This window comes from Conger conger, chromosome 13, assembly GCF_963514075.1.
Source record: "Conger conger chromosome 13, fConCon1.1, whole genome shotgun sequence".
NCBI lineage: Eukaryota > Metazoa > Chordata > Actinopteri > Anguilliformes > Congridae > Conger > Conger conger.
In genome coordinates this window covers 15,452,034-15,507,292 of record NC_083772.1, presented here as the reverse complement: position 1 = coordinate 15,507,292, position 55,259 = coordinate 15,452,034, and the positions used below count along the sequence as shown (strand labels likewise).

Below are 55,259 nucleotides of genomic sequence, written 5' to 3'. Positions count from 1 at the left end.
TAAATCATTATGACTCAAGATTTACACAACACAGAAATCAGGAAAATTCAAAAAGCCGTTTAGGGTGTTAAAACTTTTACGACACTGAATCGTGATGTAACTAACTGGTTCTTTGGGGCATTTGCCCTCACGTATGATGGCGACTTATGGTTGCTTTCGAAGGTCAGCAATAACTCAAGTTCTATTCGACGGAAAAGAGTAAGTCCCACCCCTTTCAGTTACTCAATGCAACCCAGCATTTTTATTGCCTGACGTCAAAGTCAATAAAAACGATTGTGGCCAATCAGTGACGTTTGTCCTTTTCACTCGCGTTCCAGCGACCGGTGGTTCTTATTCAAGATGTCGGCGGTGTCTATCTACCCCATGTGTGTCCGTGCGAGCAGGGGCCTCCTTAGGTTGGGCAACGGAATTAGAGGTGGTACAGCTCCCGCTGTGTTGGACTTAATTCGGACACTTTCTACAGACCGCCCCACAGGAGTGGAGAGTACTGGCACTGGCGGATTAGCTCAAGCGATACTTCAAGAAAGGCTACTACAGCAGCAAAAGAGTCAGGTGAGCACCTGGTTGGATATCACTGTGTTGCTACTAAGGTTCAAGCTAACATAGATTTTGTATTCCGAGATGTTTTACTAACTAACGCTAGTTAACTGGCCAAATTGCCAGCGATGTGTACCTAAAAGTGAATATTATTAGCCAGCTTGACAACAATGTCCACAAATGAAATCCAACTTGCTCGCCTGGTAACGTTAATGCTAGCCAACCCTAAACCAGCTAATTTATGTTTTGGAGCCAGTGTTTCAACGTTAGTGTTAACTTACCTGTCAGAGTATTGCATACACAAGATTGATGGAATGAATTAAGTCAGACAAGTCTAGTGCTTTTGCTGGCTAGACATTTTAGCATTATCATAAGCCATGTTGCTGGCTTGCGGTTGTCGGACTACCCCGCTTGTTATTCTGGTGAATGCCATGTCTGCGATAAGATGAGACACTACAGCGAGTAAGCTATCGCTGGCTTCGTAAAAGTCATATCTGGCGATCGGACAAATGTCCTACCTGTGTACTGACAGTTAGGTAGTGATATTGACATTGTGCTTTTATCTGGCTGACTTTATATGCATGTAGCATTCGGTGTTGCATTTTGGCATTGATTGTGTTATGGATGACAGACTCAGTAGCCTACTTTAACTTTGCAATTAACGTTAGCTAAATACAAATGTATTTTTTCATTGCACGAAGTTAGTTGTAGAATAATTATTACCTATTAATTCTGACTAACCTTGGCAAAACAGACACCATATTCCCTATGAAACTGCTATGAGTGTATATGAAAACATTACATATTTGACATCACGTAGCTGGCTAGTTGTTTGACCTCCAGTGTTTCCCATTTGTAGCTTGTATTACAACCTAGCAGCCAGCTGGCTAGTTTGCCGGAAAATGTTTCGCATCACTCAGACAAGAGTGTAAAGAAGCCATTCTGGTTGTGTTGGTGTTAGTTTGAGTTGAAGCTGAGGGAGGCATGTGTGGATCATAGGGACAGCCTCCAACAGAGGGTGAGGGAGATGGGGACCCTGACAAGAAGCAACAGGACCAGACGGATGATAAAAAACAGAAGGAGAACACGGCGTATGCCAAAAAAGTGGTGATCAGGCTTGCTGGGCTCATGGGGATTGGGAGTGCGGTCGGGATGGTGTACATATTTGGTAAGTTATCTCTTCCTTCCTATGTGCTCTCCATGCTTTCTCTTCTCTAAGAATGGTGTATTATGAGGAAAATGTATGTCAGGACAAGGTAAAAGAGACTTGAATAGATTTGTAAAAGGCATTGCCAAAGCATATTGCAGGAGTAGGCAACCCTGGTCCTGGAGTGCCAGAAATGTTCCTGTTTTTTACCATTTGTGGCAGCCTTTGGACAGTATTCATATTTGAACATTGGTGTATGAAAAGCATTCTAAACATTTACAGTATGGACGCACAGTCGGCTTGATCTTGGCTACATTTGCAAAAAGGTCGGCTGTAGGTTAATGGATGTCAGATGGATTACCCCCAAAACCAAGCTTTACTACTTCGTAATTCTCACAAACTATTTTGCACGATACACAACAAATATTGCTGATATTGCTAGGTACTATTGAAGGTACTATTGAAAATATTGATAAATCTACTTTGCTCAAAATGTACCCATTTAGCCTAACCTTAACCTTGACTGTTTCACCAGTAGTAAATAAATGTATCCATAAGTCATTACAGATCCTAAGACTTAACTGACGGAGAACCTGGAATGGAACTGTTGCACCTGGAAATCTTGATGTCTCACATATTAATTAAGATTTTTCCCCTTATTTGCAGGTAGCAATTCGGTTGACGAACAAGGAAACCAGGTACGTTCCAATTTTTGTTTTTTTGACTCTGTGCTCTCGTGCATTGGATATGAAATAAGAAAGAACAGATGGTCAGCTTTAATTTTAGAATATTTCCATCCATATTGCGTAATGATTCTTGGCCAGCTGTGTGTCTGTGCATCATCGGTTCATGCAGAGGAAGCTAACAATGTCAAGAGTGGATTCTAGGTGTGGAACTTGGATACATTGTTATGAAGCAAGAAAGCATTTGGTGAGTTCAGGAACCACTGGTAAGCCTCAGGTGGTTCTAACCAGAATGGTCTGGTTAGAGTTTGGTAAAATGTACATTCGAAAACTGGGCAGATTAACACTAATGGGCAGATACTAATTAATACTAGTATTAATCTGTATCAAAGTACTGGGAAGAGGCAAGAATCCAACTTTTCATGATCCAACGCACCCCCCACATCTGTGCAACAAGGTGGAAGTAGTGCTATGGAGTGGGCATGGCTGCCACTGGAACTGGCTCACTTGTCTTCATTGATGATGTGACTGCTGATGGCAGCAACAGGATTAATTCTGAAGTGTGCAGATCAAGTTATCTGTTCAGACCCAGACAAATGCTTCAAAACTCATTGGGTAGTACTTCACCTTGCAGAAGGACAATGACCACAAAGCAAACCAAGATTTTCTGGGCCAAAAAGTTGAATATTCTTAACTGGCGTCAATCACCCAGCTTGCATCCTGTTTCCCATTCTGAAGGCAAGGAACTGAAGCTGTCTGCAGTACAGGACTGGCAGAGCATCACCAGAGAAGATACCCAACATCCGGTGATGTTTGTTGGTCAGACAGTAATCAAATGCAAGGGATCTGCAACAAAGCACTAAGTAATTAATTTGTCCAATTACTTTTGCGCTTATAAAATGGGAGGACTATTTATGAAAGGGACAGTAATCCCTACAAAGATCCCCCAGTGTAAATGCCCTCCAATCAAAGCTGGCAATCTGAACTTGAACCTAAATATTGTGTCACAGCCCAAATGCTTACACAGTGTACTGTATGTAGCCATTGATGTGTTATGGATGTGTGTGGTGTGTATGTATTCAGAATTTGTACTTTGGTTCTTTGTTAATGTTAGCTTAGCACTGCTAGACTGGGAGTATTGTTTGCTTGTCAGTTCTGTCTTTACCCACACAATTGCTGTCACTGTGAAATGCATTCAAAAGAGTGCAATAGATTCACAAAACATCACAGTTGCATGATGGAAGTGAGGTCTAGGGCCTGACATTTCATGTCTGTTTTACAAGCTTTGGACTCAATCTCCCACCAGCCTTTTTTTTTTTTTTTTTTTTTTTTTTTTGCTAAAACCTCTGTGGCGAATTTTTAGCTAATGCACTTCCGGTCAATTGCACCTTTCAGTTAATGTACAGTAGAACTACTTACTGGCTAGTTCTACTGTACTGTCTCCCAGTTTGCAGTGGTTTGTCACTTGCTGATTTCCTACCAGGGTAGGGAGATATTAACTTGCTGACATTGCACGTTCGCCATGCTGCTTCTGTGCATAAATTAATAGTGGCAAATGACAACTGCCATGAATGAATAGTTGCCGGCTGCGTGAGAGCTGAGTTCCTGTGTTCCCGGCCTCTGTACTGTCCCAGCACACTTCACACTGCACACTTCACACGTAGTTATCACCTACTTTAAAGCCCTGCTTCTGCGAGAGTGGAAGAGGGAGATCTATCAAAGGGCACGCTTCTTTTGAATTGAATTGGTGAACTCGTGTCTGTAGCGCACTAAACGGGTTGGCATGAGGATGTGTGCCTCATCACCTGTTTTATCAAAGGACACACTTCTCATCCTTGTGCAAAAGCCTGTGTAGAGCAGACAGGATCTAGATTCCGGGGTGTGGAAGGGGACACATGAACATCTAAGGGCACACTTCTCATCCCTGTGCAAAGAGCACATGTAGAGTATACGGGTCCAGATTCTAGGGTGTGGAAGGGGACAGTCAAACTTCAAAGGGCACACTTCCTATTGTAGTGTGAAGGTAATATGCCAAGTAGACAGGGTCTATATTCTGGGGTGTGGAAGAAGACACATGAACATGAAAGGGCACACTTCTCATCCCTGTGAAAAGAGCACATGTAGAGTATACGGGTCCAGATTCTAAGGTGTGGAAGGGGACAGTCAAACTTCAAAGGGCACACTTCCTATTGTAGTGTGAAGGTAATATGCCAAGTAGACAGGGTCTATATTCTTGGGTGTGGAAGAGGACACATGAACATGAAAGGGCACACTTCGCATCCCTGTGCTGAGCACATTGAGAGTAGACGGGTCGAGATTCTAGGGTGTGGACAGGGCACGCACAGACTTCAAAGGGCACACTTCCCATTATGGTGTGAAGTGGATATGCGGAGTAGCAAGGCCCAGACGGTAAGGGTGTGGAAGGAGATGGGGCCATCAAAGAGGACTCACTGCAGGGTTGGAGTGTGCCAGGCTGGGTCTCTGGGTGTGAAGGAGGACACGGTCTTGTTGGAAACAGCCCTGCGTTTCCCTGAGAGAAAGCTGCAGGCCCTGTTCTCATATTTATAGCTTCCTCTCAGGAACTGGCTGGCCTTTCTTCCAGCATATGGAATCCAATGGGCTTCACAAGGTGCAGTGTCAAAAAGCCACAGAAAAGAGCAAAAATTAATTAATTAAATGCATGCTTACATATGGGTATAAATACTGATAGAAACATACAGCTCTGGAAAAAAAATTAAGGGACCACATCCAATGATCAGGATTCAATCATCAATATTTAGAGGAAAAACCCCACTTTACTTTCTGTGAGCCCTAAATATTACCGGGAGTCCTGCTATCCATACTTGCATTTATTTAATAAAAAATGGCTGATGCTGTTTTGAGGATTGCTTCGCCATAATTTCTGCCAGAAATATAAGCAGAGAGCCATTTTGGTGGGGGTTGGGGTTTTATGTAACACTGAACATGGTGGTTTTGAGTAATGCAAGGGTGGTTCAGTCAGACTTTAATCTAGTCCTATAGGCCCAGCCATCGGGACCCCTGTCCTGTAGGGTAATGGCGGCGGTCTTTGTGAATTAAGTCCAGCCCTGCAGCAGAGCACATTTTGAGCAGTCTGTACGGCAGTCTACTGTCAAACCCATTTACTGTCCCATTCCCTGGTGCCGATGGCGGTTCCATTCCTTGCCTGAGCACTTTGCAGTGCAGTGATGGGCAGTTCCAGTCCTGCATGGTTGGTGTGTATGGTTTTTATTCTTGCCAGCTAAGCTCATGGTTTTACCATAGATTAGACTGCTGTAAGAGGTTTTCTGTTGGGACACATGGACACTGTTTAGCTGTCATTCAAACTAATCAAGAAACATTGCAAAATATCAGTGAGAAAACTATGTGGTTAATTAAATACTTCATTAATAGCAGTATTTTGGCATGAAATTCAGAAATGGATTTGGACCTCCTTGCTCGCTGCAGCTGTACTCTGATCTCTGTTGTGGCCTTGCCTATTTCCTCTTGTCTGAATAAATTGTAAAATGCAAGAAGAGGTCCTCTTGTCTTTAAAGTAAAGTAAAAAAAAAATGAAGTGGAGCGTAGTAGAGGTTTCTTTTAAATGTCAGTGTTATTCTTTATACGGAATGTTTTCTGGTGTTGTGAGATGTTTCAGTGTTGGTGTATGTTTCCTATTTGCCCAGGTAGTGTTTGTGTGTGGTGAAGGACGTTGTGGATATTGTGAAAGGTTTCTGAAGACCTCGTAGCTTTACAGTGACCGGTATGGCACACGACTGTACACGTCTGCCAAGGCCAAACTAGCATTTACAGCATTGTGTCTTCAGGTGTAAGGTCATTATTTATTCTTGAAAGATATCAGTTGAATATTATTTTTGCTTGGAACTGTTTCTTATGTCATAGGCAACCTGTCACCGCTGCACTCAAGGAAATGATCAACAGCGTGACATAACTGATCTATATGCTTATAGTTGTGAATTGGCAATATAGAAACAATCTGTTACACGTCACAACATAACATCGCTGTACAAGCTGCTTTGGAGTTAGGCCTACTGTGTCTTCTATAACTGCCATTGTAAAGCTGGTATTTGCCTGAAACTAAATATCTAAAATGTCCTTCACCGCACACAGAAAACTGTCTGGCCCAATTGAAAGCTTACAATAAAAACTGAAATAATATAATAATAATATCATATCCTTTAACGTATTAACATTTTTGCTTGTGCATAGATATGGGTTTATGTAAATATCTCAATTAAAAGAACATTTCAGAGACATATTTCAATATTTAATTGCAGAATTTCATGTTGGCATGTGGTAATAATAGGTCCCTCTATTATTAATGAGTGTTTAGCTTGAGGAGATCAGTAGGGTGCAATATTTGATGCAGCCCTTGCTATTCTCAAAGTGCAGTCTAGTTTTACTGTCTAACCGTACAGTTCCCGATATAGGCTAAGCAGTACAATTAAAAAAGTGACAGGAGCATTACATAGCAGGTGATTGTATGTGTATTAGACCACGTTTCAGTCTGCAGGTATTTTTCCTGGTGTACAAGATGCAGTATATTTGCGAGAATAGACATACAATCACCTGTTATGCAAGCTTCCTGTCTGTTTTTCAGCCCCACGTGGAGGTAGAGTGCCTGTGAAGTGCTGTAAGCTAAATCACTTTACTACCTGAGAAGAGGCTGTGGGAACCGTCTCCGCCGCCTCCACAATGAAAGGGAAGGCGTGTTGGGTGGGCGTGTGGGAGTCGGGGGACCAGGCCGAGAACGGGCCTCCCTTGGCCTGGTGTGAGGTTATAAACCGGGCTCGGGAACTGGCCCTGTCCCTGGAGCTTCCCTGGGCCCCCCGCCTCCCCACCTCCCCACTTCCAGCGACATCCCTGTGTGAATTGAGTGGGACTGTGCCGGATTGAGCGTTCACATGCCCGTTTCAGAGCCAGCCCCCGCCTGGCTAAAGCCCAGTCCCACACTCACACAGTGAAGGAGCCCCCCCCCGGGTCTCTGCGTTCGGGTGTCGTGCTAATAATGACCGTTTTTAATGACTTTCCCAAGCCCCGAGTAGCAGGATGATTGGCTTAGTTTAGAACTAGTTGAGAGTGATGAATGAACCTAACCTGCAGAACACTGAATTGTATCCTGAAAAATTATGCATTCTCTGAATTGGCCCCCTTGACTGTTATTGATTATTCTCATTCACCTGTGCTTACAACAGCTATGTAAATTACAGCATAAGTTTTCACCATTATAATTTTCATCATTATTTGCTACCTAAACCTAGCTGCCGCATGCAAGTCATTGTTAACGTGGATATCGCCTGTGTGGTGGAGGGTGATATACCCAGTCTGTGTGGTGGAGGGGTGATCTGCCCAGTCTGTGTGGTGGAGGGGTGATCTGTCCAGTCTGTGATGGAGGGGTGATCTGCCCAGTCTGTGATGGAGGGGTGATCTGTCCAGTCTGTGATGGAGGGGTGATCTGCACCGTCTGTGTGATGGAGGGGTGATCTGCCCAGTCTGTGATGGAGGGTGATCTGCCCAGTCTGTGTGATGGAGGGGTGATCTGCCCAGTCTGTGATGGAGGGTGATCTGCCCAGTCTGTGTGATGGAGAGTGATCTGCCCAGTCTGTGATGGAGGGTGATCTGCCCAGTCTGTGTGATGGAGAGTGATCTGCCCAGTCTGTGTGATGGAGAGTGATCTGCCCAGTCTGTGATGGAGGGTGATCTGCCCAGTCTGTGTGATGGAGAGTGATCTGTCCAGTCTGTGTGATGGAGGAGTGATCTGTCCTGTCTGGTGCTGACAATCATTCCACAGTCAGTCACTTAGATCATACTTCTCTTGACATTTGGTCTGAAAAACAGGTGAACCTCTTGACCATGTCTGCATGCTTTAATGCATTTAGTTGCTGTCACATGATTGGCTGATTAAATATTTGCATTAACAATCCGGTGTATAGGTCTGCCTAATAAAATACTCACCGAGTCTAGATGTGCATTTTGTAAGAGCTGATATTGCTCACTATGGTCTGGTTTGGGAATCCTCTTTTTCCGTTTACAGCCGCACTTCTAACTGGTCTCATGGGCTTGTCTAATTAAATACTGCTTTTTTCCATACACTTGGAGGCTTTGCGTGCTGTGTGGGAGTTTGTTTTCCTGGGATAACTCACACGCAGTTAATGAGACGGTAGAACAAAGCCAAATCTTTCCAGCTTTACCTCTTGAGACGACGGTACAGTCAAAAGTCTTATTGTTCAGTGAATAGCTGCCATTGGTGTAAACGTTGTCTACATTTTCCGAGACTCAGTAGCACAAGAACCTTCTTTCTGGATGCATTTTCTACCTAAATGGGGTTTAGTCAGTAATTTATTTAATTTTGTCTGGAAAATGTGCAAAATATTTTGCCAGGCACAGCCTCCCCACGTACAGCAAGGCAAGCCTGGGTGAGATGTACAGGAAATCAGTTCCTAATCTTACTGTTTTGTTAAATACAACTGCTGCTGTTAGTCACCCAGACCAATGCCGAGTGAACTGCTGCCAGCATACCAGCAGAGGGCGCTGTTGTCCCATTATACACTCTCCCCAGACTGGTGTCTGGAATGGCTGTCTCAGATGGGAATTCCTGTTGCAGCTCTCATGCAATTTCTCTTTCCCCCTGATCCTGATGACATAACTGCACAATTCTGCTCTGATCAAAAGGAATATTACTTTATAAAACATAAGTTTTGATTAATTTAAATGCTTGTTCTGAGGATCCATCCAGTCTTGAGATTTAGCAATGTCCTTGATTCACCACAAGGGGGCTCTGCAGGACAGTACTTGGGGCCGCATAGAAGAGCAGTTCTGACTGTCATCATTTTTTGGTCTTTCCCCGTTCCCATTAGTGGAACACTGACAGTCGTTCAGACTGGTGTCACAGAAAGAACTATCAGCTTTCACGTTTGGTCATGGATTGCTTCTTGCTGAGAAGATGACAGGTCCTCTTTCTAAGCCGGTAGAAACGAAAGGGAAAATATGCAAGACATGGCAGTCTTTGAGGATCATAACAAAAGGTCACGCATACGATCGCTTATAAATGTGCAGACGCACACAACACACACACACACACACACACACACACACACACACACTCTCTCTCTCTCTCTCTCTCTCTCACCTGATGGTCAGGAATCGTAATGACACATCTGCCCTCAGGGGGGTGCACACGCACCCCTCTTCCCCTCCGTTGTCACGACAGCTTCTCTGTGCAGCATGTGGTGTTCAGTGGGACGCTGTCCTGCCCTCCCCCCTCCCCCCCAGACCCCCAGACCCCCAGGTGGGCCCGGACCCTGCGGCAGACGCAGCTGAATGCTCACAGCCGGGATATTAATCTCACTGCTAACCGGTGGGAAGGAGTGTGCTGCAGACGCAAGACTGCGTACACATGGGGGAGGAGCACAGAACTCTCTCTCTGTCTCACATACACACGCACGCATGTACACACACACACACATATAGATACACACACACATACACTCGTACACACTCACACACACATATACATGCATACATACGCACGCACACATGCATGCACGCATTCACACACACACACACACACACAGACACACACACACACAAACGCGCACACACACACACATACTCATACGCGCACGTACACACACATGCAGACACACATGCACACATACATACACACATACACACACACACACACACTCACATACTTCTTAAAGGCTAATTCCATGTCTCCTATCATGTTTTCTCTGTGCTACAGATGTGGTGTGAACAGCAAGTCATGCTGAAGTTAGACAGCCTTGTTCCTTATATTACTTTCCTTAATACATTACATTTCCTTAATAGACGACCAGTGTACTAAACATTCTACACTTACTTTAATGACAGAAATTGATTCTATTGACTTGTGTCTTATGTGTTCTTATGGTCCTAGCTGTGTTTTCTGATTTCATAACATATTAAGAATGTGATTGTTGTATGTAACCTATCTAATGCAGAGTGGAAATTCCCTGTTAAATCCAAGGCTAAAAAATCCCACATGCATGCTCGTGAAAATATACACAGCTCTGTACATACTGTACATTTTTATGGTCTTACACATAAACATTTTCTAATATTCCAGGTTGCTAGGGGTAAAAGTTCTTGCAACTGTACCAGACATTTGTGAGTTTTGAAACATAGGCCAAGCTATTGTCTCCTTAAAGTATTTTAAGTTGGTAGTCCCAGAAAAAACAGATCTTGGCGAATGGATTATTTCTGATTATGTGCCCCTTTGATGGGATTAAACGATGAAGTCTGCCTAATCCAGGCCTTCAACCTCAGGCATTTACTCCAAATCGATCCCAAGTCACCTCACCCCACCGTAAGCATACCCTCGGCCGTTACAGGAAGGAGAAGGGCCAGATGGTTTTGTGCCAAGGCTAGCTGTTACGGGCGCTCTGTCTTCCCGCACCACGTCCCTGCAACGCAGGGCTGTTTGTTGTCGAGACAAGCTGGCGCATACCTGAAGGGCACATTCCACGGGCCAACGTGAGCGCGGCCGGACCTGAGCCGTGTCACTCAGCGCTCGATCTGCAGACCCGTTTAGCACGTTTAGCACGTTTAGCACACCGAAATGAGTTTGGTTCAGAAACAAGGCCCTTTACCCAGGGAGCTTTCACTTTGCTTGTATGCACCAGTCATACGGAGCCCTCTCTCATCATTTGTCCGTCTCTCCTTACAGATTCCAGATGAGTTCGACAGGGGTGAGTAATGCTTTTTTCCTTGTTAATTGTTTAGCAATGTGTGAACTGGCCTTTTTTATATTGTAAAATTGTCCTGCAGTGTTTGTTGTTAAATACATTTGCAGGAGGGCAAGGCAGGGTTGCGGTCTGCGTCTGGAAGCAGCCGGGGTGTGTGTGTGTGTCTTTATGTGTGATGGTGTGTGTGTCTTTATGCGTGACGGCGTGTGTGTCTGTCTTTATGCGTGATGGCGTGTGTGTGGTTTATGCGTGATGGCGTGTGTGTGGGGTGCGCCCGCATGCGTTGGGAATGATTTATCCCTCCTGACCCCCCGCCCTCCAGCCACACCCCAGAAGGGGGACTCCTGGCCCAGCCCTTCTGCTGTTAGAGCCCCTCGAGCCCTCTGGCTGTGTTCCACCAGTCCAGCACCCATTTCCATCTCTATAGCCTGCAATATGCTGTATGCACAGATGCGTGCATACACGTACACACACACACACACGTGCGCACACACACGCGCACGCATACACACATGCGCACACACACGCGCACGCATACACACATGCGCACACACCGACGCACACACACACGCCTTCTGGCTGGCCGGTATCATTGTGGCCCTGTCAGGGGGGTACCATGATGGATAGGCCTGTGGTGATCTGCCACCCTCCTCACAAAAAAAAGCCCTGGAACAAGAGGGTGCCAAGCGGGCTCTGCCCCTCCACCAAATGCCACCCAGTCCCCCAGCACGCCCTCCATCATCCGTCATCCTCCAAACCGCCCCGCGGACAACACACAAAGCCCGGCGGGGCTCTGAGGGCAAGGCCCAATCTGCTGCCCATGTACCCCTGTGATCCGCTGGGTTCTGCCCTGTCTGGTGCCCCCAGCACACCCCTGTGATCCGCTGGGTTATAATCATAGCATAATTGTGACAAATTCCATAATCCCGCTCCTCATGCAAAGCCTTCCTCTGCTTAGCTGTTATGGGTCCGTTCAACACTCAAACCTGGGTTTCCCCAAAGTCAGAACTTATCCAGTTCAGGACCCAGACAGCAAACGTGCAAAGGAACCTGCACCTTTTTTTCTTTATGTAAATGCAGAACAGAAGGGCATGTTCCTGGAAGGTCTGGGAGTGCGGTTACCGATCGGTTGGACGTACGGCCCATCCACTGTGGGGCATCTGGCGATATTGACGCCCTGCAGTCTGGGGGTGCGTGACATCAGGTGTCCCCCCGCGCCGTTAGCCTTTCCACCCCTGCTCACCCTCACCCTCGCCCCCGCTGGCGTTAAAGCCCCCCAATCCCCTCTGGGCATTGGCTGCGCGTGGGAGCCTCCATTCAGCCGGGGAGGAATTCCACCGTGCACATCTGTCATATCTCAAGGCTTGCTCGTGTTGGTATACGTTCCTGTCGGGTAATTTGACGAGCTGTTTTTTGAGGGAGCGGGCAAATGACTTTCAGTATTTTCAGTTTCTATTTCCTTAGCAATGATAATATAATTACCATTTTATAGTATACCATATGTTACACCATATGCCTATGGTATGTTGCAAAGCCAAACTCTCTTTACTTTATAGGTATAAGTAGGCTGTTCTTTGCTGAAGATGTTGTGTGAACAACCTTGTGTTGTTTAGAGAGTGACAAAGTAGACTTGCAACCAAGCTAAAGAGGCAGACCAAGGGTGCCTGTTCACCCAGAGGGTGTTGCTTCTGAGGGATGCGGTGCTGTAGTCCCAGCTTGAGGAAACCCTCCCTTCCCTGGGTGAAGCACTGGCACTGGGCTGTGGCACTCCATCAGTGCCTAAACAGGATGAGCCATCCAGCAGCCTGTCTCTTCATATTTTTTTAGAAGCTGAATTTTTCATTTTGTTACTTTTCACTGCTTGCTCTGCTCTGCTATTCTCCCAGCAGCTTGGCAGGGGCACTCTCTGGCGACTCCATAATGAAATGGCAGCAGATCGGAGCAGTGGAGGGTGGGGGTGTTGCTACAAAGCTATGTTAATCTTTTTTTCTTTTTTTTTTGAGAGAGAGAGACAGCTGTGCCATTTTATTAGCGCTGGTTTGAAACGAGCCGGAGGAGCGGCCCGTCTAAGCGCGGAACAATCGGCCGCTGATGTAATAATCACATAATTAATTCCACCCTTTCTCCCCCCGGTCCCCGCTCGCCCATCTCTCTCCCTGCAGATTCATTACCTCAGGGCCCAGAGAGCCACTGCCCAACGCTAATACGCTAACACCATCCCGCGCCATAATGAAGGGTAATGATGACCTTAGGGGCCGGGGTAAAACGCCTCGGTCCCCCCGGGAACGCGCAGGCAGGCTCCTCCTTAGGCTTCCAAGCTGCCCTCCTGCTCTACGCTCCCCGACAGACGGCGAGTGGGGGGGGGCACACAAATGGGACTCATTTTGCGGATCGGCCCTTGGGGAGCCGGAACAAGGGTCCAGCACGCAAACCGGGGAGACCCGGAGCCCCATTCCCACGCCAAGTAACGGCATCCGGAGTGATTGAGGAGCGGGGCCCTGCCCGTGGGGCGGGGGGCATGCGCTGGGGCCACAGGCGGCCGCTGTGCGGGTAGCCACCGTTTCAGTGCTACCCTCTGCCTATGCCCCTGTATCCACTGTCCGTGCCACTGTCCTCGTTCACCACACACTGTGTATGTGGTGGATTCTGTCCTTCGGTGACGCCTTGGAATGTAACTGAATTTGCATAGGCACACACGGTTATCTCTATCGAAAGTCTGGGCCGCTAAGTGCGTTGTTAAAATTTCCGTTACTTGCGGTAACTGAAATGCTACCTGTGCCACTGTCTGCTTCACCACACTTTGTGTTTGTGGTGGATATCGTTATCCGGCGACGCCCTGGAATGTAACTTCTCAAATTTCAGAGGCACAGTTATTTCTGTATTGAAAGTCCAGGTTGCTGAGTCTGTTGGTAAAATCGCAGTTGCTGGAGGTGCCCTGAGAGGACCTCGCTCGCCCTTTCGCCGTCAGATCGTTGCACAACAGATATGCCCAACGGTCTCCTCGCCCAATCAAGGAAATGAAGGCAAGAACCACTTGGGCAACCAGAAGACACTTCCTCTCCACTAGCCATGAAGAAACCCCTTTTCCCTCCTTCCTGTTTTTTCGGCGGTAAACACACACTTTCATTGTGGAGTGTCATTGACAAGGACATGGTCAAACGTCTTTGTATGGGAGTTTCTGCCCCCCCGGTTTCTGAGAAGGGCGTTTGACACCGTCGTGTCACTGCGAGAGTTATGCCTCTGCCCGGACAAAGAGCACAACCCAAGCCGGCGAGGCTGAAAACAAACAAACTCCGCCGTGGCTGGCTGGATCCGCCTGGCGCTCTCAGAACAGAAGGACGAGCGGCTCCAGGCCCCTCCAAGAGGGCCTCGCCGGGCGACTGTTCATCACACCCCAAAGAAAGGGGGATTGACAAGCCAAAAAAAGCACCAACCCGAAAGAATAGAGGAGAAGAAAGCCAATTGAGTAATAATGGCCTTTGGCAAACACAGTGAGCATATGCCACCCCGGTGGAGGGTGAAAGGCCTGGCTATCGATCTGCTGTGGTAGCCCCCCTCCCTCTCTCTCTCTCCCACACACACACACGGCTTAAACATACATCCCTCTGGAGCCCTAACAGCCCCTATGCGGAGCAACAATGGGACAGCTCTCCATTACAACTGCAAATAGGGTTAGGGACGAGGGGCTTGCGGAGAGCGGAGAGGATACTTCCCTTCACTTTTGTCCCTTTTTGTGTGCGTTCCTTTGCTGAGCATTGTGGGGATTTTTTTTTTTTTTTTTTTTACTGTCAGAATGTATTGTTATAGGATGCTTGTTCACAGACCCATACCCTAAAGAACAGACTTTTAGGCATTTAGTTTGATGATCATCTGGCCTCCTCTTTGTGTGTTACATTTTGACTCTTCCAGATTTTTCCATTTCAGTTGCAGTTGCCTGCAGGTTGTAGATACCTCTGGTGCCCCACTGGTATGAACTCACACAGGCTGGCGTTGGTGTCTGATTTATGACGCCGCTTTTTGGGGATCTGCCGCGGCAGGCCTGTTGCCTTAGATGAAGGTCTTGATAAGGGAGGGGGGCATCTGTAATAGTCTTTGTGTAGCTGCGCGACAGAAGGCAAATATTTTTTGAGTGATGGCGTAGGCGTCGGAGAAGGCTTTGCGCAGATTCCGCACGTCTCCGTTGGAGCGCTTCGGCGTCCCGCCTCCGCCCCGTCGGCCCGCTCCCTGGCCGGGAAGATCCACACGTGCGAAGGTCACTTGTGGATGCGCCCCGCGACCCTCTCACCTCCAATACCCCACCCCCCTTCTGCCACGTCCCGCATTACCATAACAAACACCCGCAAAGCCTGTGGCAGGCTGTCCCGGCCTGACCGGCCCCCCGAACAGCCCCCGTCCTCCAGCAGGAGAGTGAATGGCTGCAGCCGGCGGGGATGCCTCCTTCCCAAATCTCAGGGGGATGGTGTTTACCAGTCCGGTCACAGTCACACGCTCCCTGCACCCCTCCCGCGTCCTGAAAGAAACTGATTAAAACTAATCAAACTGGGCTGTGTCCCTCTGGGGTTTTAACCCAGCTCACATTGTTCTACAGGCCCTGCTGCTCCCCAACCCCAGCGGCTGCACTGGTGCGGGTGGACTGTAGGGGGGGGCGGTGGGTTGAGGTGACAACTGTCGGGGTGTGGCATTCCATCTTACGGCCCTGGGGTCTAAGTCATCTATCCTGGGTCCAATGCTTCAGATCTTTTACGCAGACGCCTTCCAATTAATCTAGCTGGAGTGAATGAGTTTGAATGGGTAAATAGCGTCTGTAAATGTACAGTTTTGTTGGTTCTTGTTGATAACTGCGCAAACCATGGTGCGGTAAAGGAATGGCCATGATGGCAGTAATGTTGGGGCTTTGTCGAGGGGTGTGGAACGGCCAGTCGAAGTTCCACAGTAAACACGGTTCCCTCTGCCCATCTCTCCCATAGAGGTTCCAGTTATCCAGCAGTTAAAGAGGACCTTCAAGTATTTCCAAGACTACAGGCAGGTGGGTGAATGACGTCACTGTCCCTCTGCTGTTTAGAGCTTACAGAACGTTTACATGAAGTCGCTGTGTTCTGTCCAGAGACCTTACAAAAGCAGAATTGTATGTATGCAATGTGTGTCCGAGAGAAATAACTAATAAAAAAACATATCAGGGCTTGGGTCAGTTCTGTTTCAGTTCAGCTCAGGATACACATTGCAATTCAGTTCATGAAATAAACGTGTGTGTGTCTGTGTGCATGTGTGGGTAGAACTCCTTGCATATCTTTCTAATGCCATTAGCCATATCAGCATGATCTAACTATTAATCTGCTGGGGCTTCCACTTGTTTGTTGGCCAGACTAGGGGCAGGTGCAGGCAGGCCGGCTCGTGGGCCGGCCCATGCAGATTCCACCAGCTGCTGCTCCTCCCAGCCTCTGCCCACCTCTTCCCCCCCCCCCTCCGTCTCACCACGCTCTCTGATCTCCACAAACAAGCCTGCTCACTCCCGCAGATGCAGTTTATGGGATTATGGGTTTATGGGGTTCGGAGGATAAGCGCTGGGTTTGTCCCATCTGCACCACGCGCATTCCAACATGTGGACCCTGTGTCCTGTGGTGGGCGCAGTAATATTCCAGTAGCCCACTGCCTTTCCCATAATGCACATGGAAAGTTCAGCGGTGTAGTTTTCACATGTAGGGGATTGGGCTAGTGATTGGGAGGTTGCCGGCTCAGGTGTCTGCTAGCGCACTGATGTTGTACCTTTCAGTACTTCATCAAAATTGCTTGACTAAATATCCATTGGTGGAGTAAATAAATACATATCCCACGACACATGTGTTTGTCTATGTATTGCCAAATTGTCTTGTATTTTTTTGGTTATAAATGTTATTATAAATGAGGTAGTTTCTACCGCCCTTGTGGTTCAACAGTTTTCTCATTGTTTTTCGTCTAAATGCTTTTTAATTTTTGGTCCTCTGTTGCTTCCTCAGATGATCATAGAGCCCACAAGCCCCAAACTTCTTCCAGACCCCCTGAAGGAACCCTACTACCAACCCCCCTACACCCTGGTCCTGGAGCTGACCGACGTCCTGCTACACCCAGAGTGGTCGGTACGTGCAGGTGTCTATAGCCCACATAGTCCTGGAGAGCCCCACTTACATGCCACTGCTCTAGACGGTAGAAAAAGTGTCCAGTTTAAGCAATACTAGTGAAACCAGAGTGCCTAAAATATTTCAGTTTGGTTATTCAATACAATGCCAATCCTGTTGCCATAATGTTATAGTGCTTACTGGCTACTGAGCTAATGTGATAACTAGCAAATCACACGCTATTTGTCACCAGGTCATATTGACAGGCATCTGACTTGGTTACAAAATTATTAACTCTACGCTTTCAGTCCCTACTTTTTCCCCCTGCTATTTGTCGCCATTTTTGTCTTAAGTGTAAACGCAGCCAGCGTCACCCATTCTAGAAGTACTAATTTTATTAAAGTAAATGTCAGAGGAGGTGAGGTGCATTGTTTGGGTGTTAAGGTGAACTCCGGTCGGGCCCTGGGGGCGCGTGCGGCGCTGTGGCTGAGATTGACTGCTCCCCCCGGGGCGTGGGCAGGTGGCTGGCCGCTCTGCTGAGGAGGTCCGGGGGAGCGGTCGCGGTGCGGAGTGAATGAAGCCGGCACACACCCCCTTCCACAGTAACAACAGCTGTGAATTAACCAGCCGTTAATTAAACAGCAGATCACGCTCAGTGCTCGTCATTTCTGTTTTCAACGTGCGTCACCTTTTCTTTTTACGTTATTTCGGGCCAGAACTGATTTTCAGAACTTGATTTTCACTACAAAAAAAAGAGGAAAAAAATTTAAGCATAAATTCAACAATTGTTCTCTGAATGGGTGAAACTGAATTGAACTAAAACTGAAGCCAAGTCGATGGGCATTATAGATGACGGATGTCTGATGTTACCACAATTCTGGTAACATCAGAGTTTTATTGCTTTATTATTTTTTTTTATGTATATGAACGGCTGTGTTTAGATTTTAACAAAGGCCATTCTTATAACAACTCTCCGTGCGTGCACACACACACACACACCGCCTCGCCCCTCAGAGTCCAAACCATCTGGACAGACCCCTGTCAGGCCAGCCACCTGTCTCCTCCCCTAAGCTGCAGCCACTCCCCTCCCGCCCCCTCCCACCTGGCGCGCTGTGCGGGTGTGTGACACACACACGCTCATGCAGGTAACAGGTGGGCCACGCCTGTAAGCAGACACCTGCGTCCAGCGCACCCCAGACAGGCAGCCAGGCTCTCCGGGGCTTTGATTTCACCTGTCGGAGGAGGAGGGAGAAAGAGCTGGACCGGCAAACGCTTACATCAACTGTATGTTCTTACCACAAGAATACAAAATGGAGAAAAGGATGCCCCGCCCCCCCATCCGCATTTGCTTAATGGTTTCATTTGCCATAAGGTGCCCTGCATTCAATCAGATCCCAAACAATGCAGCTCAGGAGACATGTAAAGAAACAGAATAGCTAAATATTCCAGTCAGTCAAGCAGACTTGCAGTATCAGTGCCGTGGTGTATTGTGGTATCCATCTACTGTCTGCAGTCAGACTCTTTAGTTCTGTGACACTGAAAGGATCCACACAAATGTATGGCTTATGAGCCCCTGGTAAATAGCAGTGCAGTTTCATTTTTCTAATTAAGAAAACAGCCTCTGTTCTCTTTTGATGGGGAGAATCACTTTCAGAAAAAAATGTGGACATGATTATCTTTGAACGGAAAACATATTTGTTCCATTCATGTCATGGGCGGCAATTTGTGTTCTGCTCCATGTTTGAAATGTTCCTCATAATCATTTAATGCTGTCCACAAGAATCAAACACCCCCATTGTGCATGTCTACATAACAATATTATATCCTTTTTTTTAAATATATATACATAAATTATATACTTTTTTTCATACTGACTTTTTTCACCATGAAACTCAAGCAGGGTGAAAAGAAATGTAGACACGTGTTAGCAAAAGCACTGTAGTTACACATTACTCTACTGCTAGTTAATGAAATCCTGTGTTTCTTGTGGTGACCCAGCATGCTTAATCCTGAGATGCATGTTGTTGTCTGCATTGACATAATGCCCTGTGTGTGTGTGTGTGTGTGTGTGTGTGTGTGTGTGTGTGTGTGTGTGTGTGTGTGTGTGTGTGTGTGTGTGTGTGTGTGTGTGTGTGTGTGTGTGTGTGTGTGTGTCGTATGAACATCACTTTTAATTCTCATGTTTGTATTACTGACCTGTTGATGATTTACACTGCCTGACTGTCTGTTGGGTTACTGACCTGTTGATGATTTACACTGCCTGACTGTCTCACCACCCCCAGCTGGCGACCGGCTGGCGCTTTAAGAAGAGGCCTGGCATCGAGTACCTGTTCCAGCAGCTGGCACCGCTGTACGAGATCGTCATCTTCACCGCAGAGACGGGCATGGTGAGCCCCCAGCAGAGGCCCGGCAGGCCTGATTTTCATTCAGCTGTTGTTTTACATTACATTACATTATTGGCATTGGGCAGACGCTCTTATCCAGAGCGACGTACAGTTGATGAGACTAAGCAGGAGACAATCCTCCCCTGGAGCAATGCAGGGTTAAGGGCCTTGCTCAAGGGCCGAACGGCTTTGTGGCTACACCACCAACCATGCGTGTCCCAGTCCTTTACCTTAACCACTATGCTACAGGCCGCCCTGTTCTCCATATACACATCATATATCTCATGTAATTCCCCACAGTGTATGTATTGTATTAAGTGACATGGCCTGTCCTCCTGTCATGACCTGCCATCATCCATTATACTTTACTCATTCAGCATTTTTAGAATAAAGCTTTAAAATTGTGTAGTCCTTCCCAATCTTTTCCCAGGGCAGGTATTTCCCTTTTAATAGTCAATAGTTTCACAAACATAAATGTCTAGTCTTAGAATAAATAACATTTTGAATGAAGCTTCTCCATACAAAACTCAATTTAGTCCCTCTAGGGTCTTTTAGCACACTTGTCCCTGGTTATGGGTATGCACTTTGTTGTACATCGCTCTGGATAAGAACGTCTGCCAAATGCCATTAATGTAATGTAATGTAATGTAGTCCAGGACTAAGCTTAAACTATGTCCGTGAAATAGTGTGAGACTATTAAAGTTAGAACAGGTGCATAAGATGTGTGATGGCACTTCATTGTATGGACTATTGTGTCAACACAATATAAACATTTTTTTGAGTGACACACCTGCCGCACCTCAGCAATGTGCGGATGGGCGTCTCTCACCGCTCTCCATACTGCTGTACCTGTAACGCTACAGGGCGTTAGCGGTTTACTGTGCCCCACGTTTGTGCGATTGTGTCCGTTTTCCATCACAAAGCTTGGTCTGTTGGCATCCCCATGACAGGGCTGGCCTGGGAGACGCCCATTCTACGCTTGTGTCCACTTTGTCTGACTGTTTGTTTGTTTACACACCACGTTATCGACCTTCAGACACCCTACCTCCCCACAACTCCTGATCGGTCTGCGTGAAACAGGCCCACAGGTGGTACCAGTGTCTGTTTTTCCACATGGCAGAAAGGGTCCTTTATTTTGCCCTGGGCGATATTAAGATGCAAATGAGCGCCGGCCTTAATTAGGCCTCTTGTTTTCAGTCTCTGTTTAGGTGTTTTGGCTGAACCTCCACGAGTGTTTACAGACGTTAGGGAGCTTTTGTTCCTGTGTTTATGTGGTAGGACAGGACTTCAGGCACCCTGCGAGTTCACTGCCAGGTTGACACTGTTTAACCACGTTTCAAGTGCACATTGTTTGGCAGTAGATTTTGCTAGTGGAGTGCTCTTTGGTCACTTGTTTGCTTTTAACCCTTTGCTGCACAACATGGTGACCTGTGAGTGACCCGACTGAGTTCTTATTCTCTCTGTCCCTGCACAGCTAGTGCATCAAAGGGTGAAAGGCGTCAATGGGGTCCTCTTCATGGGCACATTATGACATTATGAGATTAGGAAATTTGAAACCATAAAACAATGGTTAATATCCTGCCAAGTTTTCCTTTCTACAGTGCTCCCATTCTAACTAGAAATAATTTAGGAGCTCTACTACTGATTGGGTTGCATTGGTGTGCTTCTAGTCTTTAAATTTAGGTGTATGGTGGCTCCTTGGGTAGGAAATGCTGCTGGCGTTGAGCCCTGTTTTCCGGGGTGGTATTTTGAATCAGCAGCGGTTTGTTCAGGTCCATCTTTATGTGTGTCTGTATGTGTTGTGTGCTGACAGACGGCCTACCCCCTAATCGACAGCATCGATCCTCAAGGGTTCGTCATGTACCGCCTCTTCAGGGACGCAACCCGCTACATGGAAGGACATCATGTCAAGGTACCGTAAAACACGCATTATGTCGTCTCGTTAGCTTCGGCTGCTGCTGATGCAACACGTGAGGCAAGGTCAGTTTCCATCGTCTTGGTGTCCGGTTTTGGAACCGTTTTCAGTTTGTGGACTTTGAGGGCAATAATCTACCTTGAGTTATGACATCGTTTTTCAATGAATACCATGGCTGTGTAAATGTGAGTGAAACAAATGAATGTTTTGCTTAGATGAGTTAATTTCTCAGAGTTGCCTACAGTGGTCCTGAGGATCCTCCTGGTCAAACTTCAGTCCCCACCAGCTCACACACCCCGTGCCCGTGTTTCCTGTCGAGTGCCTTCCCCCCTTCCCCTCCTCCTAACCCCTCTATTGATTCCCCTTCACTTCCCCTCTCCCTGGCCTGGACAATAGTCTTTCTTTTTTTCTTTTCTTTTTTCTTTAGCCTTGCCTCCCCTTTTCTAGTGCCCCATTAACCTTCTGTCTTCTTTTCTTCTCGCTCTCTCTCTCCCTCCCTCTTTTCCCTCTCTTTATCTCTTTCTCTCTCAGTTCAAACAACAAATGAAGTAAGCCTCCCTTATCAGACTCTGAAAATGTGCTCCATTTCTCTTTAACAATTTCAGCAGCAGTTATTCTTTCCTTATTGAAACTATATAAAAAATAACTGACATAATTTATTTTAAACAAGGAATCTTTTCTTATTTTTAAATTAACATTTAGTTTTCACTCCAAATATATATGTATAATCTATTCCTTCGTCCGAAATTAAGTAAAAGCAGTATGGTTAACTTAATATGTTTGCGTCTACAATAACTTGTTCATTAATTATTTGTAGAGGTCGGTTCTTTCCATGTTAATTGCGGTCTTAAAACTGTTCATTCATTTCAAACTCTGAAAAATTAATGAGTGTAACTCTGCCCCCTCCCATGATATAAAACCTTTACCGTATATATTTAAAAATAAATAAATAAATAAATAAATCACATGGAATCCCATTTTCCATATTTCAGCATCAAGATCTGAACTCTTTGGAGAGCAGTTTTTTTGGAATGTATTTTTCAAGATTCTACGCCAGTGTTCTAGAACTCCATTGCCATTCCATTACCAGCGATTATTACATCAGTATTAGAATGTTGGGATCTGAAGACACTCTTTGCATATTTGTGCTCTTACACCCTGGAATGGTTTAAATGGCGAACGTGTGACGGGAGTCTGGGGTCTTTTGCCTCAGTGCACAGGAGGCTGCCCCGAGTGCAGCTTCTGCTGCGGGTCACTTTGAGGAGAGTCACTCCCACCCACACCCACCCCCACCCCGCAACCGCCTGTCTGGCCTCTCTGTGCATGCACACGTGCCCTCTGTTCCTGCTACATTACAACAGTGCAAGTGCAGCCCCCCCTCCCTCCCTCCCTCCCTCCATCCAGTCCCCTCTGTCCACACTCTTTTCTCTTTCTCCTCCTCCTGATCCTCACTCCTCCCTCACTGCTCCCTCTGTCACCTCCCATCTGGTCCCCTCAAATCAACAGGGGAGCAGGACAAGTGAGAGAGAAAGAAAGAAAGACAGAAAGAGAATGGGGGGGGAGAAAAAAGAGAAAGAATAAAAAAAGATAGAAGCAAGCTTCTCTCTTAAGATGTTGTCTGTGCCTGTTGAATTTTGATAGTGTTCAACAAAAAAAAGTGGATTTCAATGTTTATGCCACAAAATCACACAAGGCCTCTCATGGAGATGGAGAGAATTCCTGTTACACTTGCAAGAGCTTTGGGAGACACTTTTCTTTAATACTTGGTGGCAGAGTAAACAAAGTGGCAACCAAGTGAAGACCCTCAAGCAGGTACAGGCCAGTAGTACTATTCCCACTTGGAGAATTGATGTGGTCAAAATGTGCTGCTTTTTCATTTTAACGCTTTTGATCAACATGGAAGATTTAACTAATCTTCCCTTTTAACATAAAGTCACAGGTGAATGGCCTTTATTGGAGGGAAATCAGATCTGTAGAAAATGAGAGCGCACGCACACACACACACACACACACACGCGCGCTCACAGCAGTGCCCCAGAGGAGGTAGTTGCGGAGCGCGGGCTAACAGGTGTGCAGCGTTCCGGGCCCAGTTCCGGCCGCCCCGCGCCGGCGTCCTGGCCTCACCTGGGACGAGCCGGTCGGCAGCTGTGACACCCGATCCCACCCCACGCCTTCAGGCCCCCGCGCACACAAAAGCAGGAGTAGCCAGCACGCTTCTGCACCACCCGGCCCCAGCAGGAGAGGCAGAGGCCCTCTCCCCCCCAGCCCTGGCCCCTGCCCCCCCCCCCCCCCCCCCCAGCCCTGGCCCCTGCCCCTGGGGGACGGAGGTAATGCGGAGTGGCAGATGCGGGTAATTTATTGGAAATGCGAAAGGAGTGTGGCGATGCATCGACCCTTCCCCCCGGTTTCCCATGGACCCCCCCGCCCGTGCCACGCTTGTGTCAGCACCTCAGGGGGATACAGATGACCCCCTTGATTGAGCAGTGGAAAACATAGCGTCCCTGTCCATCTGGCCCATGCCAAACATCAAGACTGCACGGGGGGGACAGCTGGGCCTGGAGAAAGTGTGTGTGTGTGTGTGTGTGTCTGTCTGTCTGTCTGTCTGTCTGTCCGTCCGTGTGTCTGTCTGTCGAGGTGTGTGTCTTTGGAAGTGTGTGTGTGTGTGTCTGTCTGTCTGTCTGTCGAGGTGTGTGTCTGTGGAAGTGTGTGTGTGTGTGCGTGTGTCTGTCTGTCTGTGGAAGGGTGTGTCTGTGGAAGTGTGTGTGTGTGTGTGTGTGCATGTGTGTGCCTGTCTGTGGAGGGGTGTCTGTGTGTCTGTGTGTCTGTGTGTCAGTGGAAGTGGAAGTGGAAGTTTGTGTGCGTGTGTGTGCCTCTGTCTGTGGAGGGGTGTGTGTTGTGTGTGTGTTGTGTGTGTCTCTGTGGAGGTGTGTGTCTGTGGAGCTGCGTGTGCGTGCGTGCGTATGTGTGGGTGCGTGCTGCAGGGGGGACTGTATGCCTCCACCTGTATCTGTGCGTGTTGGTGCATGGTCTTTTTTCAGATGCATTTTTAAGATACGCTGTGGAGGCATGGCTTGTTTTCTGTTATGCTTGGTTTTATTTTTAACTTGTTCACGATTATCAGAGTTAAATTTTTTGCACCTGCGTGATACGCCAGTTATGCTGCGAAAGCAGATGTTTATGTTGATATTGTACGAGTATAGATTTAGCAGGTAACCGATTGTGCAGGAAGTGACATTTTAAAATCCTGTTGACCTGATTTTAATTTGCATGATGTGTGCTGAAAATGAATGGTTATAATAGTTGAGTTATTTTGTCATAGTAGAGAGTGGCCTCTACTTTGCTGTTGTACTGTGTGTCCACCCTGTGTGCAGCACAGACACAAGCAGAAATAGCAAGGAACGTTGGGTTATATTGTCAGCACTAATTTGCACTATATTGTCAGCACTAATATTTGTGTAAGGAACATATCTGAGTTGAAATGTATCCTAATCCAGTTAAGGCTTTATGTTTAAAATAGGCATTGCAGTGATAAAAACGTTTGCACCCCCCCTTACTGACACAACACACACAAAACGGTGACTATCATGTTACGTGATGTTATCTCCTCGGAGTATGAGAGGTGCTGCTAGAGTTGCTCAAGACTTGTGCCAGGACCTGCCAGGGATTGTGAAACATATTTTGGTTGTAGATGGCACGCACTATGGAACCTTCCCCTTGTCCAAAGTCTGTTTTGGGCCTCTATTTGTGTTTATTATGTAAACGTGTTGCGTTGATGTCTATGTTGTCTTTTGTCTATATGCCAGTCTTGGGTAGTTTCTCTTATGTTCCGTTTCACTTGAAATGTTGATGTGTCACTTTTTGATAAAACCCTTTTTCTTACCTGCATAATTGTGCCGTCATGGCGTTTTCAATTTAAGCATTTAGCAGAAGCTTGAAAAGCACCACCTCCAGAGTTTAATAAAACTACAGTCGAACCAGAGCCAAGGCCTCTAAAATAAGGAGAGATTAATTTCATCAGAAATTGGTGAAGTCTCTGAGGGACTGATGGAATTTGAAGTCTCTTTGTCCCGGGTTTTTAAACAATTTTTATAAAGAATATTCTTTCCAACCTTTTTGATGGCGTACTCGGAGTGTTGAGGCCCTTCAGCGCGCTGTGTTCTCTCTCTCTGCAGGACGTGTCCTGTCTGAACCGCGACACCTCCAAGGTGATCGTGGTGGACTGCAAACGCGAGGCCTTCAGCCTGCAGCCCTTCAACGGGATGGCGCTGCGCAAGTGGGACGGCAACTCGGAGGACCGCACTCTGTACGACCTGGCCTCCTTCCTCAAGAGTGAGTGCCATGTCTGCTAGCGGCCATGCACTGGAGTCGGTTACAGCTGATCCAATGAGGTGTCATCTTCAGCAGATGTTTTTTGTTTTGGTTTTTCGTTTTTTTTAACAGACCAATGTGAGCGTGCACCACAACACAGACACACACACACACACACCTCAGCATTTGTCATATTGTGTTAGTTTTACCTGAATAGAAATGGCACAGTGCCATATTTTCATATCATACTGAGGACATTAAAGACTGATCTCAGACCATCTCTCCTGTCTCTCCTCTCCTGTCTGTCTGTGTCTGTATGTCTGTCTGACAGCCATTGCCCTCAGCGGCGTGGATGATGTGCGCTCTGTCCTTGAAAACTATGCCCACGAAGAGGACCCCATCGATGCCTTCAAACGCAGACAAGCACAGCTGGCACAGGTATGCGCCCTCATCTACTCCATCCCCCATCATGCACTGCCAAAACAAATTCAAGCCAAGTGCAACCATCAGGGGACCAGCACAGTTACCATCCAACTGTGATGTGGCCCGGTTTTAATTTGACAATTTACAAAAGCGTTGTCTTGTATGGAAAGAAGCGATGTGGGTGCAGGTTTTTGTTGCGCATTGGCTCAGCCCATAGCCAAAGTTGCTTGACTGGGGCCTGGGAGCCTGGTGGTTCAAGCCCCAGTGTAGCCACAGCTGTTGAGCTCCTGAGCCCTGAATCCCACATTGTTCCGGGGGGGGGGGGGGGGGATTGGCCCCTGATTAGTCAAATAAACTGTAAGTCACTTGGGATAAAAATGTCTGCTAATTAACCCTCATGTAATTAAAAGACCGATGAAACATAGATTACTGCGAGTGGCTCTTAGGTGTGTGTTTACATTTGTGTAAAAGTGTCCAGATGTGCTGTAGTTGTGGTTGTGGACTCTGCGTGTGGGGTTGTGCCTGGTGCAGGAGGAGGAGCAGCGGCTGGCAGAGATCTCCAAGCAAAAGAAGCAGAGTCTGTCCCTGGGCTCCATCACCAGCCGGTTCTGGTCCCGCTCCAAGCAGCAGTGAACCCTCGCACTTACGCCACCAATCGCAGCCCCCCTTCTCCAGGCAGCCAGCGAATGGGACGGCTTTGGGTGGGTGGGGGGATGGGGGGGGAGACAGGAAGGGAAAGGAAATGTGTCTTTGGAATGGGGGTGGGGGGGGGGGGTGGGGGGGTGGGGGGGAGGGTAACCGTCCAATCCACTCCCGGCTCGACGGGGGGGCGAGGCGCAGCGGGGCTGGGCTCCGGAACACATCCGGTTCGTCTGCAGTGACGAGGGCACGGAGACGCGACCCGTGGGCACGAGGAGCGGCCTGTGCTCATGTCTGTTCCATTCGTTTGTTTGCAAACATTTTCATCAACTTCTGTGACAGTGGACAGGGCAGGGGTGGGGCGACGGCTACACTGTGACCTTACAGATAGAGCACTCTTGACCGTAGACTCTCAGCGGCCCAACAACGCACTTGGTCTGGACCTCAGGCAAATCCGCTGCTGAGTGGAGCTTCGCACTCCCAGTGGCTTTTTGCTCCACAGATTTCCAGTGCTCGTTGCTTTTTTTTTTTTTTTTTGAAACCAGTAACCTAGACTACCATGTGAAAGGGGCGGTGCTGAATGAAGTGTGCTGGGTTACGTCCTGGTTCACCTCCCTTCCCCTCCACCGAAGGAGAATCCGCTGCTTTGGTGCGCGCGCTTCACTCCCGGGAGGACAGCCGAGCCGTGTCCATGGCGACGGCTCGCTCGAGGTTTAAATCCTGAAGAAACCCAGCCGACGGAGGAGAGACTGCACTGGCGCCATCTTTGAACAAACTGTAAACGGCCCCCACCTTGGGTCGGCTTCCTTGTCGAATGTCCTGTGAAATGCGATCGATGTGAACCAATCATAGACTCCAATAAATGACAGCTACATGTTACCAACAGTATATGCGACTTTTTGACCAATGACAAGGTGTGATAATGTGAGGTAGTCATCTGTCCTTGTTGCTGCTACCTCCTGCTCAGGTCGACTTCCGTTATCCAGTCATGCAGAGCTCTTGCCTTAGGTTGCTAATTTGGTGATTCATAAAGTTTTATGGATGCATGTGGAATATGATTTTCCTGCCGCTCTGGCATTCAGTTCATTAAATTGCGTCCAAAGGATATGTGCACCATAATGTCCAGTTTGATGCAAGAAGGTTTTCCGCACCTCGTGTCAGTGCTATGGTATGGTTTTGGGGACAAATAAAGGGCCTTGTCCCTATGAGGTCATTTCTCCAGGGGATAATACATGATCTTAGCATTGTGCAAGTGTCTGGTGCAACATTTTAAATATTTCAGAAAAGCAAGAAATGTTTTTGCTTGGACATTTATTGTAGGATTTTCTGACATCACACACCTTGGCCTTAAGAACCGTCATTCATTTAAAAAAATAATTTGTGTGTTCATTGAACAGGACAACCTAATAAAATGACTCCCATTCATAACATTGCACTCAACCACACAAATATCAAAGTTCACCTATATATATATATATATATACTATATATATATATATATATATGTGTCCTTCTTACTTGTCCACACTTGTGATTTCTTGATATCTTAAAAGAACCCAAACTCACACTCCACTTACTGGGAACATTGGATAGCATGGGGGCTTTTGCTGTCATTCCCTCGAACGGAAAGATGGTGTGTGCACCTAGCATGGGGGCTTTTGCTGTCATTCCCTTGAACATTTTCTCGAACGGAAAGATGGGATGTGCAGCATGGGGGCTTTTGCTGTCACTCCCTCAAACATTTTCTCGAACGGCCCAAGTGAAACCATAAGAAAAAAAAAAACCCAGACATACCTCCCATTGTACCCGGTTCATTATGCCATAAGTATGTTGCATGTTATTGCCAGGCATAAACCTGTCATTATTTTGCATAATAATGTCTAGTCACTGGTTGTTTGTCAATTAAATAGTTTGGGTGAACACTTGGGTGAACAGTACGGCCAGTATGGCCCAAAACATCATGATAATATTGGGGTGCTTGTGGGGGCAAATTTGCACTATTCCAACCCCTCCCGAATCTACGTCCAAGGTCTAAACTCCAAACTTGATCACAGTTGAGAAATGCAGTGAAAGTCCCATGCTCCTAAGGAGGAGTTAGTTGCTAATATTCATCGAAAATCCAGTGCGGTTGCATAATTTTGTCAACATCGTTTGTAACAAAAGTTTTAGATTTAAGATCTTGTGTTGACCATGACAGGAGGAGAATGAAGAATAAGTGTTCAGACCTCTCTGGAGTTGACAAAGGCTATTATGAAACCACAGAAGCTTTATTTCATTGCCTCTTTGTTAGGTTGTAGCCTCGTGGTTCAAGTCACCATTTCCTGATAACATGGCTAGTTGCCAGTGTACCTGAAACCATTGGTGGCCGTTTAGACATCCATATTTTAACCCTTTAAGGTTTAAGATCACAAACGTGTGATTACAGTGTTCTCACCTGAACAATCTAATGCTAATCTGGCAATCATTGCTGGCACTTGAAAGCAGTGGAGTTCTAAATTACTGCCTTAGAATAAAAAATAAATAAAACATTAGAAAACACTTTACAAAGAGTTAACATTAGACAATTATTGAAAACATAAATCAGTCGATCCGGGTGACGGTGGAAAGTAAGTGAAAAGGGTACTTTGTTCATTGCAGAATTAAGTTGTTTCCAGGCCGTTTTGTCTTTTAAACAATGTCGAAAAAGCTGTTTTGAAATCGGTCTATTGGTTATAGGCCTATCTGGTTTAGAACACTTTACTGATCAGCAATTTTGGTTCTGCTTATAATCTTCTGATTGTAAATATTCTTAATGTTTACGTATGTTTTCATATGAATCACTGCTACTCATACCAGGTTATGCATTACATTACATTATAGTTATTATTATTATTATTATTTAGCAGACGCTAAATACAGTAAAATAGAAAACCATAACCAGGTACATGTTCGCTGAAAATCATAGAGGTAAGTACGGTTCCGAGTGCAACAGTGAATACATAAATCTTGAAGAATAATCAGATAACTTTCCAAGTAGCAATACCACGGTGCATTCGCCTTGGAAACTCACGGTTTCCGAATAGCACCCCAGCCTTATTTATCGGCTCTGTGAGGCTCACGATGTACAGTTTCTGTAGAGACTGCGTCACAAAGGCATCAATTGAGCTGGTCATTTTCCAGTCGGCAGTTTTGGGCAGTTCAGCAGCTGCCCTGCTAAGTGTCCGTCTGTCCCTAGGATGAGCTTCCTCTTAGTTGATGGAGTTTGCTTGTGTTTGCCGTGTGCTGTTATAATTTTAGACAATATTTCCCTCGTTACATATTAAGCCGTTCTTGTGACTGATGTACCTGCAGTTCAGGCTTCTTGGAAAAGTTGCCTCGTGTTGTACTGGAAACATATAAAAGTACTGATTGGTAGACCTTCTATAATTGATACGAACTAATAAATAAAATAATAATAATAATCCATTCCATCTGTTTTCTTTTCCTGCATTTTCCAGCGTTGAGTGTCCAGTGAAATTGGTGTTGTATGTAAACATGCTTAGAGGTATAAGCACGCTTTTGACAGGACAATCCAGTTAAAGGTGTTCTAATGGCGATTAATGTGTGGACTAAGAATGGGTTGAATCAGCTGATCAACTAAATAACACTGAGGGAATGAATAGGGGAGACCGGGGCTGGAAAGTCAAACTCAAGAATGTTTGTTTTCTTGAACTGCACTTATTTATTCTGTTTAAAAATCAGAAAAATCCCTCACTTTTTTGTGAGGTAAACATTTCAGTTTTGCATTATCAAAACTAAAAATGTATCATAAAACTGTTAGGCAGATATATCAGAAATGCCTAACTTCCTGTTAGTAGAGATACGAATTAGATACATTCTCATATAAGATTTGAAAATTTATGATGAGGGATGTTAACTGGGTAACATCTTATCACAGAGGTGGCTCCCAATGTGAGTGGGGTAGGTTGAAACACTAATTTTGGGATTGGTAGGCACGCTGATAATGTGATAAATCATGCATTATTCATATATTAAACATGATTAAATATAATTTTATACAGACCCACATGCCTGCGTATGCAAGTGGCCCTCCACTCTGCGGACACTGTCCCACACACAGACACAAGAACACACATGCTCCTCAGAGTTGAAGATTTGGCCATGCCAAGCCTTCACCAGAACAAGAACTCCATAGGCCTGACCTACATGCACACAGGTTTAGAGACACACAAGATAGAAAGGGAAAGCTAAAAGGAGAGAGCTCTATTTCACATGATATTCTACGATATTCTACTATATACAGTATATTTATCCCATTGAGTGCTTTCTGCTTATTATTTGAATTAAACACTGAAATTGTGCCTGCCCACTTCTAAATCACTTCCTAATTCTTATGTGTGCACTTTGCAAACAACCAGGATCCATGATCGGCATGTGACACTAATGGTTTGGCTCTCCTCAAATGATCATTCCAATCCTTTGGTCAAATATTTGTAGATCTGTTTAGACCGAATCAATACCGAATCGCATCACTACACAAGTGATTATATATTCATGAACTCCCTGTGTCCAATTTCTTTTAAAATTTGTACTTTACCAATATGAATAGCCTACTAATAGTTTAACTGAATTGTACAATTTTATGGTTAATAATTACGTTACGTTGTAAAAGTCGAAATGTTGAAATGTTTTTCCATGTCTTCTGTCCCTTTTCTCAATTTTCTTGTCTAAGAAAATGTTCTGTGTAAGCTTTGGCATTACATACATTGTCGTGGTATTTGAGTGTATCAGGCACAGTCCATCTAAGCGCAATATTCGGACCTCAATTTAAAAAGTTTTTTAGGATATACGGTCAGAATGTTTTTGATACATTATACGTTTTAGCCTATTCGTACGTGTAGGCATATCGTCAAATCTAGGATCTGTTTATGTTGCAGTTCACTTGGCCTACGTTTTTGCATAAATTTTAACGAAAATATTTCTCCGAAACCATTTTCCGTCAACATTCTTAATTCTGTCGTGCTCTTACAACGTATCTTCTGGTTCTAGGGGGTGTTCTATGTTAGCTACTAAGTCTAGCCTACAGCATCGGTAAATCACTTGAATGACAGGTTCAGTCATTGTTTTCCTTTTTCAAAGGTGTAGCCTAGGCTACACTGACAGCGCGCAACTATCGCGCCAAGAACTCCCCTCTTAACCTGAGGTCACCGGTCAAAGTCTAAAAGCGTGCCGTAGGCCTAGTTACACAAGCGGCAGAAGTTACCGCGTCTTGACCAAATGACCACCAAACTAACTCTTGTGGCGCGTCCTGCAAGCCCACCTTCAATACCCAGACGTATGTCTGCAATCTATTAATTGAATGTGAATAGATGTAAATGATCATAGATGTTCATCTTGCTCAATGCCCCTAAATAATGAATGCCACTTGCCCAAGACCCGCCCGCATTATTGCTCGGATATAGCTTTTATGAATGCTATATTATTTTCTTATGAGATTCTTTTTTTTTTTGTCACTTTTGGTGGCATAATTGGAGAAAATGACAGCAAACACATCCGTGTTCTTTTACGTGAAACAATGGATTGGCTCATACAAATGATTGTTGTTTAGATTGTTTTTGAATTATTTATGAACATGAACAATACCATTCAAAATTCTCTTGAATTGTTTTACATTATTTTTGTTTGCGGAAATTGCGTTGTATCGTGTAGTATTCAAGTGGATGAGAAAGCCGGTTGTTCTTTTGTTGACTTTGTTGAAATTGTTTTGATCAGTGAAGTTTCCTTCAGTTTTATTTTGATTATCTTGTAGGCAACACTACAAGAAACTTTGTTGGCTACACTACAAGAAACTTAAATACACAATACTCAAATGAAAACACGAGTGATATGCTACAGTAACCAATTTTAGCAAGAGCAACCGAAAGAACATTTTGTGTTGCATAGACATTCTCTTAGGCGTCACAATAATGCGCCTTTCAGAGTAGGATATACAGTTGTAGTACAGTTGTATATCAGTTGTGTTCAAAATAACACATGATTTGCTCTTCCAGAACACCATAGGTCTATAGATCAAAATAATTTATCTCAGAAATGCATCAACGCAGGATCCCGCCATTGTCCTATATTCAGGCAAGGCAAGAACCAGAACTGGATTGAATTATCCATTCACATATCTAAACTGGGACAACTAAGCCAAATGACAGTTCCATACATGCCCGTGCAAAATATATTCTATTGCACGTAGCTACTAATTGGTCAAAAGCAAATGGAACGATCGGTTGGATTGGTTAAACATCCCTGACTTTCTGAAAAAAACAAATGCATGGAATGCGACGTGCACCAGGTTGCAGGGTGTCAATGTGGTCGTGTGCCAAAGATTTCCAACCGTTACTGCGGGAAAAGGAAAATAACCAAGAGCATGTGGTCGGCCAATTCACACAGAGCTACAGATTGGGAGGTGTCAAGGCTTTTTACTTTAACAACCTCCCCTGGACAGAGGCACACGTGCCAATTTGAACTCTGTCACGTGGTACCTTGAACGTAGTTTAAACCTCATAATGCCTCATATTTGCTAGGAGCTATTAGGCTACAATATCGGCTGGCTTTGCGACATTACATTACAACTGTGAAGTATTTTGTAAGAGGGGGTGCCTTTATGCTATATGTACATACATATTATTTGACTTGTCATCAACAGGCGTATTGATATGTTTGCTCTTTGTGAATATGGAGGCCTTTTTTCACTTTGTGAAAGGTGGGGACTGCCCCACCTTACATACAATCCTTAATCACTCCCGGGTCTGCCAGCTCTGGTCGCCTTACGGTTCCCTCACTACGAGCACCTGGCGGTCGAGCTGCACGTTCACGCCTGTTTTCCGTTCTGATTCTTCAGTGGTGGAATGACTTGTCTAGCACTGTCAGGACTGTATTTTACTAGTTACTAGGATGTGATGCTTTAACGTGTGGAAGAACCTATGCACTTGTAAGTCGGATTTGGATTAAAAGCGTCTGCCAAACGACTAAAATGTAATGTAAATGTCATATAGGTACAAATTCAACAGCTGTCTGTTTTCAAATGGTGCGAACAAAATGCACTGGCGATAACTGAAAAATGGGGGTACAGCCTACATGAGAAAAGGTCGTTCTCAGCATTCAGAAAGCATGGGAATCCGTTTCTCTCCAGCGCAAGGCGTAGCTTTTGACACCTTTTTCTCAGGCGCAAATGTGTGGCCTTTAGCACCCCATGCCTTCTGCCACTGGGTAACACCTGTGAAAAGTGCCTCGCCGTGTGTCTTCCGCACCCATGGCCCGTCTTTCTCCTTTCCCCCCTCCCCATTGTAACACCAAGGACAGACACACGCCGCTTTGGAACAAAAGCAGAACTGCGAGGCCATTTGGAAAACTGGCACGTGGAGAGAAGTGCCAGGTGTCGGCACACCTCCAGTGATGTTTTATAAACATTTTTAACAGAAGGAGACAATTTGCCCACGTGTAGCAGACACATATGCCCACTTTTATTTGGGGGGTGCAGTGCTAAGGCTTTATGTTGGCTTATGTATGCAGATATTTCATAAGCAGAAATGCGTTGACTGAACATTATCCGGAATACCACTCTGTTGAATGTACATGTACACGCGCAAAGTATCATGCACACTTTTCAGATGACGGATCCTGTAACAGCTGCGCATCCAGCTCATTTGCAGTAAGGCTAGAAACAATTACGTGCTCTTGTGTTAAGAAGGATGGCAAATTAAATATCACATCAACTGGGTTGAATAAACAAGTATGTGAGTATGTATAGCCTAAGTAGGCTAAGTAAATGAGTAAATACGCAAGTAAATAAATAGTGCAGCAGGCAAAAGCATCCCACAAATTTAACTGGCAAAGCCTATTAACGGTTACTCTGTTACCACAATCTTCTTTTGTATTTGCATAAAGATTTAAACCACAACTTCAAAGATAAATGCAATGCAATGCAAAATGCCTTATACAATCACATCATTCACGTTATTGTACGATCAAGCAACACGTTTCACGACTTTATAGGATCGGTGCGATTCATGTTACAGCAACTCATTGTTTACTCCAAGGTTCATTTATTTGTATTTAGCTACTCTTTGTTGTGGCTTGGAACTCAAGCCAGGAAAGCGGCCAGTCTGGATAATTGTTCAACTAAACAGAGACAATAGAGTTTCATCTACACCCCTCACCTCCCCCCTCCTTTTTTTCTTTTGTGATGCGGTGCAGTCGAAGCGTGCCTGGGATAAAGTCAGGGCCAGCGGAGGCACGCGCGCCTTCATTAGAATCACAATAGAAGAGCGCCAAAGATGAGCAACAGTTTGTAAAGCGGCGCTTTGTCTGCGTTCGCGCTCCCTCCCCCTTCCCCGCCAAACACACCCCCTCTACTGATATAGCCTACTCTGTTAGACATGTGGCATGGCAGACATAAAAAAACTGCGTTTAAGGCACACGCCAGACCCCATATACGAATTAACAAGAGTTCAAAGGAATAATATAGGCCTACATTTGAAAGCATCGAGCAAAGAGGTTTCTCACTTGTACAACATGTGCCCAGGTGCAGCTGCTGAAAACATCGATTATGTCAAACAGAACTAAACAGAAGTCAACATGTGCATGCGGGAAAGCGAAACATCTTCACAAATGCACCTTTGCTAGTTTTTATTTTATTTTATATGAATAAAGGTAATTCACATGATAAATGTCAACATTTCTCTTTCTATTTTCTTAATGTCCGTACTTACACCTACACCTCATAGTAAAGTTATATGAAATTGGTTGTCCAAATGTAACCAGTTGAGGTAGTGAAAAAAATGCATACGCAGATCGTTTCGCTCAAATTCGGATTAGTCAATTGCGCACATACGTATGAGATGCTTCTAAATTCCTATGGAAAAAGTAAACTAAGTAGGCTGGCTACAGTGAAAACAGACAGGGTCCAAATATAACTTGTTTTCAATCATGTCTATTGAAACCCTGAACAAAGATTATTTCAGTAGTTTTCTTTGTTAGCCTACTCGTATATATCCTATGTCCGTTGCCCCTTTTCCAAATGCTCATGACCCAGTAAATAATGCATGTCTTAAAGTGGCTTTTACTGGTTTGTGTGGAAGTTTGTCTATGTTCACACTTGCAGCATCAGGTAGACTATTCTTCGGTATTCTGCAATCAAACCAGATATTGTGGTTATTACGCAGTGGAATGGTGAACTACCAGATAAGGGCGGTCGGGGCACAGTATAGCCAGGTGCCGTTGATTACCATACAGCTGTAAGCATGAAGCCTCCACAAAAGCAATTATCCTAACATCTCTTCGTGCTACCCCCACAACCCCTCCTCCCCGCAAACCTACAACCCAAACCAAGATAACAAAAGACCCCTCCGGATCTCCCGGTAGCATAATAAAGACTCTCCACCCGAGACCTGGCGGTCTAACGACTCGCACGCGTCAGGACAATTAAATTTTCTGAACTGAATTAAGGGGGAGTGGGGACACCGCGCACTAACCCTGCCATGCTCAATCCACGTCGGCCTTCCCAAGAAAAACAACCAAAACATCTTCGAATTTACAAACAGCAACATAACTTCACAGAAGCTATCACTTCTTATATCCAAACAAAACAAATACATATATCCCAACCAGTATGACACACAGCGATGAATTCAGCCAAAACAAATAAACCCTGCTAAAAATAAGTATATATTATTATTGTGCTATTCTTCTTCTTCTTCTTCTTCTTCTTCTTCTACTTCTTCTTCTTCTTATTATTATTATTATTATTATTAGTAGTAGTAGTAGTAGTATTAACAAAAACAACAAAACAGCCAATTACCACAGTGTGATCGTACAATAATTGTGTCTATATCTATACTTAGGGTCTCCAGTAAAAGGAGTCATGGAGTTGTAACCGCTCATGGAGTTATTGCGTGGGCCTATAGGTCCACAACAACTTCTGTTTGTGAAAGCACTTAATTGTGCCCATTGAAACAGTATAAATTGTTGCGCTCAGACAAAACAGATAGTTCTAAAACGCCTGCATGCGTCTATCTCGCCCAATGTATACCATGTTAAACGAATTTCTGAAGGTACACCAAACACTTCAATATATTGCCCTTTCGAGTTGTATCGAAGATCAAATGAAAGCCGAAAAAATACGTACCTATATAATCATTAACAAATCTGCATACTTGTCACTTGCTCTGGCCCCATCGCCCGCTCCCCCTCCCTCTCCCATTCCCCCCCCTCCTGGAGTAGGCGGGCCTGGGTTCTCAGGGTATAAATGCGCTGCACGCTCAACTACTTTTAACTGAATATCAAAGTCCAAGCAATAGTACGCAACTCAGGAGGAGCCAAAGGATATTTATTTTATCGCATGCTCCAGTACTTTACAATTTGTTTGCGCAGAGGAGCTCGTCTGTAATATATCTTCTCTCTAATTTATTCTAGTTTCTAATGTTATTTTTCGTCTGATTTTGGGAAACGTGGATTTTTAAGTCACTGGATATCCGCCACTGTCTGCTATTAATAGCGGACCAAGAAACAACACACAATGGCTTATCTGATATTAACCTGTTTTTTGGCTCTAGTATCAACACAACTGGTGAGTAAAGACACGAGTATTCTTGCAAATGATTCAATAAGAGCACGTATAAATGTCAACTGTACTTTCCTGGTTCTATGCACAGAATATTAATCCACGTTCTGTTTGTATTCCTATAGGTTGAATCGTCCGGGGTGTTTGAACTGAAAGTGCACTCATTTAGCAGCAATCACAATGTTTGCAGAAGGTCCAGAGACTGTCAGATCTTTTTCCGAGTGTGTCTCAAGCACTCGCAGGATGTCATTTCGCCCGAGCCACCTTGCACCTACGGGACCGGTCTGACAGAAATCTTCCGCGCTGATCAGAGCGCCATCGCCAGTAGCGCGCCCATCAAGGTTCCCTTTCACTTCAAGTGGCCGGTGAGTTGCCTATTGTTTACTGTTACCAGTTAAAGTTGTGAGAATTTCGTTACACGTCCTTTCCGTAAAATTGACCATAAGCTTTAACCGACTTTAATTTATATGTTGCAGGGTACTTTCTCGCTAATCATCGAAGCCTGGAACGCCGACTCAACTGAACAGTCTACAGGTAAGCATTGCGATCTCTGTAGAACTCCACTAGGGGGCGGACAATTATGTGCGTCTTCAGGAAAACAACTACACACAACATTGGGATAGCCTATAGAACTTGTAGGAATAATTGATCGTTTACTTATTTGTAAAATGGCGAATGAAAATTATTCGGATTTTATAGCGCAAACCGTGTTTAAACCACAACTCAAAGAATCGTGATATCTTGCAAGTATCTCGACTAATCCTATGCATTTCTTTTTTGTCGCAGATAACCACAACAATCTGATTAGTCGCATAGCTACCCGTAGGAGACTAGCCGTTGGCGAAGACTGGTCCCAGGACGTCAATTTCGCAGATCAAAGCAAACTGCATTATTCGTATCACGTTGTGTGTGACGAGCATTACTACGGCGACAGCTGTTCCAACTACTGCCGGCCTCGTAACGACACCTTCGGACACTATACCTGTGACGGCGCTGGAAACAGAGTCTGTCTCACTGGCTGGGAAGGACAGTACTGTTCTGAACGTAAGTACTCTTTCGCCTGACCTTTTTTGTGCATGCTGCAAAATGTAGTCTATTTATTATAGACTTTTCACAACAACATTTTAACGGGATCTGGATTTAATAAGATTGTATTTTTAATCTTATATTATGGCCGTGTTGTTGTAAAAAATCGTTCAATTATGGTTATTGTCATCGAATAATGCTTTATAATGCGTTATAATCAAAGTCATCTAGGGCCATTTCGTAGGTTATCTTATTGTACTTTTGTAATACTACGGTCATGCTCCATTCACTGGTTGACTTGACCAGCTCGACCACCCCCTTTCGAAGAAAGCTTCTGTCGTGGTCAATATAGTTTGTCCGCGTTCTTTTGTTCGCGTCAACAATAGGAGCGGGGCATGATTTAACACAGACACGCGCTGGAACTTAATTTGCGCTGCCTTGCGTGAAAGGAAGATGGCATGTGTTCCTTTTGTGTGTCTACCAGCTGCTTAGTTTCGTACTTAACAAATAGTTCGTGTGTTTGAGCCTTAAAGAAGGAGGGGGAGGGTGATGTGAGAGTGGAGCAATCATTTTAATTTTCCCCTTTCTCTCTTTTCTTTTTTCCCCTCGGACAACAGCCATCTGCTCGTCTGGCTGTAGCGACAAGCACGGTTACTGCGAGTCCCCAGGCGAGTGCAAGTGCCGCCTCGGGTGGGAAGGCCCGCTGTGCGACGAGTGTATGCGTTACCCCGGCTGCCTGCATGGCACTTGCGGGCAGCCATGGCAGTGCAACTGCAAGGAAGGCTGGGGCGGACTGTTCTGCAACCAGGACCTGAACTACTGCACCAACCACAAGCCATGCAGGAACGGCGCAACCTGCACCAACACCGGCCAGGGAAGCTACACCTGCGCCTGCCGCCCCGGATTCAGCGGCAGCAACTGCGAAATCGAGACCAACGAGTGCGACAGCAACCCATGCAAGAACGGCGGAAGTTGTAATGTAAGTTTGAATTAAGTTATTTTTTCACGGTGCAATTTCACTATTGGCCTATTTTTTTAATTTTTTGTCTTTATCTTTTTAAACATATTTTGTAAACAAAATCTAACCCTATTTCCCCTATCTTTCCAGGATATGGAAAACGATTACTCCTGTACCTGCCCCCAAGGCTTCTACGGAAAGAACTGCGAAATTAGCGCCATGACCTGCGCTGATGGGCCCTGCTTCAACGGCGGAACCTGCGTGGAGAAAATAAGCGGAGGCTACTCCTGTCGCTGCCCCCATGGCTACATGGGCTCCAACTGTGAGAAGAAACTGGACCGCTGCAGCAACAACCCCTGCTCAAACGGTTAGCCCCATCTCCTTTTGGCAAACAAGTTCCATAAATGAAGCAATAGCTACGTGGTAAAGTAGACAGAAGGTGCCTTGATCACATAGAACTGTTGAAAGTCCTGTTGGTTTTCTGTCCAGCACTATCTTGATTTGCACTGTACTGATGAACCCGTATTTTTATGTTACAGGTGGTCAGTGCCTGGACCTTGGGCACAGCGTGTTGTGTCGCTGCCGCCCTGGCTTCACCGGGCATCGTTGCGAGATAAACATCGACGACTGCGCCAGCAACCCCTGCCGCAACGCCGGCACCTGTGTGGACGGTGCCAACGACTACACCTGCACCTGCACCCTGGGCTACACCGGCAAGGACTGCGCGGTGCGCTCGGACGCCTGCAGCCTCTACCCCTGCCAGAACGGAGGCACCTGCTTCACGCACTTCTCCGGGCCCGTCTGCCAGTGCCCCGCTGGCTTCATGGGCACGCGCTGCGAGTTCAGCCTCCAGGCCACCGAGACCAAGGGCTTCCCTGTGGCGCTGGCCGTCTCCTTCGCCCTGGGCCTCATCACGCTGACCCTGGTGGTGTGCGCCGCCGTTTACATCCTGCGGCAGATGCGGCGGGGACGCAAGGGCCTGGCGGCCTCCGTGCGCAACGATCTGGACACCGTCAACAACCGGGCCTCGCCCTTCCCCCGGGAGAAGGAGGCCTTCCTCATCCCTGGAGGACCCTACAAAGTCTCCAACAAGGACGCCGAGCTCAGTGCCTCCGAGGTGGCCAGCAAGAACTCCGGCTACAGGCCCAAGCCCAAAGACTACAACCTGTCCGAGGAGGAGAGGAAGTCCAAGACAAAGATGGAGCAGTAAGTCACATTATTCAAAATGGCTCACTCTCTTGTCAATTTAGAAATGGCAAAGAGCACATACTATGAAAACATGTAGTATCAATCTTGGCCTAATGCAATGACTAGAACTAAAAAGTAGTCTGCCTCATATGTGACCTCTGTGCTCCTTATTAAAGAAACTAACCTATTTTTTCCTTTGTTTTGTTTGATTACAGGAGAAAATCTGAAACCAGCATCTTGGTTCCCTCACTAAGCTTCCCAAAAGAAGGCCTGTACCACCCAGTCTACATTATCCCTGAGCAGATGGACCAATGCGTTTTCGCTACTGAGGTAAGCCCCTTTTTCGTTTTTTTTCCACCCCTCTGTTTACTGTGAAAATGTATGCTGGTGTCTTCATTTGTTCTTGGTGTTTTTGCCAGATTTGAACCATTTGTATGTTTTTATTTTCCAGGTTTAACGACAGTATTCCATAACCTGGAGCACCTCACCCAGAGGGGACCCTGTCTGGACATGTTTACATTTTTATTTTAAGACATTTGAAAGAAATGAAGAGAGTATATATTATATCTATATATATCTATATTATTTATTATTTATTAATGCTGCTCATTTTAAAAGAAAGAAACAAAAAATGACTACTTCTGGGAGGAGCCTCTTTTTCCAGAGGGACAAATGGATGATTGTGGGAAGTCTGAAGACAAAGTTATAGGAAGCAGGAAGACTGACCGGAATTATTTGCACTACAGTTTTTTTTTTTAACTGTCACAATTATTATATATTTTCCAGTATGTTTATAATACATGAAATAGTGAAGAAGAGAAGACAACATTCCACGCAGAATGCATAGAACCAAGGATTTTTTTGAAGCGCAATGCATCAGGATTTTTTCTCCTTTCCAAATTTCATGCAACTTTCAAGAGCAGTACTACAATGGTGCCTTTCTCTGGGGACCTTATATTTCAGCTCAAACCTGCCTTCCCATTGTAAAGTCTTACAGTTCTGTGATGAAGGAACTATTCCTCTGGAGTACAGAATGAATCTCGCCATAGGCGTGGTCAGAGACACCTCTTCCTCTTGGGGACATCTTTGGGATCCTAAGATGTCGATATCTCAGTTTGTAAAATTTAGACCGTAGAAATATTTTTTTCCCCCATCCATAGTAATGGATTAGAATGTTATCAGTGATGATAATTGTTTAGAAAATGCTGACTCAGCAATTGGGTTTCATTATAAGATCCAATGACTGTTTCCAGTTGGGCATATTTCTCCAGTGGATATTAGCAAGGTGCTGTAATTAAGCTAATGAAAGCATTCCAAGGAAGCCCAATGGGTTACAATTAATAAGTGCCTTTTCAAGATATAGAAATAATATATGGAAAAATGGTACTTATCCAAACACTGAACATTGTAATACCAGCCTTTGTATACATTTATACCTGTCTGAAATGTTTGCATGTATTTGAACATCTCTTTGGGAGTATATTTTTCTATAAACACAACACAAACTAGTCAGAATAGTATTGATCATCCTTGTACAAATGTGTGTACTTTTGGGTGTGATCCATTTGTAAAAAACATTTGTTTAATTTACTGGTGAGCTATTTACACCACTCAACATACGATGAAAGTTCCATGCTTCAGTTTCATCCTGTTTACTTTTATTTCCTTCTTCTTTGACCTCCAGTCCCTTATATATATTTTTTGCAAAATGAAGGATTTTCATTTTGTTCTTTATTTTTTTAAACCAAATATTTTATCATCATTCTGTTTTATTTTATATTATTATATTATTTGTAACTATTATTTTATTAATTTAACAATGCAATGTGTACAAATGCCTCAAGATATCCTTTCTATATAATTTAAGTTTTGTAAATATTGTGTATTTATAAAGAGAATTGTATATATGTCTATGTTACATGTCTATAATTGTCACAAAGTCAAAAATATATATTTTTCTTAAATAAACTGAAAAATACTCATTTGCCATCGTGTGTCTTAATGTTTTTGAATATGTATGGATTGTAATTGTAATATGGCAAATATTTTTTGATGCCATATCAAAAGTACTTTTATGTATAAAAAGAGTAAGAATGGGGGCTGCTTGTAAAGTAGTATCTTGTACTCGGTGTGTGAGGTGGCTGACCGTGGCTGAGATGTGGCTGAGATTGTGCAGGTTTAGGAGACCACATTAGGGGATTAATACAGTGGGCAGAAATTCTATTGAGACTATTTGCAGCCGCAGGCAATGTACCGGTAGCATTAGCTAGCTCTAAAGACCAGTTTCATGCTCCCAGCGATGCCTGCTAATATATGCTAATGCACTCCAGTGCTTTCTCTCATTGTGATCCAAAACATTAAAATGAATAGCTGAGGATAGCAAACCATTATGTGTGTGTATATGTGTGCATGTGTGTTTGTGTGTGTGTGTTTATGTTTATGTGTGTGTGCGTGTGTTTGTGTGTGTGCTTGTTTTGTGTTTGAGTTGGGCTCAGGCTCAGTTAGGCTCAGTTGGGCTCAGTTAGGCTCAGTTAGGCTCAGTTGGGCTCAGTTCGGCTCAGTTTCACTGAGTTGGGCTGGGCTGTTACTGGGGCTGCAGGCTGCAGTAGGCCGAGACTTTGCATCTGCTAATTTGCAAGTTCACCATAAACGCACATAAAAGAACCCAAGGACACTCAGAGATAAAATTGTGCGCGCACACACACACACTTTTATCGTGCTTTAATTACTTTCAATTCATATTTGTTTGCCAGGTGCATTTTGAACTTTGAACGACTTTCTCGGACTTCTTGATGGTGCCTTGGGAGTACTGGTTTTGAACTGAGAAGGTACAAGCACAACATAAACAGTGATGAGAAACGTATCAGTATTGGACAGTAAACTATCGGTTACTCTGTAAGGCGTCTTTTTTGAGACAGTCTGCTGTGAAGAGCGTTGTACAAATACAATTTAATTTACTGAATTAAACTAGGACTACAGCTAATATGATGACACATATGCTCATATGATGACACAACATATAGTTGTCAGAGAAGCAATGTATTTTATACTTATGATGTATTTTATCACTTAACCGTATCCATCTTTTAGCCAGTTTCTCTCAAGAGGCATGCTCTCTGCTTAATAAATTAATCAAGTTGACTTTACTGTTTCTGTAGTCAAATTATGCTCAGTGGAGACTTGGCTGCATGCTGCATTTGTGCTATCATGTCAAACATGAGGCTTGGCTTCAGCCAAATACAAGCAACAGCATTTCATTTGTTTATTGATGTAAGCCAACTTGACACATCTTAGTTTTTAAACGTGTCCCATTTTTATATGGCTAATGTAATTTCATATTATATGCGAATATTCGCAGAACATTGCAAAAATGTATGAATATATATTTTTAATAACCCAAATTCATTCATGTAACCGTGGAAAGCATGAAATGTGTGTTATTTCTGCAAGCACTGGAGAACAGAGCGAAGCCTATAGAATGAGCCCACAGCCCTAAAGAGCCTATTCCTGCATATCAGTGCCTGATCAAAGGGTAAGTCTGTTCTTATTCAGCTGCCGGGCCAGTGGGTAAAGCATTAACAAACCCTCTGGTCCCATTGGGGTAAAAGCGGCTGGTTAAGATAAGCCAGCACCTGCTACTAAGCTTGTTGGACATGGTGACACGGGCTGGGCTGTGAAGCAGGGGGCGGGGTGCGTTCCTTTCCCCCCTTTAGGGCGCTGCGCTTGCGTTGCCTGAGAAAAAATAGAGAGAGAAAAAACTGCTACATTAACTGAAATAATTAACTGAATTTCATCAGAAAAATAAATCTACTGGTTTGGAATGTAGTTTGTATCTATCTTTTAAAAATTATGTCAATGCTGCCCTTATTTGTTCAGTTGTACGAGAAGAGTTACTGTACATATTTTATTTGTAATCCAGCCTGTTAGCATTGAATATATCTGTACTGCTAATGCATACCAATTGCATACTACTTCCCTCGTATTCTGTATATTTCCATTTTAAAGTTCTGTGCTGTGTGTCATTTCGGTGAATGGCTTCTTCCAAAAATAAAACAAAACCAACAAAAAAAAAGAACGACGCCAGTAAGTGCTTATCTACATTGACAAGCTGCATTCTCTGAAATCTTGATTAACCTTAACTTTTCAGGCAGAACAACTGGGATGTGTAGAGGGATGGATCTTGTTGGATCTTGCTCTGTTCAATTAGCTTTGGCCTACATGACTAGAATGAACCAATCCCCTCTAGAAAATGCCCCCCCTCCCCCCCTAGCACACACACACACATACCACACACACACAGATACACATACACACACACACAACTATTGCAGAACTCTGAAGGGGAGCTCCTTTTCTGGCTTCCTCCGTGTTGTGGTAAAAAAACAGTTATATACTGACACCGGGGGCAAGGGATTTGGGAAAGCTGAAAAGTGTGTCTGTGTGTGTGTGTGTGTTTGTGTGTCTATGTGTGTGTATGTGTGTGTGTGTGTCTATGTGTGTGTATGTGTGTGTATGTGTGTATGTGTGTGTATGTGTGTGTGTCTATGTGTGTGTATGTGTGTGTGTGTGTGTGTGTGTCTATGTGTGTGTGTGTCTATGTGTGTCTATGTGTGTGTGTTTGAAGTGCTGGTCGTGGGGCCAGGCTGGGGAGAGCCGAAAGGACTCATCCCGGTGAAAAACGCTAGCAGACAGGCGATGGCAGATGGGCCGGCTCCCCTGTTTAATCTCCTCTTTTCTTTCCCTCTTTCTGAGAGGGCCGGGGGACCCCAGTGACAGGGCAGGGTGGCAGTGGGGCTCGTGTTTTTCTGGGGAGTCCCTGTGAGCGACAGGGCTAAGGCAGTGCAGGGGGAGAAGGGGGTACAGAGGGGGGTGTAGGATTTGTTTTAATCATGGAAGTGATGAACCCCCTCCCAGTCAGACCCTGGTGAGCTTTCATTTCATTGCCTCGTATGTCTTATCATGACTCCACTAAAAGCAATGCTGATTGGAATGGCATCGCCACACCACAATATTTTTGGAAGATTTCTTTCAATCCTTCTCAATAAAAACAATGGGTTTGCTTTAGGGTGAAAACACATCAGAAAGGATATGGGAGCATGAGGTGCCTGCACAATGTTTTCAAGCATAATGGGTTGAGCGGTTTCTCAGAACTGTTCATATTAAAGTATATATAATTCTCTGTGCTGTTCCCAAGATAAATCTACCTCAGCAATTTCATTTGTTGTCATATTTGTCAAGTAAAGAAAATCCCAAAATGCAGAGATACTCTTTCTCTATCATGAGGCAGAATAAAATAAAACTATATACAGGCTTGGTGTTGCGTCTTCAAGACTACTCCAGAAAAGTATCTTTAATGGTGCTCATGGCTTCACTGACATGAAAATGTAGCTGTCCAAAAATGCAAAAATGGTACAACCACCATCATTAAATTTACCAAGCATAACATTTACCAGTTCTCCTTTCTTGCTTTCATATTAAATAACACCTGTCATTGCTGGTCATAACTGACAGCAAATTACAGTTCATGCCATAATGGCATCATAATGCATCCCATTAAAATGTATAACAGCACAATAAAAAACAAATGACTACGTTAGGTCTTAACCTGCTTGTACAATGTGCACCACACATTATGACGCTGTTAAAACATTTCTCATAAGTTCTAATGTGCCCTCGTGGATTGGTTATGGCAGGTGTTGTGTCAGTTTTCTGACGAACGGTGTCATATTGAGGTTCAGGGTATACACTTGACGTAAATTATTGCCAGGGATTACCGTGGTATAGCGCTTCACAGGACCAGAACAGCCTGGTATGGGCTGATGGAAAACAGGATACCACAGCGTACACAAAGCAGGGAGTGACGTGGCCCTCGACCGCCTCCCCGGCACAGCTGGATGTGCTGTCCTCCATGTCCTGTTTATCTGCTAGGTGCTCCAAGTCCGAATGAAAGATGTTACAGGCTAAACCATATCAAATCATTGTTTTCTCAGTATTGGAAAAGAATAGATGCTTATTTTACAATTGTCAGTCGTTTATAGGAATTTTACTGGTGTCTACAGAGTTAAAATATTTCACATAACGATTTGACCTTTGATGAACACACAAGGAAACAAAGGCAAAGTCAGACAAGTTAATATAAATATGCATTAAAAGGACAAGAATAGAATTAGATAATTTTAGAACCCAACAGAAGGTGTGCCAAGACGTAAACTGATGAAACATACACAGAAATAGCACAGCTATGGGCCATAAAGGTATTTACTCAAATCGAAGCTGTACCAGACTGGTGTGATGAATGTAATACACAATCCTCAAAAAGCCCCGGCTCTTCCTGTGCTGGAATAACAAGTCCACATGACGTCCCGGTGTCTTATGCTTTATCAGCAGTGAGAGGACACGGAACTGAAAGGGGGGGGAGCACTGTGTTATATGGTACTTTCCACATCAATAGTGTGACTGATAATATTTATTGGACTGTCCTTCTCACCGGAATGGACTATGCATGTCCGGAGTCATGACAATGGATGAGTCAACCTTGTTAAGTGTATCTGTACGTGTAACAAAAGTGAAGAGTACAGGCATTTACAGACACACACAGGAACTCCTGTAAACCTACTTATTCATGTGATTATCTAATCGGCCAATCGTGTGGCAGCAGTGCAATGCATAGTATCATGCAGATACGGTTCAGGAGCTTCAGTTAAAGTTCACATCAACCATCAGAATGGGGAAAGATGTGATCTCAGTTATTTTGATTGTGGCATGATTGTTGGTGCCAGGCAAGCTGGTTTGGGTATTTCCGTAACTGCTGATCTCCTGGGATTTTCATGAACAACAGTCTCTAAAGTTTACTAGAGTGTGTATGTGTCTAAAAACTAAAAACATCCAGTGAGCGGCAGTTCTGTGCCTTGTTGATGAGAGAGGTCAACGGAGAATGACCAGACTAGTTTGATCTGACAGAAAGGATACAGTAACTTAGACAGCCACCCTGGACAATTGTGGTAAGCAGAAAAGCATCTCAGAATGGATGGGCTACCACAGCAGAAGACCACGTCGGGTTCCACTGCTGACAGCCAAGATCAGAAAGCTGAGGGCACAGGCTCACCAAAACTGGACAGTTGAAGACAGGAAAAACATAGCCTGGTCTGATAAATCTCAATTTCTGCTGAGGCATACAGCTGGTACGGTGGACACTCTACAGCAGCAGAAGAACCCTGACAACCCTTTACCATTTCAATTCTTGTTTTGAATTGTAGCAGAACAATTAAACCCTTCTTGTAATTTCAACTAAGACCAAAGATGAGATTCCATAGCACTCAGTTTAATTTTGGTGCAGGCACAACAAGCATGTCCTTGACCCAATGTCACAGCTCGACCATTACACAGTTGTTTTTGGTGTTAAAAAATGTTGATGTGTTTTATTGAGATACCGATGTGTGATTTCTGTGGTTTGTACTTGTGCGCCTGGCTTGCTCTACAGACCTTGTAAAGGAGTGCGATCATTTCAGGAGAGGGAGGAAGGGAGACAGATAGAGAAGTGAGAGGCACAGGGAGAGAGAGAAAGAGGAACGCACAGATAAAAGGTGCACCTGTCATCCCTCCATCAATCTGTGTCCTCTCATTATTCTTTCTTCAGCTCTGTGGGCCAGAAGGGAATTTGACAAAGGAAACACAAACAGTAGCCTTGATTATGAAGCTTCTGTTTTCCATGAATGTCCTTAAACACAGCATTTAACAGGGCTACGCTGGGCACGTTCTCACCCAAAGCCGTTTATATTAGTCAGCAGTTTTGCCCACACTTTGCTGTAAGATCAGTGGCGCTGTGGTCTGTTGACAATAAATGGCATTCATTTTTGGTAGTAGTTTATAGTATTCCACATTGTACACATGACATCCATTTTCATAGGCTGTGCAGACAGTGATCACACCATAAATATATTTAGTGGACCCAAAACGTGTGTTGCGATCAAAGAAATTGTAAGTTATGTACGTTATCTGTACACGTGGCCATTGAAAAAAAATAATACCCAGATAATGTCAGAGCATTTGTACATTCGTGCATGGTATTGAAAGCCACTCAGTGGTTTTGTCTTTTTTTTCGGGGATATGTTACCCATTCTATCGTGACCCTGGGCAGAGCACAGGAGCACCAGAGCAGGAGGAGTAGTTACATTAAAACATATGATTAAAGCATAAGAAAGGGAAAAGCAGTTTGGCCATATTTGGGAAATATGTCATTCATTAAAATGTCCACATCTGCGAAGCATACATCTGGAACAACAAAATGTTTCTAAATGTTAAGAACATAATCTGTGTGTGTGTGTGCATGTATGTGTGTGTGTGTGTGCATGTATGTGTGTGTGTGTGTGTGTGTGTGCATGTATGTGTGTGTGTGTGTGTGTGTGTGTATGTGTGTGTGGGCCCAGTTGTGCGCACCGGCCAGTATCCTGTTTTCGGTATATTTATAGCCTCTGACATGGGAAGGGAAATGGACCTTATTCTGGTAGACACATTGCCCCTCTGTCACTAATCTTAATTTTTGAGTAAAAAGGAAATGCAGCATCTTCCTGGCCTTCAACCCATGTGTACGCGTGCGTGGACACACACACATGCGCGCACACACATGCACACACACATACAGACAGCCCACGCACACAGCACACAGCACACGCACGCACGCACGCACGCATGCACACACACACAGCACACGCACACATGCACACACACACACACACACGCACGTACACACACAGCATACGCGCACACACACAGCACATGCACACACACTCATACACACACAACACACTCAGCACAGGCATGTGCAGGTACAATGGGAGCCTCATCTCCTTCTCTCTCTGGGGTGGAGGAGGAGGGGGGTTGTGGAGGAATGTTGATTCATATTGTTATAATTCTAATTGTTATGTACGGAATCTGAGTTGTTTGCAGACAAATCAGTGAAAGTGTTTACAAAGGATTACAATATGCATAACATATTTTATGGTGTTCAAATATAAAATATGAGCTTATAAATGCAGTTGCATTGTGACAAATGATCCATATAACATTTAACAGTTTTCTTGCAAGTGTAATAGTAAGCGTATTCATTTTCATTACATCTGCACGCAAGAGATTTCTGATACACTAAAAATCTGGAACAAGGGGTTTCCTCGCTTTAAAACCATAAAAAAACTGGACATTCAAGTATCTTTGGCAAGACTAATCATTTGAATGAAAATTATATAAACTCAGTCAATAAACATTAAAATCACATATCAAAAATTCTGTCTATTCAATGTTATCAGTACCTTTGAGCCATGTATAATTGTGACTTTCCCCAAATGGAAATCTCTGACACCTGTATGCTGAGTAATGTGTAAATGCCCAGGTTTAGATTCCTGTAATAACAACCGACATAATGGCAGCTTCGCTGCAATAACACCACAATGTGGTGGAATCCTAATGTGTTCGCTGGGTACTTTTGACAATTGTTTTTAAAACTATTTCCTTAATTCTTGGTTGATGAATCATGAGTTATTTGGGTGGATGGAGTGCAGGTATCAATGGACAAAGCTCTATTGTAACTTGTCAGGTCTGTAAGGTAGATTGAGTTAAAAGTTGGTGTTTGTCCACAGGTGGTTTGGTTTATGTTGACAAGCTTCTCTGCTTTAAGACAAACTCTTGTGCTTGGCACAGGTTACTGCTATCCAGTTGCCATGGTCTGAAAGAGGGTCAGAGGTCGGAAAAAATAGGAAGTGACCATTATAAGACAGGGCTGATTCATTATTGGAGGGCATGGGTGGAGGGGTATAGGTGAGGGGTGACAAAAATAGGAATGCAGACAAGGCAATCAGCAAAAAAACGAAGCAAACGGAACTCTCGTGCTTCCCAAGCCACTCGTCTTTATTCCTTTAACGCTGTCTCGCTAAGCTATAAACTCCTAACTTTTAAACTTGAAACTAGAGGAAGAAGCCGTTTATGAGGCGTAAGTGGACACATGTACACCTGTGATTCAGTTGAAGCCTCCAGATCAACATAACATTTAGAACTGCTCCTTGCTTATCACAAAAAAGTTTTATGACAGCTCATAAGTCTGATATTATTCTTAGTCTGAATATTCCAGACCATATTCGCGGCTCCTCTTCCCTAACCTGTATTTTTTAAATTTCTGAAAGGGTGTACCATGGGTGAAAAAACATAATTAGAAGTATAATCAGAAAGGAACGTAATGCAGTAGCCCAGCATTCATAATAAAGATCAATTTATAAACCCCTTTCTCCTATTTTTATGACAATAAATAAAATACGGCCTGCTTTCATTTCACATTTAAGATAGCGTACAGAAGGCTGTGTAGTATTGTATGCTCTGTTGTGTTCACTCCACTGCACTATGTACTGTAATTCATTTATATTCATTTATAGTGTACCATAAGCCAAGAGGAATTTCCATTTTATTAAATAAAATGAGCAATAATGCTTCCTAGCCCAACCCAGCTGTGTGGACAAAAAGGTCCCCTTAACCAGAGAAATTCCTGAATTGCAGAGAAAACAGAGAAGTTTAGCCGAAGCATGTGGCTTTGAGGAGTAATAGTTTTGGTGTTTTCATAGGGACGGATCTCCCTTTCCCTCTGACAGGATGGGAGAGCCCGTCAGGCCAGGCTTCCGCACAGTGTGGAAAGAGCCTCAGCAGGAGCTGAGGACACACAGAGAATACAACAACAACAACCACAACAACCACAAACTAAAGCTGCCCCCTCCTTCTCCACTTAATCAGCATTCAGAAATGCATTTTTGCTTTGTGACTAAAAGGTGATAAATATTCTCATCTAAGAGCGCCAGCGTCAACTGAAGCTGCACTTTGACCTTTGGGCTGAGGAAAGAGCAAATTAATTAATGCAAACACAGACACATACACAAGTGCATTCATACATGCATGTATGTTCACACTTGCGCAAACACACATATATGAACATGCATGCCTGTTCACACACACACACACACACACACACACGTACACACAGACACAAACTGTATCACATGCCCATGCACAGACATACACGTACATGCATATACACATATGAATCCTTCATTGTTTAAAGGTACAATAGGTAAGATTTTTGTGTTCAAATATTGTTAGAAGACATTGTAAATCCCATCCTATCATTGAAAAAGGCTCACTGACATGTTGACTCACCCTCTACCTGTGTTTATATAGTGTTTCAAAATATGCAGTTGACAGCCGGCACTCTGTACCAAAACATTGTATAGCTGTACAATAATTCAAGCTCAATGGTTGAAAATTGGTTCAAATTGCCACAGTCAATGGCATTTCAACTACAGTGCGTTGACAGAGAAGGGGTGGGATGAACAGTGTTGTGGTTTGAACGTATTTGTTGCAGCAACTCCTCTCTTGACCATTAGAAGTCCAAAACTACTTATTATACCTTTAAGCCTAACCACAGCACATCGGCAGACAGGGGCAAGATGGCTGCAGCGTGGAGGGGAGGGGAGGGTATAGAATGGGTTTGCATGGGACTGATGGCTGGTGTTGCGCATGGAGGGGTTCAGCGAAAAGACTGTTCGCCATCCAAGTGAATTATGCTCCGGTAGTATTCACGGTTCTCAGTGCCGAAAGACTGTACAGCCAACGCTTCTAGATATGGCCCACTCCCACGAAAATTAGGATTTCCAGTTCCTGCGGGCTAAACGTACAGCTAGAAGTGCCACATCCACTCTGAACCCCCCACCCAACCCCCACCCAACCCCCCCCCCTCCGCACCCCTGACCCCGGCTGGCGTGGGAAAGCCTGTGCGCGGAGCTGGCGTGTCCAGGAGCATTAGTGTAGATGGATCTAGCAGGCCTCGTCCACACCTGTCCCCTCCCGAGCAGACAGCCACACTCATCTTCCTCCTGCCCTGGCCTCTCACCGGCAGAGAACACCCCAGCTGGGGGAGGGGATGGGGGTAGGGGTGAGGGCTAGAGGGGGTTTGGGGCAGGGGCGGGGCTCAAGTGTGAGAGATTCATGTGATAGCGATACCTGACAAAGACCTTTGCAGGTTGCAATGTTTGTACTCTTAAGACTTGGGGAGCATTTACTTTTTTTCTCAGTTGTGCATAGGCACTGCATAGCACTGACTCAATGATCAATGGCTAAAATGTGAATGATTTCTAGTGTTCTTCACGCAGTTTGCTTTGATTTTAATACATCCTCAAATTTAATATTTTACATTTATGTAAAATATTGTACATTTATGTAATGTAATGTAACATTTCATTTTAGTCTTTGTTTCTTAAGCCCTTCCTCCCACCTGAAAGAACAGTCTGTTAGAGCTATGTTGGCCCATTCACAGCGTATGGAAAAGCTGACGAACAAAGTTTTTGACTCGGTCACACCAGAGGCCTGTTGCACAAAGCAGGCTTTAGCTGGATAACTGCACTGAGTAAAACCTGGTACCTGCGCGAATCTGGAAAATGGACTGAAGTAAAATGAGCTGTCCTGTGATTTACTTTGTGAAGTTATCCAGCTAAAACAGTTATCCTGGAACAACCCCCTGGTTTGTCACCTTATGTCCAATACAGCAGGATGCAGAGAGAGTAGGAGATCCAGTCATTAGAGGGAGAGACAGGGGTTACTTCCTGTACAAGGCCTGGCTTAATCTGAGATGGCTTTCAGCTGTTCTAGAGGGAGAGACAGGGGTATTTTTTTAGATTAACTAAAAAACTATTTCTGATTGGGTACATGTGGACCATTTATGCAACATACATCAACTGTTGTACATACAGTTTGATTGTACATTACACTTGCAATATGTACTACTATCATGGGAAACACAAGGCAGTTAAACAGGAGAGTGCTACAGTAAATAATGGTCTTTCAAAACAATAACCTCTCCCTGAAAGATATGAAAGACAACCATTCACCAAAACTTACAGTTAAACAGGAGACTGCTATTGTAAATAATGGTCTTTCAAAACAAAAACCCCCACGTGAAAGAATAAAAGAAAAAATCATTCAACCAAATTACCCCCCTTTGCCCAAAGGCACTTAGCCCGTATCTGGAACAGCTCTGAAAGAAAAATTAAGTATTTTTCATGTGAACATTTTCTGTGAGTTCCCAAGCCAAATGGCAAATGGTGACGTTATTGTCATACTCTCACGAGAACCTGATCTTTTGATTCCTGGTGCTATCTCACTGTGTAGAGTGATGTGGTGTGCTGGGTAAAATCCAGTGACTCAGGGGAGATGGCCCAGCATTAAACCTGCCCTGGCCACTGGGCTAGCCTTCCTGGTTAAAAGGAGAAGGTGGGGGGGGCACTCTATTGCTGATAAAGCAAAGCTCTTCAGCCCACCATGCCGCTGCAAGCGGGTCCCCCACACAATAGACCCCGAGTGTGGGAATGGAAGGAGGAAGGAGGCTGGGGTTTGCTTCATCTCAGAGCGTGATAAAGATCAGCTCTGTGTGGCAGGATGCTGCTCCCAGCCGGCCACAGGGCCCCGGGACAGTTCAGCGTGACCTCATAACACAGTTTCACTATCCGAAAAAGCCGGTCGGCCTTCTGGAACCAGAAGTCCCCTGGCATCGAGAACAACTCCTTCCTGTGACTGACAGACACGGTGTGTGGCTGGAAGGCATTGATACTGCCTTGTCTTTCTTCACCTTTTTTGGGTGCGTTTTATTTTAATATCTGGACAAGAGATAATGAAGAGAAAAAAAATACTTTGGCTATGGTCTTTTAGATGACTCCCTTTTCAAATATTGAAGCACATGATTTCTCAGAACTGCAAAAATAAAAGCCAAAGTAAACATTGATACACGAGCAAAGGCAAAGTTTTCAATGCCTCAGTTGCCATTCTAAAACCAGTATGCCATCAGAAACAACTATTAAAAATATCTATCATTGTACACAAAAAATGTCTGGGCCGATGAAAAACAGGAAAATACTCAAATAATATGAAAACCACAAAAAGAAAGAGACCTATCGATTTAAAAAGGGAGTAGACCCCTATTGTAAATTGTCCCTGCACGTTTTCCTGTTCGTTGAGAGGGTAGTCGTTTAGAGACAACCTTCTGGGCCTACGGCTTGGCGTATGCCTGGTAAAGCATGGGCTTTGGGATGTTGGAAAAGTCATTAATGTCTGAACAACTGTTCAAACAGGCCTCTCCCTGGGCTGCCTCTCTCTCTCTCCCTTCCTATTGCAGAGAGTGGAAAGACCACCCCCAACTCTCCACACGCCGGGGTGAGGGGTTACTTCCTGTACAAGGCCTGGCTTAATCTGAGATGGCTTTCAGCTGTTCTAGAGCTAACTTCTCAACATTGTGGAAAAGGTTGCGCCCCCACCACAAATGATTCAGAAAGTCTGTAGTTTGGGAACTAATGGATGCATCGTAGTAGTAGTTTGCCGTCAGCATTGCACATTGTAAAAGATGTCATCCAGTTGTTTAGGCTGGTTGGCACGGTTGTGTTTGTTATTTTCTTCTTCTTTTATTGTCACCTGTACCAGCTCAGTGCGTCTGGAGCTGCTCTCAGTATTTATCAGCAAGCGTGACTGTGCTGCTCCTGTCAAAGGAGACACACTAGGGTGAGGAGCATTGCTGCGATCACTGTTCACAGCAAACAGCCAGAGTT

At 44.7% G+C, this 55,259-nt stretch overlaps 2 protein-coding genes across 3 annotated transcripts; both read left to right on the top strand.

Moving 5' to 3' along the window:
• The first annotated feature begins 311 nt into the window (after positions 1–311).
• Positions 312–26,924, top strand: timm50 (translocase of inner mitochondrial membrane 50 homolog (S. cerevisiae)). Of its 2 annotated transcripts, XM_061216218.1 has the most exons (11): positions 312–552; positions 1,537–1,705; positions 2,351–2,382; positions 11,093–11,114; positions 16,079–16,137; positions 17,105–17,224; positions 19,486–19,590; positions 21,401–21,499; positions 25,675–25,831; positions 26,142–26,248; positions 26,765–26,924. In XM_061216218.1, the coding sequence occupies exons 1-11, from the start codon at positions 340–342 to the stop codon at positions 26,864–26,866; spliced, it is 1,185 nt and encodes a 394-aa protein (XP_061072202.1). In that variant the 5' UTR covers positions 312–339; the 3' UTR covers positions 26,867–26,924. The 2 variants fall into 2 exon arrangements, with proteins under 2 accessions (XP_061072202.1, XP_061072203.1); XM_061216219.1 differs by lacking the exons at positions 312–552; positions 1,537–1,705; positions 2,351–2,382 and adding an exon at positions 3,124–3,230.
• A 10,265-nt stretch (positions 26,925–37,189) lies between these two features.
• dlc (deltaC) lies at positions 37,190–42,617 on the top strand. The gene is made up of 9 exons (XM_061217199.1): positions 37,190–37,469; positions 37,589–37,828; positions 37,940–37,997; positions 38,250–38,507; positions 39,107–39,468; positions 39,598–39,814; positions 39,987–40,653; positions 40,851–40,965; positions 41,087–42,617. The coding sequence occupies exons 1-9, from the start codon at positions 37,419–37,421 to the stop codon at positions 41,090–41,092; spliced, it is 1,974 nt and encodes a 657-aa protein (XP_061073183.1). The 5' UTR covers positions 37,190–37,418; the 3' UTR covers positions 41,093–42,617.
• The last annotated feature ends 12,642 nt before the right edge of the window (positions 42,618–55,259 follow it).

Bases quoted from the DNA above. Each gene is read 5' to 3' on its own strand.
- timm50 (XM_061216218.1), top strand. From the start codon at position 340: ATGTCGGCGGTGTCTATCTACCCCATGTGTGTCCGTGCGAGCAGGGGC. The intron at 2,383-11,092 runs GTACGTTCCAAT...CTCTCCTTACAG, and splicing joins TTGACGAACAAGGAAACCAG to ATTCCAGATGAGTTCGACAG. The intron at 11,115-16,078 runs GTGAGTAATGCT...TCTCTCCCATAG, and splicing joins TCCAGATGAGTTCGACAGGG to AGGTTCCAGTTATCCAGCAG.
- dlc (XM_061217199.1), top strand. From the start codon at position 37,419: ATGGCTTATCTGATATTAACCTGTTTTTTGGCTCTAGTATCAACACAA. The intron at 37,470-37,588 runs GTGAGTAAAGAC...GTATTCCTATAG, and splicing joins CTCTAGTATCAACACAACTG to GTTGAATCGTCCGGGGTGTT. The intron at 39,469-39,597 runs GTAAGTTTGAAT...CTATCTTTCCAG, and splicing joins AGAACGGCGGAAGTTGTAAT to GATATGGAAAACGATTACTC.